Here is a 72,089-nt window from a genome sequence, read left to right as displayed (position 1 = left end):
AATGGAGGATGTGGTTATGTGAAAAAGCCTCAAATTCTAATGCAGAAACATCAGTGTGACAATGATTATGATCCTAAAGTTAAAATGCCAGTGAAGAAGACATTGAAGGTAAGCATATATCAGCTATCACTACTATGTATACTATCAAATTTCTTTTGTTATATATTGAGATTGATCATGATATCTTAATAACAGGTAAAAGTGTACCTGGGGAATGGATGGAACTTAGATTTCAGTCCTACACACTTTGATAAGTGTTCTCCCCCTGATTTTTTTGTAAAGGTCAGTTCTAATGCATAAGTTATGTTTAGTCTTATTCTTGTAACGTTAATTTAGATAGTGTTCAAAAGTTTTTCTAGGACATAAATACAGAAACAGTAGATATAAAAATACATTTGATAACTAAGACAAGAAAGAAATTCGTATAGTTGTTTTCATGTGAAATTAATAATTAATAGTTGAATATTATTAGGTGAATGGATATGTTAAACTAACAATTTAGTCACCAAAAAAAAAAAACTAACAATTTCATATGCAAACAACTGTTTGTGAATCTCCATCTTGTTAAGATAGAGATTCACAGAGTTGTTTTTATATAAAGTTGATAGTTGAGTATTGTTAAATAACTTAACATGTTTGACTAAATTGTTATCTAACAGTTATTATGAACTTTATATGAAAACAAATGTATTGAATCTCCACCTTAGAATATTTTAAAGTGGAGATTCATATGAAATTGATAATCGAAACTGTAAGATAATTTTACATGTTTGATTATATCGTTATCTAACCGTTTCCATCTTTTAACTTTACATGAATACATTTATACGCGGTTGTTTTAACGTGAAACTAATAGTTAGTACCCCTTAGATGATTTTACTTGCTGAAATTACTATCAAACACACTTTACTAGTGTTTTATTATGGAAGTAGTTTTAGAATTGAAGGGGGTTGTGTGACAGATTTGTACGGTTGGAGTTGGAGCTGATTGTTGGAAGAAGAAAACAAAGGTAATAATGGACAAGTGGTTCCCTGTTTGGGAAGAAGAGTTTGAATTCCCATTAACGGTTCCAGAGCTTGCTTTGCTGAGAATACAAGTGAAAGACAAAGATCAAGGCAAAGATGATTTTGCTGGCCAAACATGCTTGCCAGTTTCAGAGCTTAAGCTTGGATTTCGTTCTGTTCCTTTGTATGACACAAAGGGAGACAAGTTCAACCATGTAAAGTTGTTAATGCGCTTTCAATTTCAATGAATTGTATACATATATATTAATCAATCATTTTCATTGGATAAGTTACCATTCTCTGATCTAAATCCTCCTATTCCTAATATTTCTAAACTTAAGCTTTGGTTGAAATCAAAATAAGCTTTTTGGACTATTAAATGGTTTCATTTATCTTTTCTTTAATATTAAAATTATAAATTGTTGATTAATCTATTAACAATTACTCAATTCTATCATTAGAATAATTTATTAATATGATTGATTATCAATTTTTTCATTGTTTTTGTTCATTGTTTATCCATCTACTTAATATCCAATTTTTTTTACTGTTTATCCATCTCTTTAATATCCAATATTTGTTCATTATTAATTGATAATCACGGTTTGCGAAAGAGATCCAATCGATTTTTTCATGGTAGTGTTTAGAAAACAATCCATTGTTTTGATTACAAAATCAAGATTAGTCTCTAATTTTCCAATTCTTTGTTTTGATTCTTTATTCATGTAATTGATTGTATAATGAAAAAATATTTTTTTTATCTTTTAGTAATGGATTTTTTTCTGAAATAAAATAAAAAATTTATTATTTTTCAAAACCCAATTTTTCAATTTTAATTCCCTAAATACGATTTTTTTATATACAGCAAGGCGAACTTCACTTCAAATTCTAAAAAAATAGCTAACTCAAATTATTAATTTTTACAATAGACAATGACAACCATTATAAGAGTACACAAGAGTACACATGAATAAGTCTTATTTTTATTGAAAAAATAATATTTTTTTAATTTATAATGAAAAAATTCTTGTTAAATACCCGTGTATCTATGTATTTCTCAAGTTGCTTTGAATAAAGAAACCCCACATGCTGTGAAAAATTCAATCAATTGTGTATCAATTCAAATAGATTGAAGTTTAGGAAACTTGAATTTCAATCGATTAGTTTGTGCATCCAATCAATTGAATTTCTAACAAACACGATTTTTCCAATCCAATATGTATGTAACAGATGCGTGATAAAATTACGATCGATTAAGATTGCAAAATATTTATTACGATTAATGGAAGATCTAATTTGTTATTGTTTTAGTTTTTTATTATTAATAAACATGATAGATGAATGATAAAATAATAATTTATAAAATAAAAAATAGATTTTTGTATTAAATAATATATAAAAGATTAATTTGTAATTAAAATTAAATATAGATTATTTAACCGTTATTAAAAAATTTAAAAAATATGTTTTGTTATGAAGCTATTTAATGATATAAACGTTCTGGAACTATAGTCAGTAATAATAAGGATGAATATATCCCAAGTATAATTTAAAACATTTGATCTTAGAAAGTTGAATTCAAAAGACAATGGCCAATTGATCTTTCTTGTTTTGCTCATGCAGAGACCTTTTTTGTAATAGTTTATTAAGATAATTAATTATAACATGACAAATTAACCAATTCTTATTAGTTGTTTATGTAAAGTTAATTTACAGTGACTGATTTAACAAAACAACTATTAGAATTATACTTTAAGGCTGGAGATTTATCCTATCTTAAGAAAATTACTATTTATTCACATCTTAACAATTAGGATAATAATGCTACATAATTATTAAAACAAATTAAAGAAGCCTAGGGAACACTAAAAAAGAAAGGTTCCTTCAAGTGGTAAGCCGGGTAATTAAGTGGAATATATTATGGTGAAGAACTGAAGATGAACCTATTCGTCATGTATCTGTGAGTTTGGAAATATGCTACAGCGGCATAACGGGCAAGAATAGGGCGATTGCCGGTCGGCACAACGCCGGAGCCAACGGAATATGCAGCTTTCATGGAAAACATGCGAGCAATTTGTGCGAACAACTTCTGCACTTGAATCTTGAATACTATGGCCAAACTCTTCCAAGCAAATGGCGCATTGTTGTTCAGCATCATCTTCTTGATTATCAATTCTGGGTCTCTCCAACAGATTCACGAGTTGTGCCAGTTCAGGAACGTTTTGACGAAGATCATCATTATAGAAATCAGAATCTTCGACAACAATGTGCGTGGTAACATAAAGGTTCACAACAATCTCCGGCATGGTGGAGTCACACCCTTCATGGCTTCGAATCGTTCTTGCGGTTTCGCCCATTGCAGGTAAAATTTGGTCCAATATCTGACGGGATATAGGCAATGAAGAGAAGACGTCATGTAAGAATGCGGCGTTTTCTCCATTGAGATCTGTGAACGGAGTACAATTACATAGGATATCGGAAGGAACCAAGAACGCTTCATTGGCCAGAGTTGTATAAGAAAAGTCAACCTCAGAGTCAGAGGTTGGACTTGTGGGTTGAGTAATTTGGATCAATTCTTTGGTGAAACTGAAGATGATGGAGAAGCAATCGTCGAAACAGAACTCTTGTGGTATGCTTGGATCTTCAATGGAATTGATTTCCCATGAAAAAGAGGTGAATTCCATTGCAAGGTGGTGAAAGTAACTGGTTTAGGATTTCGATGTTTTGTACTCTATGGCCATGTAATATTTATAGAGTTTGTGAGTTTTTTTAACCAAAAGAAAATTCTGTTTTATTAATGCATCCAATCTTTATCTTAATCTATAGATGGTTTTAAATATGGTTTTGATTTGTTAGTTGTTACTAATTGATATTTCTCGTACATCTTAAATTGTTAAAAAGATTTGAGAATATGTTAGAGAATCAAATCTTAATAAATTTGAAAATTGGATTGAAATTATTGTTGCTTTGGAATTTAAAAATTATTATTGTTTTAATTGTATTAAAGTTTACATTTTGAATTTACTCTTAAAAAGTTAAAATATTTTATACTGAATTTTAAAAAACTAAAATATCCTTTTAGAATAATTTTAAAAATATTAAAAAACAAGAGGTTAATTTGTTAATTTCTAAAAAAAAGCCTTTCCCAATGCATCGTTAAGCTTGAAATCGACACAATGCACTTAACTTCTACCCAATTTATAACCGCCAAAATTTTTAGTTTTAACTTTTAAGAATTAACTAATGGCCGTTGTAAATGCCCAATATTTTTTTTTTTTTTGCTGAACATGTAATTAATATTTACGTGTTTGCTTGAGAAATGAATAAAAAATTAATGAAAAAAGTAGATAAGATAAAATAACTAAAATAGATCGATTTTTGTTGGCTATGAAAGACAAAATAAAATCCTTGCAAAGACGGGGACGAATCCAGGAACAAGGGAAAGGAGGGCACTTCCCCCACTAAATTAAAAATAAAATGTAATAGTTTTATATAAAATTATAAATATATATATATATATTTGCTTTTAACATAATTATATTTTTTGTCTCTACAAAAATTTGTAAAAATTTTATTTTGAGATTTATGTTAAAAATAATTTTTATTAAATTTAATATGTAATAATATTTATTTTGTTAAATTTGATTTAATATAAAAATAAAAAATAAATAAATAAATTAACTCAATAAAAAATTTATAAACAGTGTTAATATAATTTTTAAAATTAATTAATTAGTTAATTATCAAATTAAAATTCAGTTTTCTAAATATAAATAAAATTATTAATATTTTTTTTAAAAAATTAATTGAAATAAAAAATATTTATCTATTAATTAATATTTTTTATTTTAAAATTATATAATACTTTTTAATTTTATCTCTTAAAAAATCTTATTTGTAACAACTATTTTGAATTAAAAAGTATTTTATGTCATAAATTTTATAACAAATAAACTTTTTAACAATTCAATGGGTGGTAATTAATATTTGAAAATTATAATGAGTAGTTGAACAATTGTTTAAAATTATAGAAGTTAATTTTGATATATTAAAATATGTATATTTTTTTACATAGTCATTTAATTACATTTATTTTTTTAGATAATTATTTATGTGATGAATGTGAAAATTTATTTTTTTAATTACAATACATAATTAAATAAATGTAAAAAAATTTTAATCTAATAGTGCATCAAAATTAAATTAAAAAATATATAAAAATTTAATTATTAAAAAAAGAGATAAAAATAATTATAAATTAAGTTTCTATTATTTTATATTGATGGTAATCAGTGGCTAAGAGAAGGATGAGTTGAATCTTAACCCATTTTTGCTGAATATTAATTATTGTTTTTTCAAAGAAACTTTTAGGAGATATTTCTGTTTTTTGTCTCATAACAAGTCAAGAGACATTTTTTTTTGTCTCGTAATCGGTTAGGAGATATTTTTCAATTTTGTCTCCTACGCAACAGAAACAGAAATAGAGTAGAAGAAAAAGAGAGAATCACACCCAGAAGTATCCTGGTTTAGCTGCTAAGTGTAATGCAGCCTACATCCAGTTTCCATCACAACAGTGACGGAATTTTACTATAATCATCAGATTACATACACTAATTCTTCCCTAAGAACTACCCATTCCTATTTGGGACAAGTTCAGAATCTATCCCCAAAACTGAATTTGACTTGGACAACTGCCAAACTTTTAACCGCAAAGTGCTAACCCAACTTGTAAAGGAATCCCCACATGATCATGAAACACAACCCAGATGTACAAAGGAACTCTTAGACATCTATGTCTTTTTCTTTAATTTTGCTCTTTTTGCCTTTTTTCTCTCACTGACTTTTTCTTACAAACCTCACTCTATTTGCCTTTTTTTCACCATGAGACTCAAACAGACAAAACTAAAGAAAAGAATACAAAATAAAACCCATTGAAGGAGAAGAACTCTGTTAGCTTAGGGTAGCTATGAGAACTCTGTGCTTTCTCTCCTTACTTCAACCCTTGGTCGTTCACCCTTATTATAGAAGGGGAAGCTTCCAACGTTAAAACCGGTTCAACCAAGTTACTAACATCTTCTCCAACACATAGCCAGTTTGGACAGAGAGAAGAAAGAGGAAAAACCGAAAGCAAATCAACATGCATATACCTCTCTCTCATCCCTTTTCATCAAGCTTCTTCAATTTGAGCCTTCCATCTTGACTTTGGCCCCAAGAATGAATTTCAACCCTTGATTCTCTGATCCTTGACAGCTCCAATCTTTCCATATTTGCTTCTTCCTCTCAGTAGCTCCCGTAGCTACCTTCTCTCTTGGATGAACAAAAATGGAACAGAGCTTTAGCCACAGAGATCTTTCTCTCTGACCGAGACCGATCCTTTACATTTTTGGCATGAGGATCTTGAAGTTTCTTCTTCACATCTTGTTTTCAATGACAAAGATCTTAACCACTTTTTGCTTCGGATCTTCTTTTTGCAAAGGTTATCACCCTAGCCTTTTGCTTCTTCCTAACTTTATTGCTTTTCTCTGATAACTTCTTCAATCTTCTTTCTCTGATGGAATTGACAACCGAAAACAAGAGAGAGAAGAGAGAAAAGAAAGAAAGCATTGAATGTAAGATTAAATGAAATTAAAATGTTACCAACATTTTTTAATAAGTGGAGTAACGTGTGGAGCCATCAATGTAATAATTAATTCAATTTTAATTTTCTCTTTCAGTTACCAATGCATGAATTTAATTAAATTAAAATTTGAATTCCATTTCACAAATGGGAGTAGGTAACTGAATAGAACATGCTCCTTTGCTTTTTTTTCAATTTTGGACCAAGACTTGTTGGTCTTTCAACAAAATTATTTTTGGCTGCACATTGATTTCCTGACCTAATTCATCTTGCTGTCCAATTAAATAATTGGACCACATTGCATGGAATTATTCTTACAAAGGCTGGATACTTTCTCATAATATTGGGTTTATGTGACTTTCGGCCCAATAATCAAAATCTGCATACTAAACAAAATCATTAAACAAACAATTGGAAGCAAAAATTAATAATTTTTTTTAATTAATAATGTTTGATCATCATCATATTTTAAGTTTTTCAAACTCAACATATATAAACATACTTTTATATACAGATTTAGTTTTTTTTGGGTATTTATATATAATTTTAGTTTCAAATTATAAATACTAATGTATCAATAAGCACTAACGTGCTAAATAATTCACTCTTTTTATTATTAAATGTGTATAAGAATAAATAAAAGTAAAATTAGTTAGGATGACAAATTATTTATAATTTAATTAAGATGTTTTAAGTTCAAGTTTTAAAACTAAAAAAATATTTTATTTATAAATTATATATAATGAATAGTATTTTAAGAATGAAAATGTTCATTAACTATTTTTAATTTTTATATCTCCATTATATTTTTAGTATAATTAACAATGCACAATAATATTTGTTTTAGTATATAGATATTTTTACCTTCACTTTTAAAATTTTTTAGATTTGTCACTGTTTATATAGTTATATCTATTAAGAGTAAATAATCATTTTTTATCATAAAAAATTGAAACACTCACAATACTAATCATAACTAATAATTTAAATTAATTTTATAATCATAAAAAATTTATTCCGCTTCACATTTTTAACCAAACGTGAATTTTTCACATTCATATATTAGTAATCTCATGCCTTTTGAATCTTGTATTCACTATCCACCTCCAAAATTTCACTAATAGCATCCATATAAAATTCAAAACTATTACCGAAACACACACAGTTGAGGCAATGCAAAATTCAAGTTCAAACCTTTTGAATATTACAAATTGACATCACACATTCATATATCACAGTACTAAAGTTAGGATCTTTCTAAACTAACAGCAATTAATAAAAAACATTTAAGTTAAAAATTAACAACAAACAAAAATTACTAAATTAACAATGAATAAAATACTGAAATTAACAATTTAATCAGAAATCAACAAATAATCTTATGTGTTTTTGTTTGTATTGTTGTGCCAATTTATAAGGCTTTACGTAGCCGAAATATAAATAAGGGATTAGTACGTAACAAAAATTATCAAATAAAAATCAACGCCTTTGAATATTTAAATCGCTAGAATTGGAATGCCTTTATATATATTATCAATCGGTATGCATCTGATGAAATAGCTCTCTTATAAACCCACACGATCAAATGAAAGTTTAGCTTGGTGGTTTGTTTCAACAAACCATTTGTAACCTAATTAGTAAAATATTTGTAACATTTTCAAATTAAAGCAAATCATTACTAAATTGAAAATTCAGCAAAAATAATTTTTGCTCTAACTTAAAAAACAAAAACAATGAAAAAAAAAGAGTAGAAGCAGGCACCAACAAGAACACAGCAAAAGTGATGATGGAAAGGCGATGACGAATACTTTGAAGGCAAATTAATGCAATAACAACGATTGAGATGGGAACGTACAAGCTCTGAATTGTCAGCGATGGTGATTACACCGGCAACGCTCACAAACGATGAACGCTGGTGAAGAGCGACAACGTCCGTTGGATTAGAGGAGAATCGACTTCACCATTGATGAAGGACTTTTACTCTGTGCGCGAAACCTTTTTTTTCTTCAATTTGGTACCAACTCCTTCACGGGTGAGTGATTAGTTTAGTAAATAAGTGTTGTATTATTAAATTAAAATAAAATAAGGGTTAAGTACGATTTTGGTCTTGAAGGTAGGGGTTGAAAATTATTTTCGTCCCTAACTTTTTTTTGCTTACAAAATCGTCCCTAAGATTTAATTTAGTTTTAAAATTATCATTTTTACCAAAATTTTAACTTTTATTACCAAATTACCCCTAATTAAAAAATATAAAATAAAAAAGGAAAAAAAAAACGAGTTAAAGGACTGGGGAACAGGGGAAGGGAATCACGCTAGGGAGAGGGATTTTAGGGAAGAAGAGGGGGAAGGAAAGGTGGGAAAGGGAATCTGCTGCCGCTGCTCCTCGCCGCCGCCGCTACTCATCGTTGTTCGGTCACTGGATCTCGCCACTACTCCTCGTCGTTCGGTCTTCGTCGCTGCTCCTCAACGTTGACGCCAGAATATCCGCGAGGGTGGACATCACGCACCGCTCGTCGTTTCTGCTTCTCCTCCTCGCTTGGTCGCCAGTCGTCGCTGCTCCTCGCCGGTCGCCGCTGCTCCTCGTCCTCCTCGCCAGTAACTCACCTCTGTTGTTGTTCTTTTGCTTCTGCTTCTACTTCTATTATGTTATTGATTCTAATTCCTTCTACTTCTATTATATTGTTGATTTCTGATTATGATTCTTTTATATTGTTGCTTCTAGTTGCTTCTGCTTCTGGTTGATTACATTGTTTCATTGTTGTTGTTGTTCTGCTTCTACTTCTGGTTGATTACATTGTTTTATTGTTTCATTATACAGATTTGTTGATCCGTTATCCATTTTTTTAATGTTTATTACATTATTTCATTGTTGTTGCTTCTGGTTTTGGTTCTGCTTCTACTTTATTTTGGGGAAGAAGTATTTTGTTCCGAATGACGATTTTAAAATTAAGTTAAACCTTAGGGACGATCTTGTAAGCAAAAAAGGTTAGGAACGAAAAAAATTTTCAACCCCTACTTTAGGAACCAAAATCGTACTTAACCCATAAAATAATGACACATATATAGGATAATGAATAGCTACATAAGAAGCCAAACTAATGGCAAATTTAAAAAATTGACGTTAGATTAAAAAGGTCAAACGAGATAAATCTTTCATGGTTACAAAATTAATTTAAATTATTAATCATGGCCAGTATTGTCAGCGCCTCAATTTTTTATGGTAAAAAATGACGATTTACTCTTAATAGATATAATTATATAAGGCTGTGCAAGGATTTTATTTTGTCTTTCATAGCCAACAAAAATCTATTTTAGTTATTTTATCTTATCTTTTTTTTCATTAATTTTTTATTCATTTCTCAAGCAAACATGTAAATATTAATTACATGTTCAGCAAAAAAAAGGAAAAAGTTTGGTAACCAAAATTTTTCAGCCATAATCAGCTAAAACTTTCCATATTTTACTTCATTTATATCACTTAATAACATTTTTATTTTTTACTTCACTCTCTTATCATTCTACTTATCATCGTTCATTCTACTTATCACCGTTCTTATCAAATCTGCTAATTAATGATATTAATTAGAAAATCATATCCCTTTTTATTAGGCACTATTGTAATCAATACTTAATATTCCTTTTTATAATTTGATTTTTATATATAAAAATATAATAAAAATTAATAATAATTATATTTAAGAACGGTAATTATAATATCAATTACATTAAATAATTGCAATTGATTCTTTGTCCGTTATGGTATTTATCATCAATTATTTAAACTATATTTTATTATGTAGTTCAAATTATTTTACATATATACTAATAAATCATGATTCAAAATATTTTAATATTTTATTTTTGAAGACATTATACATTTAAATTAACGTATAATTTTTTAAATCACCGTCTTTGATAATTTAAAAATTTATTTCATGTTTTTCAAAGTGAAAATGATTTATTTTAATTCACGTATATTTCTAAATTTTACTATAATTAGATTTGAAAAAAAAAATGTCAAATACCTAAATTAATTTATTCAATTGACAAATTTATTCATAACATCCACAAGTTCATACACATAACATCCATAATTAAGTAAGATACACATAACATCCAAAATTTTATATTAATAACATCCATAATTTCATACTCATAACATTCATAATTTCATACATATAATATTTATAATTAACAAATTTTTACAATTAATATTACCAAATTTTAAACTATGTGTCTTGTTATATATTTCAAATTATCTTACATGTACACCAAAGGGTCATAATTTTAATATTTTTTATTTACTATTCATATATATACTTATTTATTGATTTTAATACGACGAGTTAATAATTATTTTTTAAATTTTATTTTTTAATTTTAATTTTTTAATTTTATAATAGCCTATATGTAAAATATGAGTTGTATACTAGAAGTTGTTAAATTCTCTAATTTAACATTCATATTTTTATACGTATAATATTTATAATTTTATATATATAATATCCATAATCAATAAATTGGTGCTAATTTATTATTATTTATTATTTTATTTTGCAGGTCATGAACCAATAATTTTAGATATTTTTAATTTTCAATAAATAAAAATTGATCAAATTTAAAATATTTTATTTTTTATAAAATGTGTTGAGGTGATTTGAGTTTTTTTTTTAATTAAAGAGATAAGAATTTGAAATTTTTATTTGGAAGAAAAAAATTATACAATTATAAATACATGTAATAATAATGAAGGAGAAATTTTCGCAATCTGATTCACATTAAATTTAGAATTAACTTTTAGTATAATTAAATAAGGAAAGATAATTAATGATAAAAAGAAATTAATTGCGTCAATTAAATTAGGAGAGTGATTCACACTCTCTTATAAATATAAATACTATTAGTCATATACCTTTATTTATTATCTATAATATTTTAGTTACATAGCATTGATATTGGGCATTTACAACGGCCATTAGTTAATCCTTAAAAGTTAAAACTAAAAATTTTGGCGGTTATAAATTGGGTAGAAGTTAAGTGCATTGTGTTGATTTCAAGCTTAATGATGCATTGGGAAAGGCCTTTTTTTTTAGAAATTAACAAATTAACCTCTTGTTTTTTAATATTTTTAAAATTATTCTAAAAGGATATTTTAGTTTTTTAAAATTCAGTATAAAAATATTTTAACTTTTTTAAGAGTAAATTCAAAATGTAAACTTTAATACAATTAAAACAATAATAATTTTTAAATTCCAAAACAACAATAATTTCAATCCAATTTTCAAACATATTAAGATTTGATTCTCTAACATATTCTCAAATCTTTTTAATAATTTAAGATCTACGAGAAATATCAATTAGTAACAACTAACAAATCAAAACCATATTTAAAACCATCTATAGATTAAGATAAAGATTGGATTCATTAATAAAACAGAATTTTCTTTTGGTTAAAAAAACTCACAAACTCTATAAAAACTACATGGCCATAGGATTAAAAACATTAAAATCCTAAACCAGTTACTTTCACCACCTTGCAATGGAATTCACCTCTTTTTCATGGGCAATCAATTCCATTGAAGATCCAAGCATACCACAAGACTTGTGTTTCGACGATTGCTTCTCCATCATCTTCAGTTTCACCAAAGAATTGATCCAAATTACTCAACCCACAAGTCCAACCTCTGAGGTTGACTTTTCTTCTACAACTGTGGCCAATGAAGCGTTCTTGGTTCCTTCAGATATCCTGTGTAATTGTACTCCGTTCACAGACCTCAATGGAGAAAACACCGCATTCTTGCATGAAGTCTTCTCTTCATTGCCTATATCCCATCAGATATTGGACCAAATTTTACCAGCAATGGGCGAAACCGCAAGAACGATTCGAAGCCATGAAGGGTGTGACTCCACCATGCTGGAGATTGTTGTGAACCTTTATGTTACTACGCACATTGTTGTCGAAGATTCTGATTTCTATAACGATGATCTTCGTCAAAACGTTCCTGAACTGGCACAACTCGTGAATCTGTTGGAGAGAACCAGAATTGATAAGCAAGATGATGATGCTGAAGAACAATGCGCCATTTGCTTGGAAGAGTTTGATTATAGTATTGAAGATTCAAGTGTAGAAGTTGTTCGCACAAATTGCTCGCATGTTTTCCATGAACGCTGCATATTCCGTTGGCTCCGGCGTTGTGCCGACCGGCAATCGCCCTATTCTTGCCCGTTATGCCGCTGTAGCATATTTCCAAACTCACAGATACATGACGAATAGGTTCATCTTCAGTTCTTCACCATAATATATTCCACTTAATTACCCGGCTTACCACTTGAAGGAACCTTTCTTTTTTAGTGTTCCTTAGGCTTCTTTAATTTGTTTTAATAATTATGTAGCATTATTATCCTAATTGTTAAGATGTGAATAAATAGTAATTTTCTTAAGATAGGATAAATCTCCAACCTTAAAGTAAAATTCTAATAGTTGTTTTGTTAAATCAGTCACTGTAAATTAACTTTACACAAACAGCTAATAAGAATGTCTCTGCATGAGCAAAACAAGAAAGATCAATTGGCCATTTTGTCTTTTCAATTCAACTTTCTAAGATCAAATGCTTTAAATGATGGTGTTTGCTACGATGATACTGATAAATTTAAAATATGGACAAATAATAATAAGTCACGTGGAATTTATTTTCTATATCAACATTTAATTTTTGTTTTTTTAAATATATATTATATCACCACTTTTACTAATACACTCTTTTAATTAAATAAAAATAAAAAAATATTTTTTATTTAATTTTATAAAAAAATCTTAAACATCTTTCTTTTATTTGATTAGACAAAAATATCCTTTTAAATTAACGAAATTTTAGAATTCAATTAATTCTAATTTTATAGTTTCAAATAATTTAAACAACAAAACAAGAATATATTAAAAAAACAAAAAATCAAAATTTGTTCGTCTTCTCAAATTTCTCTGATTATTTGTGCCCTTTAAGCAAAACATATGAAAGAAACAAAAAATCAATCGTTTTTCATCTTCTCCAATTACCCCTTTAAAGCAAAGTAGTGAAAATCCCAAATCAAAATCCTAGGTTCTTCGCCGCTGCTGTAATAGTTTCTTGGACAAGAATAATAATAATAATGGTGAAAAGCCTGCTTTTTTGCAAAGACTCTAACACAATCCGATGCCAACAATGGCGGCGGTTTTTCTGTGCCTCGTTACTGCGCCGTAACCATTTTTCCAAGGCTTAATTACTCCGTAGAGCCTCCGGTTCAGACCATAATCGCAAAAGACGTGCATGGGCAGTGTTGGAAGTTCAGACATATTTATAGAGGCACGCCAAGGAGGCACCTTTTGACTACTGGTTGGAGCAATTTCGTTAACCACAAGAAGCTTGTTGCCGGTGACTCCATTGTTTTCCTCCGAGCCTAAAATGGTGACCTTTGTGTTGGGATTAGGAGGGCCAAGAAGGGTGGTATTGGTGCTGGCTAATATTAATACGAAGAACCTAGGGTTTTGGTTTGGGATTTTCACTACTTTGTTTTAGAGGGGTAATTGGAGAAGATGAAGAACGATTGATTTTTTGTTTCGTTGATATGTTTTGTTTAGAGAGAACACGAATGATTAGAGAAATTGAAAAAGATGAAGAAATTTTGATTTTTTGTTTTTTTAATATGTTTTTGTTTTGTTGTTTAAATTATTTAAAATTATAAAATTAGGATTAATTGAATTCTAAAATTTCGTTAATTTAAAAGGATATTTTTGTCTAATCAAATAAAAGAAGGATGTTTAAGACTTTTTATAAAATTAAATAAAAAATATTTTTTTCATTTTTATTTAATTAAATGGGTGTATTAGTAAAAGTAGTGATATAATATATATTTAAAAAAATAAAAATTAAATATTAATGTGAAAAATAAATTCTACGTGATTTGTTATTATTTGTCCATATTTTAAATGTATCGGTACGTATAAATTTATTATCGTACCGTAACAAACACCTTAAATTATACTTGGGATACATTCATCCTTGTTACTGACTATAAGAAAAAAAAAAGCCTATTTTGATTTCAACCAAAGCATAAGTTTAGAAATATTAGGAATAGGAGGATTTAGATCAGAGAAGGTTTAACTACTCTCTGTTGGTCTCTATAATTTCGTAAAATTTTTAATTAAGTTATTATACTTTTTTTTTAATTGGGTTTCTGTACCAATTTTTTTTTTTAATTAAGTCCCTCTTAGTCTTAGTAGTAATTGACTTAATTTTATAGAGACCTAACTAAAAAAAAAATTGGTACAGAGACCTAAATAAAAGGAAAAAAAGGTATAGGAATCTAATTAAAAAAAAAATTTTAGTGCAAAAACTCAATTAAAAAAAAAAAATATAGAGATCTAATTAAAAATTTTGCGAAACTATAAGAACGAGTAGAGTAATTAAACCATCAGAGAATGGTAACTTATCCGAAGCTAAAATCTAACTTTTATCTCCCCAAAAACGTTTACATACGATGTAGACTTCATGTTATTTTGTGTTAAGGTGGTGTGTTTTTTCAAATGGAAATATTTGCCTATTTGGTAATAAAAAATTATTAAAATTTATTATTTTTAATTTTATTTAATGTATTTTATAATAAATAATTATTAAATAAAATAAATTTAAATTTTTTGAATTGATTATTTTTTGTCTTTCTAACATTATTCCTTTTTAAAATTAAATTTTGAAGAGAATATAATGTAATAAATGTCTTAATAAATTATTTACTTGTTAAATCTTTCCTCTAAAATAACCAAAGTTTTAAAAATCGGACCGGACCGACCGATTAAACCGGTCAAATGTCTTAATAAATTATTTACTTGTCATTCTCAAATGCTGGTTTTGTTCTCTCAGGTGGCATGTCAAGTATGATTGGCCTTCTTTCAGATCTCAAATGCCGGTTTTGTTCTCAAATGCTTCAATATTGGGATTAAATTATTAATATAAATGGATAAAACAATTTAGGATTAGAAGCATAATGTTCAATTTTAATATTTAGATCTTTTTTTTATCATTTAACTTTTGAGTTTGTATTTTGATAAAGATCATATGGTTTTAGTCGATAACATTTCATATAGTGTTTTAAATTTGAAAGATATTTAAAGATTTATATTAGACTATAATTATATTTTAGGATGTTTATTTATAATTTATTTATTATTTTATTTAAAACGATTTTTTCGGTAGAACCACGATTGAACCGATTAAACTAATAAAACTGTAAACCAATACTTAGAACGGTTTAATGACCGGTCTGATTCTCAGAACCTTTTAAATAACAATAACAATGTCAAAAAACTCAAAATGACCAAAAGTTTCGAAATAATTTCTGACTTCCCAACTGACCTGGTCATAATACTCTATATATCACCAAGTAACATACTTTTTATTAGATTTAGCATGAAATGTGTTAGTTTGGGTAGAACTTTAATTTCTTCACTCAATTAAACTAGGAGTTCAATAATATCGGCAATTCGGCACTAATATACATGACGGATCGAAAAAAATTTTAAGAATAAGAATAAAAATATGTATACTAAAATAAATTTTATTGAATATTATTAATTATACTAAAAATATAATAGAGATATAAAATTTAAAAAAAATTAGTGAATATTTTTATTTTTAAAATATTATTTATTATATATAATTTATAAAAAAATATTTTTTATTTCTAAAACATGAACTTAAAATATTTTAATTAAATTATAAATAATTTATTATCTTAATTAATTTATATTTTATTTATTTTTATACACATTTAATAATAAAAGACTAAATCAATTAGTACATTAACGCCTAATGATACACTAATATTTATAATTTGAAACTAGAATTACATATAAATACTAAAAAAATTAAACATATATATGAAAAGTATGTTTATATAAAATAATAGAAACTTAATTTACAATTTTTTTTCTTTCTTTCTTTTTAAAATATTAAATTTGTTATATATTTTTTAATTTAATTTTGATATAATGTTAGATAAAATATTTTATACATCTATTTAATTATGTATTGTAATTAAAATATTTTTCTATTACTATTTTTAAAATTGAAAAATATATTCTAAATTAATAAATTAATCAATTCACTTTAAAAATTTATATGTAACATAGGTATATATAATAGAATAAAAGATAAAAAAAATAAGTAATAAGGATAAATAAATTGAGAATAAAATAAAGTATATAAAATTATAAAAAGAATACAAAATTAGATTAATATCTAAACTATAATAGTTTGAATTAAAATTTGTAATTGAAAATATTAAAAAAAGAAACAATGAAATTGAAAGATACATATAGAGTAGAGAGCTATATAAAACAAATAGAGAATTTAAAATTTATTTTTGATAAAAAAAAAAATAACCACTGAATAAAGAATAGAAAAAAAAAAAGTTAAAAATATGATTCACCAGTAAAAGGATTTTTTTAAGCTATTAAAAAAAATCAAAACTGTATAAAAGTTACATAACTATAGAGCAAACCAAACTAATTACTTTTGTTATCTTGCCATGTTCCTAGCTAATCACTTTCATCGAAGACCCAGCTATACTACAAGAGTTTTATTTTGGTGATTGCTTTTTTATCATCTTCAATTGCACTGAAAAATTGATCCAAATTACCCAATGATTTTTCTTTTACTATAATTACGCCCAGTGAAGCAATCTTTGTTCCTTCAGATCTCCTATGTAGTTATACTCCACTCACAGACCTCAGTAGATAGATGATGAATAGGTTCATCCCCACCATGCTATGTTCCACTACCACCACTAAAACTTGAAGGAACCTTTCTTTTTCAGTGTTCCGTGGTGATTTAATTTGTTTTAATTATGTAACATTATTATCCTAACCTGTTAAAATTTGAAAAAATAATAATTCTCTTAAGATAGGATAAATCTCCAACCGTAAAGTAAAATTCTAAGAGCTGTTTTGTTAAATCAGTGTAAATTAACTTTACACAAACAACTAATAAGAATTTGTTAATTTGTCATGTTATAATTAATTATCTTAATAAACTATTACAAAAAGAGAAATCTCTGCACTAGCAAAATAAAAAAAATCAATTGACCATTCTGTCTTTTCAATTTAAGTTTCTATGATCAAATGCTTTAAATTATACTTAGGATATATTCATCCTTATACTGACTATATAAAAAAAAAAAAGCCAAAAATCTTATTTTAATTTCAACCAAAACATAAGTTTAGAAACATTTAAGAACACAAGGATTTAGAGAATGGTAACTTATCCAAGCTAAACTTAATTTGCTAACAATTGCTAGAGAAAGAAATTAAATACTCACTAAAAGTATAATATCGGCAACTTTTGGATTTCAAAAGTTTTTTTTTTTTTTTTGGCTATCTTGAAAACACCCTATATCTCAAGTATAAAATATATAGAGCTAGCTGCCATACAACACCATAACTAGCATCCATTTTGAGAAGCCTAACCACAAGAGTTCACAAATTTATGAAGAAAAATTAGCATCATTATTATGTTGAAAATTGCATGCATCCTTGGCTTGAAATCACAACTCATGTAGTTTAAATGGTACCTACTTCCAAAGATCCAAGAATTCCAACCACACTATAAAACCATGTTTATGTGTCAAAGAACAGCATTGAATTTGTGAGTAACTGTGGCAGGATACCATTACTTTTGTAAAACACGCTACTACCACTATTTATGTGTTAAAGGTAGTACATACAATATTCTTCATAAATCATGACAGAGTAGCACAATAGGACATTCATGTAATAAATTTTGATTTAGGACAATTTAATAAATGTGATTTTTTTATGTTATTTTAGTAAAAAATCCTCATTCTTTCTTCACTAATTTTTAGCCCAAAAAAAAAAGGCTTACATTACATACGATATGTAGACCCGATGTTTTTTGTGTTAAGGTGGTGTGTTTCCAAAATTGAATTTTAAAGAGAATATAATGAAATAAATGTCTTAATGAATTATTTTACTTGTCAAGGTGGTGGATGCGGATGATGGAGTAGTTCATGGGGAGGCAGTTCAGAGTGAGAAAAGAACACCAGATTGAGAATCTGAGCAGTGATGATGTTGAGGCCTCGAGCTCAGGGGAGGGAAATTCAATAGTGGAAGAAACAACGTTAGGAACGGAAGAGAGTGTGAGGGACTTAGAAGATTCAGAAGGTTCACAGAAGGATGAAGACAGTGACCTTGCTCAAGCAAAACAAAAAAATAGTTAGAAAGATGATATGATAGAAAACAGAGCTGAGTGAAAATTAGCAGTGGCAATCCTTCAAGCTCAAAATGAGGTCATTACAATAAAAAGAAAACAAGCAAAACAAAAAGAGAAAGCAAGAAAAAAGTCGTCCAAAGAATCAAAATAAGGTGTGTAAAAATATTTATAAATGATTTACTGTTCTTGGAACGTTAGGGGGTTACAGAGTGTTGGAAAAATTAGTATGGTGAAAAATTTGAAGAAAAAATATAATGTTAATCTGTTAGGATTGTTACAAAAAAAGGAGGTTATTACAAATTTTGATGTCATGCAAATTTGGAAAAATAATGCCGTAGGATGGAAATTTGTCGGATCGGAAGGAGCTTCTGGGAGATTGTTAATCATGTGGGATGAACAGATGTTTAGAACAAAATAATTGCTACAAAGGGGCTAGATGGCTGTGCATTGAAGGCGTTCTCCTAAAAAATAATTTTAACTTTGCGTTTTGTTTGGTGTATGGTGCTCATGAAAGAGAGAAAAAGCTACTTGTGTGGAAAGAGTTGAGTTTTCTGTCAAGATTATGTCAAGTATCGTTTTGCTTTATGTGAGACTTTAATGAGGTTGTTCAGGTGGAAGAAAGAAGTATGTTAACAACATCAGCAGAAGAGTTTAAGAACTTGGTCCAGGAAATGGAGCTAGTAAACCTAGAACTGCATGATCGTAAGTACACTTCGTTCCGAGGTCAATCATGTAGCCGTATTGATAGAGTGCTGGTGAACGTGGAGTGGATTGAGGAGTTTCCTGAGATGCGACTTAGAGGAGGCCCGAGGGGTTTATCCAATCATTGCCCGATAATAGTGGAGGATAGCAGGATGGGTAGGGGGCCAAGGCCGTTCCGAAGCTTATATTCTTGGTTCACACATGACGGTTTTCTCCGACTGGTGAAGGAAGAATGGAGGGGTCTAGGAAATGCTCAATTTACAGATAAGTTGAAGGCTTTGACTGTATAGTCAGTAATAGGGTGTATGATGGTACAATGGAGACAAGAAAAAAAGCTCTGGTTAGTTACTGCAAGAAATGGTATGTCAGGAAGGAAGTTCAGTGGAAATAGATGTCTAGGTTCCCAGCATGCGAAGCTGATGGATAAAAACTCCAGGTACTTTCACTGTAAATCCCTTAGCGAATAATTAATTAATAAATTAATTTTTAATAAAAGAGATTAGAAATGTGGATTTTATAGTTTAATGGGATATAGCTAATTAAAATAAGAATTTTGATACTAATTTTAAAGAATTTGGCCCAAAATTGGGCCGAACGGATTGAACCAGTCAAACTGGGCCCAAAATGGGCTCACTAGCCCAACCCACACTTCACTAACTTAATGAGCACAACTTATTCTCTTCCATTCCTCATGAAACACGCTGAAAAACTCAACAAGAGGAGGAAGAACACCCAAACATAGCCAAAACCCTTGAATAATTCAATTCAATTCACCATATCTTTTCACTTCGAATTCCGATCGCCGCATCGTTTGCAGCCACACATCCGCGGTGTCGAGTTCTACAAAACCCGGTGACTAATTCGGTAAGAAAGTCTCAATTTCAATTTCAGTTCTTCCTTTCCCAATTTTTTGAATATTGGATATAGTGAGTGTTGAGATTTTGGTCCTTTTATGTTATAGGATTCGATTAGTTTGAGGAAAATGTTCAATCTTGCTTTATTGGTGTTTGAGTAAGGTGATGATCCTAGAATCCTAGCTAATTCATTAATTTTGTGTGTTGAGTTTTAAATTTGGGTATGTATATGTGATAAATGTGTTAGGTGTACGTATATATGTGATATGAAACAATTGGATATGTTGAAAGTTTAATTGGAAGCTTGGGATTTGGTGCTAGTTGCTGAAATTGGTATTGAGGACTTGCTTCTTGCCTAAGTGGGTTATCTTGGGTTATACGAGAAAATCGGCCAAGGAATGATTTAGGTTTCTCGTATTTAATATATAATGTCTTGTAAAAACTTAGGCTAGAGGACCATAGGATAGGTTGGAAGGATTAAGTATGTTGAATGCTTAGTACTTATGGTAATGATTGATGTTTTCGATTGAGCATGTGTTGGTGATTATTTTTGTGGTTGAAATAAAATGCTAAAATTGTGATTGAGTAATGATTAACATGTTGATGATGTTGATTATGCATATATGATGGATTGTTGATAATCTTGTCGATTAAAGTGAGAAATTTAGGTGTGAAATCGTGTAATATTGAGGTATAACTGATTGTGGTTTGATGTGGAGATTTTTAGTGTTGTGTTAGTGTGATATGGTTGCTGTGTTGAATATATGTATAGGAGGTTGGGATTGAGTTTGGATTTTAATGAAAATAGAGGTTGAAGATTTTGTGAAAATTTGATTTTTGGCCGAACTTCGGCGAGCCATAACTCAGCGTCCAGACTCTCAAATTGTTTCAAACCTGTTTCATATGAAAATTGGATCCGTGAAATTTATGCCATTTGAAGAATGGATAAAAACTGTTTTAAAATGAGAAAGTTATGCGCGTCGGAAGTTCGGTATGTAAAATTGAAATTCTGCAGACTTAGCCATTTTTGACTAATCTGCAATGTATGCGTACGCGGACCCCTCCATAATCTGTGTTTCAAGCTTGGACTTTCTCTTTCTTGCTTCTTTGATGATCATTTTAGGGAAGGAGCTTTCTCTTTCTCTTTCTCACTTTTCTGAGTTTTGTGATTTGACTAAGACAGATGAGAGAAGAACGTTGCTTTGGGAGCAAGTTGGAGGGATTTGGTGAAATCAACTCGGGCTTGGATTGGATCACTTCTTTTTGCCCGTTTTGATTTTTATCAGCCTTGTTTCCTCATGGGCTTTGTTTATTTATTGACCCACCAGCCTTGCTATATTATTTTCATACCAATTTGGGCTGCTAAACTAAGTTTTGGCCTGCAACATATAATATATAATTAGTAACATATACTAAATTATAATCAACACTAATTATTTATTTTTTCCAAAAATAATATTTGTCATCACTAATTAATTTATTTAATTTCTTAACTCAACAATCTCCCCCTTGATGACAAACATAATCAAGCAATAACCAAAAGTATTTGTATTTTAGTAAAGTTAAGAAACTTCCTTTGATTGATGTTATTTGATTTTGAGTTGCTCCCCCTTTCTTTTTCAAGAGTAGCTCCCCCTGAATTTATATTTTTCTCTTTGTTCCTGTTTTACATTTTACTTAAAAAGAACACAATAAAAAGCTACACACATTTATCTTGTCTAAGGGGTATCAAACAAGCAACACCACATAGTCAGCCCAACATCAAGCTAATATCAGTAGCCAAAAGATTCAGCATATGAAATCACGTTTTAATGCAGCATTCAGACAAAAATTCCAAAAAAAAATACTAGTAGCTTGCAGCAATACCAAAAAATCATAGGACACATCATTTACCATCTTAGTATCCTATTGCTATTACTCCCCTTTTGTCATCAAGGGCGGATAATAAGCATGATCAACAAAAGCAATGTCTTGAATCCTGCAGGAAAGAGTCAGATAACAGTGCACAGTACTAACTAAGCTATCAAAGGTGTAACAGTATTTAGAGTTATTACAGTCATCTAAAATAAAAACAGATTAACAGTAGCAAAAGAAAGAGAATTTATGAGACAAAAAGAGAGCAGCATCAGCAGTTTTCATGAGACAATTTTTAGGCATTAGAACCATTTCCCTCCGAACTAGCTTCCTCTTCAACATCAGTGGCATGATCTTCATCCTTTTGAAGGTTATCAATGAAAGTCATGAACACAGCCACTCTATCCCTTGATTTTCTTAGGAAATTCTCATGCTTGCTAGCTAATTTCCTTTGCTCTTTGCTCATAGCAATCACGTGATTGGATTGGGAAACGAACTCCTGAACAACATCTTTGACCACATTCAACAGAGCAATTTCTTTCCAGTAGAGATGGATGTACCTTCAGTGGAAAGAGAAGGAGATTCCTCAGGAACAAAGTCATCATCTTCATCATCTAAGACCACCCTTTCAGATCGAGTAGGTCCTTTGGGCTGTTTCACTGAACCACCCCCTTTCAGGTATGAATGTCTATTTTAATATTCCTCATTGGTCAAGTCAACACTAAAATACTCAAATATGCAAGTTAGAAACATGCCATAAGGAAGTGCTTTGTCTTTTTCACTCCTAACAGAGTCAAACATATATCTAACCATCAAGTATGCAAATAAAATTTCAGTTTTAGTGAGAAGGGCATATAAAACAAGAGTATCAGTGTAGAAAACCCTTTGATATGAGCCACTTTGAGGAAGTATAATATGGTTGACCATTCGGTGCAACTGAGCACGCTCATATCCTAGGGCTTTGTGAGTGGGTGTAATGCCATCAATTAAAGAAATATGTTCACAAATGTAAGCCAATGCATCATTGTAATAAATTCCAACACTTTCATCTCACTTAACTGAAGTGTAAGCACATGGCCCAACATCAGTATACTTCAAAGCATCACTGATAGTTTCGTTGTTTAAAACTATGTCTCGGCCCTTTACATATGAGTGAGCAGTGCCTTCATGATAAGTCGTGTTGGCATAAAATTCTTTGACCAATAAGGGATAAACAGACTTTTTGATGTCAAAAAGATGATTCCAGTCCAGAAAAATCAAGTTATCAACAAATGGAAAACCTTTTCTTTTTAAAGATGGCAAATTGGCTAGAAAAGATGGACACAGGGTATGATACTGGATAACATCCTCAAAAAAATCATTATTCATGGCAGATTTGAATCTATAGGGGTTATAGTTTGAATGAGAGGTCAAAAAATGGGCTTTGTGATCAAAAGGTCCAATGTCTGGTTCTTTTACTGATTTAAGAGGAACTCGAGCTTTACCTTGTTGAGATCGCACAGGAACCGACCTGGATTTGTGTTGAGTTGGCTTGGGAACTGGTTCCTCAGCCGCCGGACGTTTGCCTTTGGAGGAGCTAGGTTTTGAAGAACCAGGTTTTGAGGAGCCTGGTTTGGAAGGCGTCGCCTTTGGTGGTGGCGTCGGCTTGGCAGAGGCAGGGAATCTAGGTGTGGTCTTGGTCCGCGCCATGGAAGTAGTTCTTGGAGTAGAGGTAGGAGGAGAAGGTGAGGGTGTGAAGGTTCGGTCGTGAGAGCAAGTTGAAGGCTTTGTGTGAGGCTTGAAGATTTTTTCACGAGGAGGCCTTTTAGCAATGGTTTTCTTCCTCATTTGGTAATATTTAGGCTTTTGAGGGAAGAGAAGCAGTAAAGAGAGTGGGAAGAAACCGAAGGATTTGAGGAGAAGTTATGGAGGGAAGAGAGGGAGTGTTGGTAACCGTACCCAAAAGAAAGTTTCTCAAACCATGCAACTGCATCACCACTGATTTGACTTGAAAAGACATGACCTCATTAAAGAAAGATTTTATTTGATTTAAAAAAATTAATTTTAAATTTTAAAAAGATTAAACTGAAACCCTTTTTGGACCAGAAGACATTAAATGAAAGCCTTTTCAAAAAATAAACACACAAGCCAAAAAATCATCAACCAAACAAAAAGTGTAACATTTATATTTGGGCCCAGAGATGGTTGGATTTAAGGAAACACATTAGACCACTCCAGATCTAATTTATGAGGTTGGCCCAGAATAACTTTTACTTGAAACAAGCCCAGAACACGCTGATAGAAAGGAGTGTTCTTCATCTGCCCAGAATTGTCTCATACCTGTTTATGAGACAAAATACTCCAGCAAACAGATTAGCAATATTTAAACGAAGAATCATAGCTCAAAATTCCTAGGCTAGTCCTAAGCATGCAGAATCTGTCCTCAGCGAGTGGTTTTGTGAAAATATCTGCTAATTGCTCTTCCGATTTAACAAATTGAATGCTAATATCTCCTTTTTGGACATGTTTTCTAATTGAGTGAAATTTCACTTCAATATGTTTAGTCCGAGAGTGCAAAACTGGATTTTTGAAAATATTAATGGCATTCATGTTATCACACAGTAGGGGAATGTTTTCAGCATTTAATTTGTAATCAGCAAGCTGTGTTTTTAACCATAAGAGTTGAGAACAACAAGAAGAAGCAGCTATATACTCAGCCTCAGCAGTGAATAGAGCCACTGTTGGCTGTTTCTTACTTGACCAAATATTTAAGGACTTCCCAAGGAAGCAACATAAGCCTGAAGTGCTCCTTCTATCAACTCTATCACTAGCAAAATCTGCATCACAATAACCAACTGCAGAAAAATCATCAATCTTAGGATACCAAAGACCAAAATTAGATGTGCCATAAACATATCTAATGATCCTTTTAACTGCAAAAAGATATGACTCTTTTGGTTTGGATTGGAACCTAGAACACAATCTAACACTTTGCACAATATTGGATCTAGAGGAAGTTAAGTACATAAGAGAACCAATCATTCCTCTATACCTAGTTTCATCTACATCTTTCTCAGTTTCTCCCTTATCTAGTTTTGAATTAGCATGCATGGGAGTTCCCATGGGTTTGGCATTTTCCATACCAAATTTTTTAACTAATTCCTTGGCATACTTCTTTTGATGAATGAAAATATCATTTTCAGTTTGTTTAATTTGCAGCCCAAGAAAAAAATTAAGTTCACCCATCATACTCATGTCAAATTCACTTGTCATGAGTTTTCCAAATTCAGAACAAAGGGATTCATTGGTTGAACCAAAAATAATGTCATCAACATATATTTGGACTAGAATAAAAGAATCATTAGAGTTCTCGATAAATAGAGTTGTGTCAGTGGTGCCTCTTTGAAAACTATTTTTCAAAAGAAAAGAGCTAAGTCTCTCATACCAAGCTCTAGGAGCTTGTCTTAAACCATAGAGAGCTTTAGATAATTTGAAAACATGATTAGAATGCTCTTTATTTTCAAAACCAGGAGGCTGCTCCACATATACTTCTCTATCTATCACACCATTCAAAAATACACATTTCACATCCATTTGATATAATTTAAAACCACAAAATGCAGCTTAAGCTAAGAGAAGTCTTATGGCTTCCATTCGGGCAACAGGGGCAAAGGATTCATCAAAGTCTATTCCTTTTTCTTGGTCGTATCCTTGTGCCACTAGCCTTACCTTGTTTCTTGCAATGCTACCATCTTCTCCTAACTTGTTCCGAAATATCCACTTGATGCCGGTCACTTTCTTTCCACTTGGCTTAGGAACCAAAGTCCAAACTTGGTTCTTCTCAAACTCTTGGAGCTCATCTTCCATTGACTTTACCCGAGAAGGGTCACTAAGGGCTTCCTTAACATTTTGAGGCTCCATTTGAGAAAGAAGGGCAATGTTAGTTCTTTCATTTTCTTTTCTTGTTGAAGACCGAATTCTAACCCCATAAGAGACGTCCCCAATGACAAATTTCTCAGGATAATTCTTCAAGAATCTCCATTCACGAGGTCTGGTGGACTTGGAGGCAGATTCAGTCACCAAGGGATTTTGGGGGTTGCTGTTTCCAGGATCTCCTTCAGATTCATGAGACAAAATGGAATTGTCTCTTGAATTTTCAGCAGTTGCAGTTTCTGGTTCAGCTTGGCCAGAATTTTCTTTTTCATGATTTTGAGCAGTTTCATCTTCCCTTTGATCTTGATTTCCTGCATCACAATCTTCCAAAATGCTTTGCACCAAATTAGTATAGCAAAATGTAACATGTATGGACTCCTCAATAATCCTAGCATCTTGATGATAAACCCTATATGCTTTACTAGTTATGGAATATCCTACAAACAAACACTCATACGCCTTTGGATCAAATTTACCCAAATTATCCTTGTTATTTAAAACAAAATATTTGCATCCAAAGATGTGCAAGTAGTCTAAGTTTGGTGGGTAACCTTTTCAAAGTTCATAAGGGGTTTTCTTAAAAAATCTCCTTATGATTGTTCTATTCAAAATGTGGCAAGTCGTGTTAACCGCTTCAGCCCAAAGAAATTTTGGAACATTACTCTCACAAAGCATAGCTCTTGTCATCTCTTGTATGCTTCTATTTCTTCTTTCCACAATACCATTTTGTTGTGGGGTTCTTGGACAAGAGAAGTTGTGAGATATTCCAAATTCCTCACAAAAGGATTCAAATGAATTATTTTCAAATTCAGTTCCATGATCACTTCTTATAGAATAGATTTTTAAATCTTTTTCATTTTGAATTTTCTTGCAAAAAGGTTCAAAGGCCGAAAAGGCTTCATTTTTGTGTGCAAGAAATAAAACCCAACCAAATCTAGTATAGTCATCCACAATCACTAAACCATAATGTTTACCACCTAGGCTTTGAGTTGTTGTTGGACCAAATAAATCAATGTGTAGCAACTCAGGTGGTCTTTTAGTAGAGATGTCTTCCTTTGGTTTAAAAGAACTTTTTGTTTGTTTTCTCATTTGGCAAGCATCACAAGTGATGTCTTTGTCAAACTTTATCAAAGGAAGGCCTCTTACTAATTCTTTCTTTACAAGTTTGTTTATTTGAAACATACTTGCATGGCCCAATCTTTTGTGCCATAACCACTTTTCAGATTCTTTAGAGTGAAGACAAGCTAGATTTTGATCCTTTAGTTCATCAAGAGTAAGTCCATACATATTATTAAAACGCTTGGCAACAAACATCACTTCATTTGTTTTTTCATTAACAACACAGCATTCAAGTCTTTTGAAAGTCACTAAATATCCTAAATCACACAACTGACTTATACTCAAAAGATTGTGCTTCAAACCACATACCAAAAGTACATCATCAATGAAAGTAGATTGCTCATTACCTACTTTTCCAACAGTAATAATTTTACCTTTACCATCATCTCCAAAGGTCACAAAACCTCCATCATACTTATTTAGTTTGATGAAGTAAGTTGATCTTCCAGTCATGTGCCTTGAACATCAACTATCCATGTACCACATGTTCTTTTTGTTCTTGGATGCTAGGCAAATCTGCATGAAGAGTTTGAAGTAGCCTTAGGTATCCAAATTAATTTGGATCCTTTGAAGTTAATCCATCTTGGTTGCCCAAGTGCATTGAAATCACAAACAACATTGTAAATTTTGTTTCCTACAATCCTCTTTTCAATGAAACATTGTGCATATGAGTGACCAAATTTCTTGCAATTAACAAAATAATTTTCTGATGTGTGTCGCTGAAATTGAGGTGAGTTATATTGCTTGAAATGATTAAAGGGTTGAAATTTTTTGGTTTTTGGAGGAGATGCATTTCTTTTGATAAACTGATTTTTATTAAAATTATTCATCTTTGCAAAAGCATTTTCACCAGAATTTCTTTGAATATTTGGACTTTTCGAATAAGAGGTTTTGTTGTAAAATGGTGGTTTCTTGAAAACAACCTCATTTTTCGAAAGGTATCCCAAACCTGGCCTGTTTGGGCTTGGTTCGGTTCTTGGTGAAGGCTCAGTTTCACTAGTGTATACTTCATCAAATTTTTCTTCAAATGTTGGAACATATCCAATGCCAGATTTGTTTGGTATGGATTTTGTATTTGATGAAGAAGCTATAAACTTTATAGAGGAAACATTAGAAACTGCATCTTCCTTGGCTATGTAACCTATACCAGATTTTTCAAACAAAGGTCTTTGACTTGCAAGTAATTTGTCCAAGTTACTAGAACCTTGAGCAAATTTTGCTAAGTCGCCATTCAGCCTTTTAATCATATCATTTAATCTTTCATTTTCAGCAATTAACTTATGAGAAGGATCCACAATATGCTTTCCTTTTAATTTTTCAAGTTCAGATTTTAGAAATCTGTTTTCTTCAATGATGTCCAAAGCACATTCGGTTTCCTTCACTTTTTCTTTTAAAAAATCATTTTCAGCTCTTAACACATCTCTTTCAGATCTGCATTCATTGTACTTGTCAAGCAGTTTTGAGGTATTTAAAGTGAGATCATCAATAATAGCATGTAAATCATCAATGGTCAAATCATAATAATTTACCTCATCAAGATTGTTGTTTCCAGCCATGAAGTAGTCTTTATCTTCACCTTCAGGTTCTTCTTCTTCATTTGAGTCGTTCTCAAGATCCTCCCAAGCTGCCATGAGTACTCTCTTCCTTTCATTCTCTCCTTTGTCCTCTTTTTTGAGCTTTGGACAGTTTAACTTGAAATGTCCAGCCTCCTTGCAATGATGGCACGTCACCTTGCTCAAGTCGATCTTGTGCTCCTTTGAGCTTGAACCCTTGTATTTGCCCTTATTCTTCATCATCCTTCTAAATCTCCTAGCAAAAAACAAAAGCTCATCATCTGAAATACCATCACTAGACTCTCTCTCTTTTGGTTCTATTTGTGACTTGAGGGCTATTCCCTTTTTCTTTGAGTCTGTGTTTGTGTGTGTGGCTTCATAGGCAAGGAGTTTTTCTCTCAGCTCATCATAGGTTATGGGACTTAGGTTGTTGCTCTCGGTTAGGACAGTGGCAGTGGTTTTCCATTCTTTTGTGAGACTTTTAAGGAGTTTTCTCACCAAGGTTTATTTTGCATAGTTTGTACCCATAGCATCAAGGTTGTTGATTATGATTGAGAATCTCTCAAATGCTTCATCAATGCTTTCTCCATCCTTCATGTTAAACATCTCGTACTCTTTTCGCAGCATATCAATCCTCGTTTCTTTGACTTGTTTAGTGCCTTCGTGTGTAACCTGGAGTTTTTCCCAGATTTCTTTGGCTGTCTTGCATCTAGACACCTTCCGATATTCTTCAAAGCTGATAGCACAGTAAAGAAGGTTGATTGCTTTAGCATTCAGCTCCATCTTCTTCTTATCGTCTTCATTTCATTCAGCTTCTTCTTTTGGAGTCACCACTCCATCAGCACTTGTTTTTGTTAGAATCTTGGGACCGCTCATAACAATCTTCCATATGTTGTAATCAATGGATTGGATGAAGATTCTCATCCTTTCTTTCCAGTAGGCATAGTTCTTCCTGTTGAAGAAGGGTGGCCGGTTGTTTGACTGGCCTTCAGTGAGGGTGTAGGCAACTGTGGTTGTGCCCAAGTTGTTTGCCATTGGATCTTTGATCCAAGCGGTTAAGCTTGATTCTTGAGACCTTAGCTCTTGATACCAATTGAAGGTTGTGGTAGGCTTAGAGAAGGGGGTTAAATCTATGCCTTCCTTTTAAGTTGCTGTTATGACCCTTTTAAACAAACTTTCAGTTCTGATTTTGTTTGTACTCAGCAGCGGAAATTTATGAGACAATTTATTTTTGTCTCATGAATATCAGAAAACAGAACACAGCAGAGAAGAGAAAAGCTAACACCAGCATATATCCTGGTTCGGTTGCCTTGTGCTATGCAACCTACATCCAGTCTCCTCCACAACTATGGAAGAATTTTCACTATAGTTAACAGTATTACATACACCAATTTCACATGATTGACCCAATCCTTTCACACTCAAGTTCTAACCTAACTTGACATTGGCTATGCTAATACCTAATTATTCACTCTTAGTGCTAACCCAACTAAGAAAGGGATACCTCACAGGTACAAGATACAAGACATAGACATACCTAAAGAAATCAGAAAATAACTCTAGGCTTTTCTCTCAAGTGTATCACTCATCCTTTTTCCACTCATGGCTTTTACTTGAGTTTTCTCACAATGCCTTTTCTCACAAGAAATTACAGAAAGATAAACATAGAAAAGTACATCACAATCTGTAAAACATGAAGGAGATTGACTTCATCAACAGCCTCTTTGCTATGTGATAAACCAGATTTGCAAGCCTCTGATTCAGTTCTTCATACTGGCGGAATGCACCTTTGATTAGGAAACACTGTCCAGTTAGATGAACTTCTTCAAAGAGCTCTTCTCAGAACATACACCTTAGATTCACTAGTTTTTTCTCCTTGACTTTTGAACGAGCAGCAAGCCTCTTTTATCTCCTTGCATGTTGCTGGGTTCACCTTCCTAGGTCAACATCTTGAGCCCTTAGCTTCACCAACCCACAGACTCACTTTTTCTCATTAATCCTCAGAGTAAAAACTTTACTTCTGACCTTCTAAGGTTGACCGAAAGTCATAAAGCAGCAACCACAATAGTCTTCCAATGGTCAACTTGATTTGAGCCCTTGGAAACCAACTTGGTCCCCAAGACATGTTTGAGACCGTAGATTTACAGCAGAGAGGAACATAAATCCTCTTTTCCATATAGCTCAAAATGGAGATACAGAGAGTTGAAGATGAAGAGAAGAAAGTGTGTTGCTTGTAAAAGGAAATGGGTTACCTTTAACCTAAGCTTGATATGGTTTGAATTTGCTGATTAGACTTCTGTGTTTCAAGCTTAGACTTTCTCTTTCTTGCTTATTTGATAATCACCTTAGGGAAGGAGCTTTCTCTTTCTCTTTCTCACTTTTCTGAGTTTTGTGATTTGACTAAGACAGAGGAGAGAAGAACGTTACTTTGGGAGCAAGTTGGAGGGATTTGGTGAAATCAACTCGGGCTTGGATTGGATCACTTCTTTTTGCCCGTTTTGATTTTTTTCAGCCTTGTTTCCTTATGGACTTTGTTTATTTATTGACCCACCATCCTTGCTATATTATTTTCATACCAATTTGGGCTGCTAAACTAAGTTTTGGCCTGCAACATATAATAAATAATTAGTAACATATACTAAATTATAATCAACACTAATTATTTATTTTGCCCAAAAATAATGTTTGTCATCACTAATTAATTTAGTTAATTTCTTAACTCAACAGTACTCAATAGTCTGGCAGTGTACTACCTAAGCTTGTACAAAATATGCCAAAAACAGTAGCAAAGAAGTTAATCTCACTGCAGAAGAGATTTTTGTGGAGCAACGAAGATGATAAGCATAGAATACTATTAGTGAAATGGGAAATAGTACAAGCTCCGAAAAAGTTAGGAGGTCTGGGAGTGGGGGATGCAGTACTTCAGAATACCGCACTGTTATTCAAATAGTGGTAGCGATTTTCTAAAAAAAATTATCCATTATGAAAGAAGATTGTGTGTTCTTGTAAGAACTTAAATCCTAATGTATTGCTTTGTCATCAATCTGTATCTGCCAGAGGGGGACCATGAAAGGATATTTGCCAGTTACAAATCAAAGAGCAGGAGGTGAGGGAGAAGATGATTCGGGGTTTATCTTTGAAAGTAGGTAATGGTAGACAAGTCCGATTTTGGGAGGACAGTTGGTTACCGACTGGTATATTAAAGGACACTTTTCAAAGGCTTTTCTTGGTTTCAAATCAGAACGAATCTGTTACAAGGGATTGTGGTTTTTGGGATGGGCTAGAATGGATATGGAATTTTCAGTGGAGACGGAAACTATTCCAATGGGAGTTGGAACTAGTTAACCAACTTCATGAAGTTCTACGATCAGTCAAGTTAACAACTGAGAGAGATGACCAATTGGTGTGAAAATTTGATAAATCTAGCGTTTATTCTACTAACTCCTTTGTGCAGGTTTTTCAGGCGAAAACACTTTCGGAGAAAATTACAAACTATAATTTCACTAGTTCCATTTAGAGAGGTTTAGTACCTCCACGTATTGAGTTATTCACTTGGTTTGTGCTAGTTAGTAGATTCAATAATAAGAAAAGATTACGTAGGTTAGGCGTTATCGATCAGCATGATAGCGTGTGTATTTTATGTAAAAAGGATGTTGAGGACTTTCACCACTTGTTTCTTCGTTGTCAGTTTATTTGGCAGGTGTGGTGTGTATGGTTGTTTGACTATGGCAGATTGTGGGTTGTTCCAAGAACAATTAAGCAACACTTTGAAAGTTGGACGGGAGTGACCGTAAGGAAGGAAGAACGTAATAGGTGTCTAATTGATTTTTTTGCTGTTGTTTGGCATATATGGATGAAAAGGAACGACAAAATTTTCAGGAGTCAAGAAGCAGGAATTGCAAAAATTATTAATAGGTCGCTTACAAGTTGCAAGGATTGGAGTAGAGATGATCCAAATGATTGTTGATGACAGTGTCGTAGATGACTATGGATTGATTATTGTTTTTGTTTAGTTCTTGATTCTCTTGTTGCACCATCTTGTTGTGTTGAGCTTCTTTACTTAAAAAAAAAAACATATATTTTTATACAAATATCAAGATATCAAGAATATTTGATATATGAATGATTGATATTTTTTATTTTTATTTTAATAATGTCATTTTTTTATAAAACTAGTCAAATATATAATAAAAAATAAAAAAATACTAGAAGCCATCAGAATTTATTATTTTTTATTAGCATTTAGCTATTAATTCGATTTTTTTAGCCTAATTTTTTAGTCTAGTAATCCAATAACATATTTTATCTCATATTTTTTAAACATTAATGAATAACTGATAATAAAAAATAATAAATTTTGATAGTTCTCTAACATTTCTCATAAAAAAAATTACATGAAGAGTGGTATTATAAAAAATAGAATAAAATTATAATTTTTTAAAAAATATACATAATTATTACTTTATTAGTAATTTTTGTTGTTAGAATAACTTTTAAAAAACATTTAAAAAGTTTAACTTAAACCAGCAAAAGTTCCTGTAGTTAAAGTTTTTGTTTTTACACACATCATGATGTTATAAATTTTTGTTTACATGCAAGTACGTAGTTTTAAGTTTTAACTTTTAACTAAGTCGAACGCGAATCTCGCTTGAAACTCATTCCAATTTTCCATATAAGCCTTTCGAATTTCAAAAATTGCATCCATTCATTATTATTCCATCGCCTTCTTTCTCTCTCTCTCTTAGCTTCCTCCCTCTTCCTTCAATCTTTTCTGCACAAACAAATGCAACAACTTAATTAGGGTTACACCAAACCCTATTATTTCAAATCTCCAAAAAATACTAATTAATTTAATTAATTAAAATGGCGCAAAATATCAAAACGATCAAGTACTTCCACCGGAAGTTCGTCCAAGAAGAGCAGACGGCGCCGGAGGACGTTAAGGAAGCTTTCGCCACGTTCGCGGAGGGCGGCGACACCATGTCCGCCGGCCAGCTTCGCGAATTCGTGGACAAGGTTCAGTGCCAACCGCAATACACCGTCGAGGAGTGTGAGCGGATCATGGAGACCTTCTTGAGATCGCGAAGGGACGAAAGTGATAATGATGAGAACAACAAGAAGAAGAAAAAGGGCGGCGACGGCGACGGTAATGACAATGGTGGTTGTTGTTTCACCCTCGAAGAATTCTTCCAGTTCTTGTATTTTGATGAATTCAATGCTCCTCTCTCTCCTGAGGTATGATTGTGCTTTCTGTCTCTTATCATTCTTTTCAAATGCTTATTGTTTGGTCAAAAATTACATAGGAATGTTATAGGCATCAATTTTGTATACATAAAGTAATGGATGAAAAGTTAAATAAGATAAGGTGTGTCGTGTATAAAAGGGGTGCATAAAAAGTGATGTAAGTATCATTTCTCAAAATTGTATCTGTTAGTAAAATTATAATTTTTTTTAATGATAATATACCGTACAAGAGAAAGAAAAGAAGTTTGTATGGATGAGTAATTGCCTCAACAAAATCTTCCTTTTTTCCCTTTTTTTATTAAAGATTGTATATTTGGTTGTAAATTTTAAATATTTAAATTCAATTTTATGATATTTTATTTCTGACGAAATATTGACTAAATTTTTAGAGTGATCCTTTAGATTTACATTATGTACTGATTTAGTTTCTGAAATTTTAATTATTATTTTTGAGGTTGATTTTCAGACACTATAGTAGAGTCTCTTGATCCCTTTTCACTAGTAACTTGTAGTGAAGTTTCAAAGGTCGATGTTTGTTTTTTATACCAAAAAAATGGGTGCATTTTAGATGCAAACATATATCAAAACAATGTCATATCTATTCAGTTCATCACTTTGTTTATTGAGTCACTGTTAAAAAGGGAAAAGAATGATTACTATGATAGAGATTAGTTTCAAAAATGATAACCAAATTATTTTAACCAAATTCAGAAATAATTTTACAATTTAGGCATCTTAAGTTCATAGTATAAAGGATGGATATTGGGGTGATTTTCCAGGTACATCATGACATGGATGCTCCATTATCACATTATTTCATAAACACAGGGCACAATTCATATCTCACTGGGAATCAACTAAGCAGCGATTGCAGTGAGGTGCCAATCATACAAGCCTTGAATAAAGGTGTTCGAGTTATTGAACTTGACTTATGGCCCAATTCAAATAAAACTGATATTGATGTAGTTCATGGAAGGTAACGTAGCTATATTAATCTCCTACTTAGAGTTTATTAATTTGATATATTATATCATTAATTTATAAACATTGATGTGAACATTGTAGGACACTTACTGCTCCTGTGTCACTATACAAATGTTTAGTGGCCATAAAAGATAATGCTTTTGTTGCTTCTGAATACCCAGTCATTATAACTTTAGAAGACCACCTTACAAAAGATCTTCAAGCTCTAGCTGCAGAGGTAATAATAATAATTCAGAAATGTTTGATAACCAAAGAAAATCAGCCAAAAACAGTCATAACTTGTCTTATTTAGCATTTATTAATTGTTGCGATAATTAATTAATGCTAAATAAGGCAAGTTCTGGCTGTATTTTTGTCTACCTAGCATTATCCATAATAATTAAGATTATTCCATTACTTCCCTTAATTAACTGAGTGTAAATGTAATTAATTAATTAGTTAATTAAGGTTTGTTACGTTGTTTGTAGGTAACAAATGAAATATTTGGAGATTTGTTATACTACCCTCCAGAAGATGCAATGGATGAATTCCCATCACCAGAATCATTAAAAGGGAGAATCCTAATATCAACAAAACCACCTCCAGTTGATGAACTAAGAGATACCTTTTCCAAGCGTTTGATAAAGGATGGTAAGGAATCTGAAAGAGAATCTGCTGATGAAGCTCTATCACCCCCTCCAAGCATTGGTTCTGATGTGGACGCTTGTGATAGGGTAAGCATTTTGCATGTTTTCTAATAGAATATAAGTGACAAATAAATTCTTTAGAATTTATATTTGGAATAAATTAATTTTTAAATAAAAATTATTAAATTATTCTACTAGCCTTATAATTTTACTAAATTTTTAATTAGATTTTTATATTTTCTTTAATTGTATCTCTGTACTATATCAGATTTTGTAATTAAGTTCTGTCGTTATAAAAATATTAGAATCAACCGAATATTTTATTAAATAGAATAGAATATTCATTTAAGTATTAAACATATTCGTATTATTTAACAAAGTATTTCGTTAATTTTAACGTTTTTGTTATAGTAAAAATTTAATTACAAAATTTAATATGGTATAGAAATTTAATTTAAAAAATTATAAAAATTTAATTAAAAATTTAATAAAATTATAAAGACTAATAAAATAATTAAACCTTAAATTTTGTAGGATAATAATGATAATAAATGATAGATACATTACATTCTTTTGTTTCGTGTAATTAATTAATGAAAGGATGTGACATGTCTATCGTTTATTTATCTGTTACCGTGGTTTTTTTATATGATAACATAAACACGTTTACTCTTTTATGGTACATTTGTGAAATTTGATTATAAGATATACATGGTTATTATGTAATTTACTAAGTGGAAATATATAAAATATATAGTACAATGCAAGTAGTGATCGTGAATGTGAAGAAGAATTGACGCCTTCAAGTGAGATACATAGTGGAGTAATTCATTACAAAAGAATGATTACAATCCATGCTGGAAAACCCAAGGGTCATATAAAAGATTCCTTATCAGTTGATGGCAAAGTTAAGCGTTTAAGTTTGAGCGAACAGGAAATTGAAAGGGCTTCATCTTCTTATGGAGATGATCTTATTAGGTATATTTAATTCATTTAAATCTATATTTAATCATTCATATTGTTGACAACCTTAACAAATTAGACTGAGATGGTTGAGTTGTCCAGTTTTACACAGAGGAATATTCTGAGGGTGTATCCTAAGGGGACACGTGTCAACTCCTCAAATTTCCGGCCACATATAGGGTGGTTGTATGGAGCACAAATGGTTGCAATGAACATGCAGGTAAAGGACTTAATTATATATGTTATGGTGATTCAACAGAATTATATTTATAAAATATTATAAAAAAAGTTAAGAAGATTATTTTGATATTATTAATAAAATGATAACATATATTGTTCTCATTTAAAATGTTCTAAGTAACCAATACTTTTTTATTTTATTTTTTACATTTAAACTAATACTTTTTTTTTCCACTAAGTACTGATTTTCTAACATTTTTCTACTCGTTAAGACATGTTATTATCTTTTACAATCCCGCTATGTTGTTAATAATATTTTTATCAAATTTCTGTCAACTCTTATTTATAATTGTGTTTAATAAAAGTATCTTTGTGAATATGTCTAATAAAAATGTCTTTTTTATGGATGTATTTAATAGAAATATCTTTATAAATATATTTTTTGGATGTATCTCTTTATATATGTGTTTAAAATATAATAATTAATTATTGTTAGCAATAAGTTGGCAGATAATATGTTGGTACCCTATACTTTTCCTATCTTTTATGTTTAGCTAAACGATTTTGTTAGATAGACAATGATTTTTGTAAATAATGTGAACAATAAGCTCTATATAAAATTGATCCAATAAAATAAAAAAGCGCTCCATCCTAAATTACCTGTTAAACCTTAATATTAGGATAATTATCTGCGTACCTAATGAATTAAACATCCAGCCATTGTTAATTGTGCATGAGTAAATCGAATCAAAATAAATAACCATCTAATTAAAAATAATGAACATAATTATCTACATACCTATTAAATTGAACATCTCACATATTCATTTTTCACGTTATACCTATTAAATTGAACATCTCACATATTCATTTTTCATAGTATTCTAATTGTTTACGTATACTTTTTCTTAGCTAAATAAAAGAACGTCACTTCATTAATGACATTTAATTAGTAGATCTATGCTAATTATTATTATTATTATTATTATTATTATTATTATTATAGAAATGTTATCAAAATTCGATAAAATAAGAGATTTAGTATTAATATATAGAAATTATATCAAATCTATAATAATAATAATAATAATAATAATAATAATATCTAAGAGCAGTTGTGTTATGCGTGCAGACATATTTCTTTGTTGTATATATAATTATATATGATGTTAGTGGCAGTGGCACCATTAAGATATAATCACTTTCTTTAATTTATTTTGTTGATGCATGTCAACAATTAACGCATTTTTTTTTCTTTATTAGGGGTATGGAAAATCTCTATGGCACGCACAAGGTTTGTTTAGAGCAAATGGAGGGAGTGGTTATGTGAAAAAACCTCCACTCCTAATGAACAAAAATGATGATGGCCAATCTAATATTTTTAATCCCAAAACACCATATCCCACCTCCAGAATTATGAAGGTTAGAATATAATTATATTCTTGGTCAAATTACTAAATGGTACTAAAAAATTTACATTGCTGAAAAAAATAATTTTTAAATATGCAAACAAAAAATAAACCTTTAAATAATTTATGAAATATTAAATATGACAAAAATAACAATAAATTTTATGTTTTTATGAATAGCAAAAAAAATTTGTATTTAGCAAATCACTACTTATTATTAATTTGATCCATTTTTTTAATAATATTTAAATAAATATTTAGAAGGTATATATATAAAAAAATTGGAATAAATTTTGTATTATTTTGTTATTTTTCAAAAAAAAAAGGGTCATCCACAATAATTTTTTTTTTTAAAAATTCACTTGACATAAAATTATAAAATTTTAAAAATAAAAAAATCTTATTTTTTCAATAATGCTTATAAAAAATTGTATCAAAATTTAGTTTTAAAATTTTTTTAGAATATATATTTAATATTTAATTTTTTTTATCGCGTTTTTAAATTTTTTTGAAACTTATATGTGTTCGCATCTTTTAGAGTCATTTTTATCAGTGATATTAACTTTTAGATACTATTTTAGCAATTTACTCTTATATATATATATATATAAACCTCACAAGTAAGGTGGCTACTTCTACAAATATATTTTCGTAAAAATGATATTGTGAATTGTTAAAAGGTTGAATCAAACATGTAAAACCATCTACTAATTCATAATATTATTTGACATGAAAATGTTTTCGTTAAAATAACCACCTTTTGTAAATCACAATTTTTTTAAATTTTTACATGAAAGTTTTACTAGCAGTTGTATAAGTAACTTTAATTTTCTGTTTATATACAAATTAAAGGTTAGTGAAATTCTTTTGAATATCTCCTGCGTGAAACTATATAGGTGAAAATATATATGGGAACAGGGTGGATTTCTAATTTCAGCAAAACACACTTTGATACGTTCTCTCCACCAGACTTTTACATAAAGGTGAGTTTCTTAATTTTCCATATATATTAGAATGAAATTAAAGAGCATTCCAGTTGTCATATATAGTTGAATATTTGTTGTTTACTTGTTATCAAGCTACATTTTTTGTTTCTTTTTTTATTTCTTTCTGGAATTGCACTAGAACGTTGGTTTAGTTTTTAAGATTCAATATTCATAATTACCCCCCTCCTTTTCAAAGGTAACATAAGTGTTTCGTGATATAAACAAACAACAACAAAAAATCACAAAAATAAAGACAGAAAAATTTATCTTGGATTCTGAACCTCCATATTTATTTAGAGAAAAAAAGAGTGATATTTTTCTAGCCCTTTTTTATATTTAATATTTTTCGTCAAATTTTTCCCTTATGTTTCTACCTTTAGAAAGTATAATAAGAATTCTTTTCAATTTTATGATAAATGAACTTCTGCATCTACTATTTTGTATTGGTGACTCTAAAAATTAGTATTCAAATGCTGCAAATAAAAATGTTAAAAGGAATACTAACTAGTAAACATTTAAATTGGTTTCTAAAAGACTTCAGATCACATATTTTAGTTTTTAATATATTTTAGAATTTAATAATTGTACTATAACAAAATTTGTTAAAAATTTATCTGTCTAACGCATAATAAAAATTTTATTAAAGACGACAAAAAAAATTAATCTTTTGTAAGAATAATTTTAAAAAACTTTTAGAATAATAAAAATATATTGAAAATCAAAGTATTTCATGTAAAATTCATTAAGGTTAATTTAAATATTTTCTCTAATTAAAAGAGTATGTATTTGATGAATGTATGAAAGTGCACTTTACAATACAGATCAAAGTTGTATAAAAAAATATAGATTTTTTTTGTAGCTATTTTTTTATTGTACAAAAATTTTTTTTTTTAGAGATTCAACTTGTTAATAGTACTATTTAATTTTATAAAAGAAAAAATCTGTAAACTCTTATCTTTACTATATAATTCATCATGTATGAAAACAGGTGTCTATACATGGTGTACAATATGACAAAGCTAGGCACAGAACAAGGGTGATTTCAGATAATTGGTTTCCAGTTTGGGAAGAAGAATTTGAAATCCCATTGAAAGTTCCAAGTCTTGCATTGGTTCTGATAGAGGCAAGAGAGTATGATAAGCATGAAAAGGATGATTTTGGAGGCCAAACATGTTTCCCTGTCGATGAAATAAGACCGGGCTTCCGTTCAGTCCCTTTATATGATGAAAAGGGCAATAAATATAGCCATGTAAAGCTTTTATTGCGCTTTCAATTTCAACATATTTAGAACATTCTTACTTCTCTCATCTCTCTCCATCTATATCTATATCTCACTTTTAAAGTTTAGATATGTATATTAAATTTAGGGAAAAAAACATCAAAATTGTATATTATAGTAGTAGTAATATTACAAAATCTTAATTATAATGTCTTTAATTAATTTTCGGTAGTTGTAAAATAGTTATCATGATAATGGATGATTACACTACAAGAAAAAAGGCCTATGGCCACGCTTTTTTTTTGCCACGTTTTAAAAGCGTGGCCAAAAGTAGTCAATGGCCACGCTTTTGTGAGGGTGGCGATTGAATATAGATTCAGCCACGTTTTTTTTTTCGCCACGCTTCAAAAGTGTGGCGAAAAGGGTCAATGGCCACGCTTTTGTAAGGGTGACAGTTGAATAGAGATACGGCCACGTTTTTTTTCTGCCACGCTTCAAAAGCGTGGCCATAGACAAAAACAGGGACGTTTTGAAAGCGTGGCAACAGGGTTTCACTACAGTAGCGTTTATAAAGCGTGGCCATATCCTAGTGCTCTTTTGCCACACTTTTAAAGCGTGGCCATATCCTGATGCTCTTTTGCCACGCTTTAAAAGCGTGGCCAAAAAGTTTTTAAAAAAATAACCTAATAACCCGCCCCAAAGGCCCAAACCCAATAACCCCTCATTGGCAATCTCCCCTCGCTGCGCCATTTTGAGGATTTGAGGAGAAGAGCTCAGATCCCCGCCCTCGCTGTGCCATTTTGATGTCATCGCCATTCCCTTCCAGCTTTCGGCCATCCCACACCCGCCGTAATTGTCCTCCACCACCGGCGCCACCAGGCTCCTCGAACCCCAACCTGACCACGTACCTGTACCACACCGACACGGGCCTCGTGACTCTAACATGGTCACGCTCTATCTTAGGCCGCTCCCTCCACGCCCACGTCCACAACCACAACCCCTTCGATTCCCCTCCTCCTTATAAAGCCCTTCATATTCTGGAAGAAGCACGGATCCAAAACCCTCTCTTCCACCACGTGACTCTTCTGGAACCTCTCCAAGGCCAAGTTCTCTTCCTTCTTCTCCCCCGAACCCCACTCCTCCTTCTACCTCGCTCTCGTCGTCCACAACCGCATCGTTCTCCTCCTCGGCGATTCCCCCAAAGACGCCTACTCCAAGTCCAAGGCTCTCCACGCGAACAACCCCCACTCCCTACTCCTCAAGAAGGAACATGTCTTTGCCGACACCGTTTACTCCACCACCGCCATTTTCGGCGGCAAGACCCACCGTATTGAAATCGACTGCGGCTCCTCCAGGGATAACGACTCTGCCTCCTCCAAGCTCTCTTTCTCCGTCGACGGCGACAGGGTGCTGCAGATAAAGCGCCTCAAGTGGAAGTTCAGGGGGAATGAGAGAGTTGAAAGCACGGAGGGAGCGCCGGAGCTGTCACGGAGGGAGCGCCGGAGCTTCTCCCGAAAGAGAAGGATTCAGAAGGCGGCGAAGGTGGAAACGAACAAGGACAACAAGGGAAGGCGTCAGAGGGAGAAGAACGAGCTAGCGAATCGCCTTGCGAAACTGAGTCGCAGTGCGGCGTGATGAAGAGTTCAGATAAACCTCCGAAGGGGTCGAATTCAGGAACCCTAGCTGCTGAATCACCTGTTGTGAACAATCGGAGTGATGGTACGGTTTGGTTTCAATGAGTATTTGCATTTTTTTTAATCTTCAAAAATCTAAATGAGTGATTTCTTTGTGGTGAAATGGTCCGGTTGGGGAGCCCTGCTATGCCGAATATGGATGTCAAAGCTGAAAGTAAGGTTAGAGCATTTCCATGATAACTTGTTACTATTTTTATTATGTTTCTTAAATTGAGATTTTAAGTATTGTTTTGCTGTGATCGTTTTAAATTTTGTGGGAATCTCACTCTTCGTGTTCATCTGCTTGAAGTTGTAAATTGTACTTGTACATATGTGATACGTGAGAAGGGCTGGTTTTGGTTATGGTTAGAATTTTCTGAGCTGCCTGGTTTAGGGTTGTTCTTATCTTTCTTAATGTTGAGTGTATAGTCTGAGCTGCCTGGTTTAGGGCTGGCTGGTTTTGTTTATTGTGCTGTTTTGGTGTTGAATTCTGGACTTGTGATTGCTGTTTATTGTATTTTTTTTCATTGTCCAAAATAGATGCTGTGAAAGTGTTACTGTTTCATTAATTTTTTTTTCATTAATTGCTGGTTTGTAAGGCAGAGAGTGGTTGGCACAAGGAAGATGAAATCCTTGATGACAGTTGGGTTTAGCAAAGTAGAAAGAAAGGGCCAGCTACCTCGCATCTCGATGGATTGAATTGGGAGGTGCTTGTTGTCAATGAGCATATCTTCAAGTTTGAACTTTGAAGCAAGTTCCCTAGTGCTGTTGAGATGTTATGTTATGCCTCTCGAATTCCAGGTTATTTTTTCAACCATTTGGATTGTGATAAGGAAAATACTAATCAACTATGATATGGTTTGCGTATTTGTTTGTCCTTGGTTTTATTCAATTTCTGCTGCTGAAGGAAGTTACCACCAGCATTGAATCAGGGGAAAATTAGCTTTTTGTTTAGTTTATTAAGTAATGTTAGTACCAGAGATACATTGATCCACAGATGCTGTTAATTATTGAACTCAATTTTTCGAAGGTTTTTATGAAGTATACTAGGATTGTATCATAATATTATGCTGTAGTTTTTTGCAGATCTGTGTTTTCAGTAAATAATCAATCGAAGATTGTAAGCAACTGCTTGGATAGGAAGTAACAAGCATAAGCATTTTCCATAATTTATCTTATAGGAATAGCTTATTGATTTTCCATAATTTTGGGGAAACTAGAAACAACCTGTGCTGCTTTGCTCCTATGTTCCTTCCCACTTCTTCCGTGTTGGTTTATGACTGGTCAGTCTTCTCTGCTCCAAAGGTCACTGATTCTGCTGGTATGTTGTGAACGTAAAGATTTTCCCTCAAATTGTTACCTTGTTGCTGAATTAAATACAGATTGGTAGGTAGATCCACTGAAATGACCCAAAATGAATAAAGTTCTTTTCAGCTAGAAGGCAAAATTCTAATTTAAGTCCTGACAAACAAATTTTCAATTTGTTTTTACTGTTTTATTTTTGGCAGAATTTGTGTGTATTGATTGTAGAGTTAGTGTAGTTTGTGTTTTTGAACAATTTAGTGTAGTTAGTGTACTTATTGCCCCCTTTTTCGCTTGGCTATTATCTTGGAGTTTAATTCATGCTTGAAATTGCACGATCATGCGTACATTCTAGCAGAAGAGATGCTCAATCCAATCCTTTGGACTATCTGTAACTCTATCTTCATGCTCAATATCAGATAGAATGCATAGCTAAATTTATCTGGATTTTCTTTATTCATTTGTTCCATTTTCTACTTTTTATGATATCTGCGTTAATTTACTGTTCCCATTTTTCTTCTTCTAGATTTCAGAACTGTGATGGCAATTCTTGGTAATGGTCTCCTCTAATTATCATTCTTTTTTTATCCCCCTCTCTTGTCATGCCCAGTAGCAGTTTCTCATCCCCTTCCCCCCCCCCCCAAATTATATAAACAGCTCAAAATATAGTGTTTGATTTAATCTGATTTTGATATATATTAATATGCAGGACCTGTTGAAGTGGTAGATGATGTAACAGGTGGACTGAAAAGCTATAGTTTTCTCTCCAATCAAGATGATTAGGCTTTACCTGAGTTCTCAATTTAGTGTAGTTAGTGTAAATTGCAGTGGCATTATAGCTTGTAGGATTTAAGTTGTATTGTTTCTGTATTTTTTTTCAGTTTTTAGTTTTGGAATTTGAACTCGAGATTTATTTTGTATTTGAGTATTAGTTTTTTAATGTATAAAACAGTTATAGCAAAAATTATATGTCACTAATTATTATTTGATTTGTCTTGTAATAAAAATTGCATACTATATTTATAAGTTTGGTAATAAAAAAGAACTGAAAAATTTATATTTTGTATCGCTGAAGGTAAAAATTAGAAAAAGGATTTTTTTTTTTAAATTTTATAAGGCTATTGCCACGCTTTTAAAGCGTGCCTGTATCTCTGGCTATGGCTACGCTTTAAAAGCGTGGCCATATCTCTCTCTATCGCCACGCTTTGAAAGCGTGGCCATATCTCTCTCTATCGCCACGCTTCAAAAGTGTGGCCATATCTCTCTATTGCCACGCTTCAAAAGCGTGGCCATATCTCCCATATGGCCACGCTTTTAAAGCGTGGCCACATCTTCCAAATACGGCCACGCTTTAAAGGGTGGCCATTTGTAAAAAGCGTGGCAAAAGAAAAAGCGTGGCGATAGGTCACCAAAAGCGTGGCGATAGAGCAACCGCCACGCTTGCATACGCTACCCTTTCAAAAGCGTGGTGGTAGCTCAAAAAGCGTGGCGAAAAGCTATCGCCACACTTTTTTCAGCTTTTCGCCACGCTTTAAAAGCGTGGCAATAGAGCTGTTTTCTTGTAGTGTTAGGAGCAAGGACTATATATCTTAGTCGTCTTTCAAAAGATAAATATTGTTGAAAATATTTAAATATAACCTAATAATGTGATCTCACCTTAGATATTGTAAAGACACACATAATACAAAATTTCAAGGTGTACTGTGCTGACTACAAGAAAATAAGTTTTCTGCCACGCTTTTAAAGCGTGCCGAAAAGTGCTAAAAAGGGTGCCGACAGCTTTTCGCCACGCTTTTTGAGCTATCGGTACACTTTTAAAAAGGTCACATCTGCGAGCGTGCCGGTTGCTCTATCGCCACGCTTTTGTAGATCTATCGGCACGCTTTCTTTTTTGCCACGCTTTTAACTCTTGCTACGCTTAAAAGCGTGGCGATATATATTAACCTATCGGCACGCTTTAAAAGCGTACCGAAAAATGAAAGATATGGCTACGCTTTTGAAACGTGCCAACAGTAAAAGATATGGTGTCACTTTTGAAGCGTGCCAATAGTCAAAGAAACATGGACCTATTGCTCCGCTTTTAAAGCGTGGCTATATCCCTATCAAATTAAAAAAAAATCTGGCATATACTTTGAGTACTCAAATTCTAATGCACTCCAAAAACAATAAAAAACATTGACAAAAATCTGTGAATATCATTTAAAAAAATTAATTAATAAAAATTAGTATTACATTAATAAAATTCAAACCAAATTAGCTATATCAATCTCTTATAACCAAAGTAGTTATAAAATACAGTGGGATAAAAAATATCAATACATATACAACTTATTAAAAGTCATTAACTTATTCTATCTCTGTCATTTTTTGTGTAGAAAATAAAAAAATTAAAAAATAAATATCAATAATCCAAACATAATATTGTTGAGTTTCGCAGTTTATAAGCAAGAACTCATGATGCTGAATCTTGTAGCTCACAGCATTGTGCTTTAGAGAAAGGAGATGGCCCTCTTGGAAGAACTTCTATCATTTTTGTAGCACTTGAGGATTTTATATTCTTCATGCATGACTATCAATGCAGTTTCTTTACTTCCCATTCTTCTTACCTACAACAAGTTTAAAAGAAATGCCATGAAAACACACTCAACCATTTTATCTTCAAAATTTCAGAAATTTCTCATCAAGTACAGATAAATAAATCATAATTTTCAACACTATAAAACACACAGAAATTTCCAGAAATTACTCATTGAGCTTTAACGTGCTGAAGGACATTATAGGCTTCATGTTCTTCTCCAAAATCCTACAGGAACGAATAGTTTAAGAATTACTATAATAATAATAATAAATGAATAAAGCAAGAGACGATAGCAATTAGCAAAAGGTTCAACTTGCACAAAAACAAAGCAAAACATGATACCTTCACAACTACGCAGGAGCAACCAGTTCAACTTGCACAAAAGCAAAGTAAAACAGGACCTTCTTCACTGCAGATTAAGAGTATGAAAAAAAGGGTATCAACTAACTACCATTTTGGCTTTAAAAAAATTCAAGTTTTGACAAAATGACCCTTCTGAAAGAGGGAAAAAAATGACATTTTGGCTCCCTAAAGATGATTTCAGTTTGACAAAATAAGCTATTTTCTTCATAAGTGCCAAATAACTCATGCATTTTATTCAACTTTTTATTGGAACATTTGAAAAATTATTTAGAAAGTACATACAAATAATCGAAGAAAAATTCAATCTCTAGGAATACAATAGTTTTCTTACTTAAATCATAACTGGGCCTTATAATCTAATCTTATTAGGTAAAAATTCAATTATCAATTATATATAATAAATAAGTAAATAAATATGACAGAGCTATCACCAATTCACCAGCTAATTTTGGGTATTATATCAATTTAAAAATAAATATTTCCACTCTCATTTTCTTCTGGCTATTTTTGCTAATACAAAGATGATGAACCAAAAGAAAAGGAAGGGAGCAAGAAATACTGAAATAGTACCTCATACGCGTTGGATTTGGTACCAAGCTAGATCAGAACACCAACACTCTTTACCTGAAAACCAGAAGAAAATGTTAAACATGATTAACTATAAGCCCTCCGAATTTGAAATCCCACAATATCCTTAAAAGTTTGCCTCTTATAAACACATGAAGCTAAATCACCACAGTACCACCCATTTCCCTTCCCAAAAAAGTTTTAAACACAGATTTGAGAAGCTGAAAACTCATGAGTTTTTCTTAGCATAATGAACACGAATCCATATAACGGGGCAAAAAAAGTCCATTTTTGAAGTGAACCCGATGACGAAAAAAGAAAAGAGAAGTTGAAAACAATGGATTTGAGAAAGAGAGGAATGTACCCAGATTGAAATAGGAGAGATCCATACCTGAAGCATTAGCAGGGACAGTTTTTAGATATGAAATCTATGAGAAAAGTGACATTTTTTTATGAATCTATGAGAAAATTAAATAAATAAGACATGAGTAAAATCAAATGGAACACACCCAGACATCCTTGTTGATAGGAAAAAAGAGCAATCTCTTCTTTACTGTACAGGAAAAAAAGAGCAATCTTTTACAGCCATGCACTCTACAGAGCTAAAGTCAACCCATAAACACTTCACTCCCAAAATAATCTAATGTGAAATATCTAGAATTAACACCTAGTATTTCTCCAACAACCAAATTAATCCATAGAATTAAGAGCTATATAGTTATATATACTACAAACAAGCCAATGACAATTGTTTCTCAATCAGATAAGAATTACTAAGATTAAATTTAATCACAAAACAGTAGTGTGAGTCACATATTGAGACAATTATAATTTGGTATTAATAGTCTCTAATAAAAAATTCAATTACTACGCATGAATCAAGAACAAACAGAGAAAGACACCAAAAAAAAAAGAGAAAAAACCAGTTCCAATCAATAGTAAGAAAAAGCCACCGACAAAAAGAACAGAGACACAGACACTTACCAAAGACGAACACAGACACAGCCTCACAAAACAGAAACTATACAATCATGTAGGCACATTATAAAGCTTCCATAGCATAAAAAAGTCCCATTTTGAACAAGGCACATGAATGAAAGCTGAGTTTGTTCACTCACCCAGGTACAAGAGACACCTAATTCCATAGTGGAACCTTTAATTAATTTGGACCCTACTGTGTGCACATATGCTTCCACTATCACGCATATTTCTATATATACTAACAAATATTACACCAAACTAAATATATAAAATCTACCTGCAAGACATCTTGTTGTGGAGAAGACAACACAGTAGAAAGAAGTTCAATGCTGTTTCTAGCAACATCAAAAGCTTCCTTAGTTTGTTCAGGAGTAAAACTCTGCACAGGAATATCATCATGCTGAGTCTGGCGTGGAAGATCAAGTTCAACCTCAGACACCGAACGCGGAGGAGTGAAAATAGGCGCCAAGCTCTCGTTGTGACAGCCAGGGAACCGAATACCCTTTGATTTCAGACTCAACCACAAAATGGAAACAAGCAATCAACAATAACACTAATAATAACCCACACTAGCAAATTCAACAGCTAGAGCTAGTAACTAACCCAATCAATTTAGCCTAGGATTTTGAGTTTCTAGGCATGATATGATTATCAGAAATTGTCCCTTGACTTCAACTTAACAATGAAGCAGATATGCATGAAATAGGAAAAAAAAGGTAGTAGTACCTTGTAAGTTTCTTCGTAAACAGGGAGATAGTGAAGCTCGATGGTGGATTCGCCTCAAGCCTCAATCATGATCAAAGCCTTGTTGCGGTTATTAAAACAGTTTGAGGATCGTCAATTAACCTAACCATATCATCAAGAACCCTCTCAGCAGCGACTTCAGAGAAAGCCTTCTCGCAATTCTTCACGATGGTTTCAAGCAAGACGAGGGGCAAGAAATCGAACCTTTCAAGCAGCGACTTCAGAGAAACTCTAAACCATGAATCGAATCTTTACCGCTGACGCCAGCGATGCATCCGACGCCAAGCTCGACGGAGATGCCACCAATCATTTCTTATAAACACAAAAGATGTCGGCACTAGCAGAATGACGGTTGGCGCTGACAGGTTGCCGCTGACGAGTGGCGCTGATGAGTTGCGCTGACGAGTGGTACTGATGGTTGGCGCCACGCGTGAGAGAGGGAGACGGCGGCGTGGGGCATGAGCGACAAGGGAGGGATGGATGTAGGTGCTGCGACGGGTTGGAGGGAGGGGTTGTGACGGGTTGAGAGAGGGAGACAGCGGCGTTGTTGGGAGAGGGAGTTAGGGTTTAGAGATGAGAAGGGTGAGTGACGCCAGATAGGGTGAGAAGTGATTTTCGAAACCAACACTTCTAGTCTAGGTTAAAACATAAAACTTAGAAAAAAAAAGTGAAGTGTGAAAAAAATGGGTGGAAAACTAAATTTTGGAAGGAGGGAACTCTATCGGTACGCTTTTGTAAGGTGCCCAAATAAACATAAGATATGGGCACGCTTTAAAAAGGTGACCATTGAAAAACTAACTAGCCACGCTTTTCAAGCATGCCAGTTTCTCTCTATGGCCACGCTTTTCAAGCGTGACAAAAAAAAGCGTGGCCGAATCACAAATCAGTAGCCACCCTCATAAAAGCGTGCCGATTTTTCTCTATGGCCACGCTTTTCAAGCGTGGCTAAAAAAAGCGTGACCAAATCCCAAATCAATGGCCACCCTCGCAAAAGCGTGCCCATAGACCACTTTTGGGCACGCTTTAAAAGTGTGACAAGAAAAAAGGGTACCGACAGACCTTTTTTCTTGTAGTGTGATAGCAAGACTTAAGGCTAAGAAAATCAATAATATATAATTTTTTTATGCCATACATTTCATTGAAAGCAAAAATACTGAAGTGACAAAACATTAGATTTTGGGGAAGCTAAGTGCAAGTGGGAAACAAAAGTATATATATATATATATATATATATAAAAGGAAAAGTATAGATCGACAATAAAAATATTAAATAATGTGAACAATTAATATATTGGATGTTTATTTTACTAGGTGTGCAGATGATTATTCTAATATTAAGATTTAGGTGGATAATTTAGAGGTGTAGTATATTTTAATTTGATTGGTGATTGTTCATGTTATTCAAAAAAGTTATTGGTTATCTAGCATTATCTTATAAAAAAAAATATATTTTTCGTCTATGAATGTACGTATTTCTCTATCCAAGAATATAATATAAGCCAACTTTGAATATATATATATATATATAACACAAGAATTATTATTAGTTTAAAGATATTTAAATTTTTTAAAACTTATTTAACTTTATTAAAAGTTATTAAATTAAATGTTTAGTGCATAAAAAATACTACAATTAATGAAGAACAGTGAGTGGGTGGGAAAATAAATTAATATTTAAAAAGTTTGAAAATAAAATAAAATAAAAAGAAAAAAGTATAATGTTTAGGAAGAAATCAAAGTTGGAAATGAAAAAGACCAGTGAGTGGTATAGCAATTAACGTGGTGGCCCCTATATATGTGTGTGTTCAAAGTTTTGCGATGAATGAACCAATATCATAGAAATGAATCAATGATGCAAACAAATTCGTATCCCACAAATGCATCCCTACACTTATTACCCATCACAATCACAATTATTTGCTTCTTCAAGACCAATCATACATGAAAGAAAGAAAAAAAAAAGAAAAAAAGATATTTAAAAAAAATGACGTTTTCTTTTATTTAGCCGCAGAGGTTGCTAACATGAAAGAAAATGGTAATAAGGAGGCTTAAATTTGATCAAATTATGCATAACTTTTTTTTTAATTAAATATTGGCACACTTCCATCCTAGGGTTAAATTATAGTTACAGAATCTTACATATTTTCTTATCAATAAAAGTTTTATAGCAATAATTAAATTAACTATATATGTTCCTTATTCTCAGATACGTACCATAAACGTACGCCTACGAAAACTATCATACGAAAGATCAGATCATTATTCAGTTATGAATATGAAACAAAGTTATGTGCATGATCAAGATCTATTGTACTCAAGCACATCATTTAATTAGTTGACACAGTACTTAATTGACCATATATATGTAGTAATGTAGATACTTTTGTATATAAAACCTTTACATATGCTTATGTATGTTTTGACAATTATTGTGACAAGATTATCGAAGAAGTTTCAAACTGTTCATTTAATTTCCTACAATCCTTCGTTGAGCAGAAAACGTAACCCTATATCTAAATTGTTAGATTATCCTTTCCAATTTGCTGTCCATATTCCGCTTAATAAATCTTATAATTGAATTAATTAATTTGGATGGGTTAAATAATCAGTTTATTTATTCATTTAAATAATTGTTAGAAGTTTAAATTCTGTTTTATATATACATTAAATTACTGATTAATAATTGATTCTTGAAAAAAATTTAGATATATAATAAATTTAAGAATATTATTTATATATTAAAATTAATTATTATGTATTTTTATATAAATATATGTACAATTTAATTTATTTTTAATATATATTTTATATTTTAATTTATATTTTATATTAATAACTATTTTTAATAACTAATTTTAATAACCATAATTTTAATATATACTTAACATGATCATAACAAATTAGTGCTTAGTATGTGTGATAGAAAATATCAAAAGAATCTCAAAATTGAAACATTTGTTCGGATAATAATAATAATAATAATAATAATAATAATAATAATAATAATAATAATAATAATAATAATAAATTAACATGTATGCTTAACTATATCATTATTGTTGTGAATAGTCTCGAGATAATATTAATTTGGTCGAATCTTAAATTATATTTTAAAATTTTAATTGTTTTTAGTTAGTTTTTAAATTTTGCAAAGGTGATTTCTATTTATTTTTGAGACAATTTTTAATAATCAAACGTTAATGAAATACTGATATAAACAATTAAATATTACATTAAATTCCTAAAAACGATGTCATAATCCAAAAATAACACGTATCATTTGTTTTGGTGTTAATTTAAATATTTTATTTCCTTCTAAAACAAGTGATATAACATTATTTTAGATTATTTAAACGCTAAAATAAAAATGATGTCATTTTTAGGAGATCTAACTATTTAATATTCACATTAACATTTTATTAACATTTGTTTGCTATAAATTATTCGAAGGACTAATGTATATATGTGAATCATGTTTATAAAATTTATAAACTAAATAAATATAATTAAAATTTAAAAAATTAAATTAAAATTTATGTACAAATTTGTATAAAATTAAATAATATTATCTCGAATCATCTCTTCTAAAAATTAAGTGACCAAACATAAATAAATAAATTTAAATAATTATATATCTAACAGAATATCACGTATAACGGATAATGATATTTTATTTTTCTAACTAGCTAGTATTTGAGAAGTCTTGCGGCACATACTATAAGTATGAAATGATTTATTCTTATATATAGTGATTAAAATTGTCTTATTTAATTATTCTTTGATATCTTAACTAATTTTTTGTCTTTTTTGATAAATAATAATAAAAAAATTTATGAATTTAAGACGTCAATCAACAAGTAGGATTAAAAAGAAGAAAAAAAAAAGACTTCTTGGTTTGTCTTAAGAAAAATGAAATAAGCTATATGGTGGTTATACCAACATTACAATTGAAAGGTTAGAAAGTTGCAACTTATATATAAATACATGACCCACTTGGTTACCTTTTTAAATTAAATATAAACAAAATTAAATATCGTCATGCATGGCATATGCGAATATAAAATCACATATAAAAGTGATTCCACATCATAAACGTTATCCATTTTGACACTCCCTTACAGCAAATGCTTCCATTGCGTAATTATGGTTTCGAGATTTATCATTGCTTACATCAATAGTCATTTGTTGGCATCTGGAAAACTAATCTCTCATTAAAAATTAATATCACATTCAAATGGAACAGGACACATCATCATCTTGATGATAATTATTTATTAGAAAAAGTTAAAATCAATGATCATGAAGAACGTTTTCACAGTAAAAAAAACATAGGGTGGCCATCAGTTGACCTAGACCTTGTAGTTTTCAACTATAACTCTCAGTACGAAACCCCAAAATCAGTGTGTAATTGTGTATATATATATATAAACGCCAAAATTAAAATAGTTAGCCAAGAAAAGCGGAATTTGACTTAAAATAACGCAAACAATTATAGAATGAGTATAAACATCTCATATCATAAAATCATTCATCCAAAAAATTTAAACTAATTTTGGAGTTTACTAAAAATCGAATTTTAGACCTTTCAAATTTAGAATTTTGATACTATATCATGATACCACTCATTCCAAAAAGCTTACGTTGATAAAAAAAATAATACTAATAATTATATCTCTAATACTCTCTAAATCTCTATTATATGCATTGTACAAATATTTCATTGGCTCCCTATATTTTTCCTTATAGAATTTAATCTTAACTTTAGTAACAATAATATTACTTTTAGTAATAATAACTGTAAGATGCTTTACCATATTCGACGATCATGTTACCACACAATTAAATTAAAATATCTAGTTATTAATACATCATTTTCAATATTTCTAAACTATTATCTTGGAGACTTGGAAGCTTGGGCAAGAAAACATTTACGTCAAATTAAAATGAAAACTAAACATTTATCAAGTTAATGTTAATTATATATTATTATTACTAGGCCTAAATTCTATGAAAAAAATTCTCTAAATTGAGAAAATTAATAAATAAAAAAGAGAGTTTAACCATAATTAATTTTATAATTTTTATTAGTTTGAGTTCTATTACTGTATTACATACTTTGATTTAAGAGTTATTACAATTTTTTAATTTTATTAAATTTTTATTTTAGAGATATTTGATCTTAATTATATATATACACACCATGATCATCAATATAAAAATGTGTTTTACACACATATTCTATTATATATATTCACATTAATAACAATTATTTTTACTACCTATCACATAAATGATCTAAAGAATAAATTTAATTAAATCATTGTATAAAACATTTTAATATATCAATATGTCATATCTTATCTTAGATTATATAAGGAAAAAGAAATAAATAGTGTTCCAAGTTCCAATGCAAGTTCCTGATCTAAATAAAAATACCTAATCCAAAATTTTAAATTATGTTAATATACTTTTTTTTGGTGACTTACATACTTTAAACAAAAAGCATAATTTCGCTTTTTATAGAATTTTTATATTTTAAACACAAAATATTAATTAACTATGATAATTAACTAATATTTTTTTCTTACATTTATTTAATATTTAAAATAATATATACTAATTAATTTATTTTACTAAAATTATTAACTCATAGTATTTTTCTTTAATTTTTTTATTTGATAGATAAATCAGTCGGCCACATTATATTGTTTCTTTAAATGGAACTATGATTTTAAGATTTGTTAAAAGTTTTAAAATTTTGTACTAAATAAGATTTGTCTAAAAATTATTAACATTTTTAATAATAACAAAATATAATTATATTAAATATATATTAAAATTAATTATTAATATAAAATTTATATTAAAAATAAATTAAATAATTTATATATTTATATGTAAATATATCATAATTAATTTTAATATACAAATAAAAAAAATAACACATGAATTTTAAAAATGGATCTTCTCAATTTTTTTTAATAATTAAAAAAATAAAATATAATTTTTTATTATTAATTTTATAAATAAGATAAAAAATAAATATAAAAAAATATAATAAAAGATTAAAGACCATACTTTACGCTCTCAATTTTTGTTAAGGACGGAGAGGATCCCTCCCCATGAATCCCCATGTGTAAAAAATAAGACATGCGATGAATGTTAATGCAGAGAGAAAGAGAGAAAGAGAGTAAAGCTAGTTGGCACTCACTCACAACATAACTCACTCACCCAACACCCTTCTTCTTCTTCTTCTTCTTCTTCCATCATTTATTAACAATCTTAACAAGCTCAACCATTTCTCTCTCTCTCTCTCTCTCTCTCTCTCTCTCTCTCAAGAAGAAGAAGAGGAGGAGGAGAATTTAGAATTCCGAATATGTCATCCAAACAGACGTACAGCGTGTGCTTCTGCTGCCGGCGGCGCTTCAAGCTTGCGGCGGCGGAGGCACCGCCGGAGATCAAGTCTCTGTTCGGAAAATACTCAGACGACAACGAGCTCATGACAGCTTCGCACCTTCAGAAGTTCATGGTTGAGGTTCAGTGCCAACAAAACGCCACTGAAGAAGAAGCTCAAGCCATCATCGATAGCCTCAAGCATTTCCATCGAAAGGGTCTCAATCTCGATGCTTTCTTCAAATATCTCTTCAGTGACTCCAACCTTCCCTTGCTTCCTTCTCTTGGAGTAATTCTTCTTTCATTGTTTTGGCTGTTTCTGTTTTTGGACTATTCTAGGTCAATTGTTGAAGTCAACGACCTTGGATTTTCCATTCTTTGCTTTCCAATTGGGGAGTATTACTCTTGTTAGATTGGATTTTACATTTTAGTTTATAGTCTTTGTTTTTGTATACACTCGAGTCTTTGTACATATATGATCTTTTGATGTTTCCTAAAGTTTGGTCTCTTACTTGAAAATTTGGTAATTTTCTTAGTGTAACTGTTGTTTTGACTTTTATGGAAAGTGAGAGAGATTAGTTAAGGTGTATTTTAGCTCAGTTTATAGTAACTTGGATTTGATGCAAATTCTATGATTTTGGTCAATTATTTACCTGTTAGGATTGGCAATAAAAGGTGAGAATCTGTCTTTGTTAGAATAAGGCATTGTTGTTGGATATGGTACACCATGTTGTATTGTTTCATGTATATTTATAGGAATTCTCTTGTTCTGACTATGCTTCTTTGTGCAATTGTTTTGTTCCTTCTACTGCAGGTTCACCATGACATGAATTTACCCTTGTCCCATTATTTCATATATACCGGACATAATTCCTATCTAACTGGGAATCAACTTAGCAGTGACTGCAGTGATATCCCCATCATAAAGGCACTGGAGAGAGGTGTAAGGGTCATTGAATTAGACATTTGGCCTAATGCATCGAAGGATAATATCGATGTTCTTCACGGAAGGTTGAAAATTTTCTCTTTAAGAACAAGCGTAGATAAATTATCATGATACTATATCAATGTATTGCTGTTCTCCTGAAAATTTTGAATATCATTTGTTCACATCAATATCTATTCTTAATATAGGACATTGACTACTCCGGTTGAGCTTATCAGATGTTTGAATTCTATCAAAGAACATGCCTTTGTTGCATCAGAGTATCCAGTTGTAATAACATTGGAAGACCACCTTACTCCGGATCTTCAGGCTAAAGTAGCCGAGGTTAGTTACTCAGAGTTTTTATCAGAATTCAAAGTGCTTACATTCTTATAGTTGACGACTTTCTCCAAATTTTAGATGGTAGCTCAAACATTTGGGGAAATACTATTTTCTCCTGGATCAGAAGCCTTGAAGGAATTCCCTTCTCCTGAATCACTTAAAAGGAGGATCATTATATCAACCAAACCGCCTAAAGAGTACCTTGAGGCAAAGGACAAAGTCGATGATCCACCGCAGGAAAAAGCTTCAGGGGACAATCCAAAGCAGCGAAAGGTTTCAGGCGATGATGAAGCTTGGGGGAAGGAAGTCCCAAGCTTGAAAGGTGGAACTATTGCTGATTACAAGGTTTGACACTACACAAATGATGTACATATATTGCCCCTGCATTTAATTCTGTAAGGGAGACTTGTCAATGGATTTATGGTCGTGGCATATTTAGGACAATGAGGATGAAGAAAATTTCGATGGCGAGGAAGATCTCGAAGAAGGTGATAAGTCATCACACCACAACGAAGCTTCAGAATATAGACGTTTAATTGCCATTCATGCTGGGAAGCCGAAAGGTGGCATAACTGAGTGCCTCAAAGTGGATCCTGAAAAAGTGACACGTCTAAGTTTAAGTGAGCAACAACTTGAAAAGGCTGCTATGACTTATGGAAAAGAAATTGTCAGGTATCAGTTAAATGTTTTGACTTTTAACTACAATTCTTCATTTTTATGTAAATGTAGTCAAATTTGAATTTATATATACTGCTTAACTACTTCTTTAGTTCTGTTCAACTTTTCTTTCCCCTTGTTGCTTGTTCAATTGTTGTTTGAATAAAATTTATGTCTCTGTTGTGCGTACAAATGAAAAAGAGAGGTTTTTTTTTCTTAAAAATGATTTGTCATTGTCGATTTACTATAGGTTTACGCAGCGGAATATATTAAGGGTGTATCCAAAAGGTACTCGCATCGATTCATCAAATTATAACCCATTAATTGGATGGATGCATGGGGCTCAAATGGTTGCATTTAACATGCAGGTTTCTATTTCTTTCTCTTCTTCTTCATCTCATGCTGGTCCACACTATTTATATTTTCCATACTTTAAGGAACTTAACCATTGCTATGTATTTTAATTCTGGCACGGGTCCATTAGTTCGTTGTTCTACTTAGAGGTGCATGGTGATATAGATATAACTTTCCAGCTTCAAACAAATTTATACTAAACATATGATTTAACTTCTAGCAAAGTGACTTGAAATATCGGATCATGTTCGAAATATGAGTCAGTTTTCATTGTGGATGGTTTCATAACAGGGATACGGTAGATCTCTTTGGTTGATGTACGGAATGTTCAAAGCCAATGGAGGGTGTGGTTATGTTAAAAAACCAGATTTTCTGTTAAAGAATGGTCCAAATGGTGAGATCTTCGATCCTAAAGCGAAGTTACCTGTGAAGACTACTTTGAAGGTAAGGCGCATTTTGTCTATCAAGTATCAGTTGCCGCCTCCAAGAGTCAAAGCTTAGTGCTAACAAGAAGGTAATGCTTTTGTTATTGTTATTCAGGTGACTGTTTATATGGGAGAAGGATGGTATTATGATTTCAAGCATACACACTTTGATCAATACTCACCTCCAGATTTTTACACAAGAGTAAGTTAAGATTATCTATTAGATCACTCCTCGTATTCAATCTCTAAACTTGGGGAATCCTTAAATAGCAACAACTTTCCCTATCTAGAAAGGAAACTACTTTTATTTATGTAGCAGCAACTGATTAAGTGTTAATGTAAAAGAGTTTTAAACTAACAATGTCTTAAGTTAAACTCTTTAACAGTACATGTCAATGCACTTTCATATTCTTACACTTGCATATTCACTAATTCTCTTACACGGTCGATATAATATAAAGAAGATGAAAACTCATGTGCAGTTGTCTTCATGTGAAGATGATAGATGAGAACTGCTAGATGACAGTTTAGTCAAATATGTCAAATCATCCTCATTTTTTACTATTATTTTCACATTAAGGCATCTTCATGTGAGTGTTATCTATGAAGAAACTAAACTATTTGTTCACTGAGTTCATTGATAAGCTGTTCATTTTTGCTCATTTGATTCAGGTGGGGATTGCTGGAGTCCCTGATGATACCGTCATGAGAAGAACTAAGGCGATAGAGGATAACTGGGTGCCTTCTTGGAACGAAACTTTCGAGTTCCCATTAACTGTTCCGGAACTTTCACTGCTTCGAATTGAGGTTCACGAGTACGATATGTCTGAGAAGGATGACTTTGGTGGCCAATCATGCCTACCTGTTTGGGAGCTAAGAAGCGGCATTCGAGCCGTTCCACTGTATAGCCGCAAGGGAGACAAATACAACACTGTGAAGCTTCTTATGCGCTTTGAATTTTATTGATTTTGTGGATCCTTCTTGCCTACATTGTGTATAGCGATCAAAATATGTTCAGGTAAGAGTTTGTATGTAGCAGTTGAATGGTGTTGTGAATAATGCTTTTGAGAAATGAGGTATGTTGGTGTGTTATGTCCTGAACAGTGCAAGTTTCTACCGTAATAAGAAATTGTGATTTGATGGGAAATACTATAATTCCTGTGGCCTAAATTCTATGAAGCAAGGAAAGTTAGTTAAATTGTGTTCATCATTACTCACACTGATCCACACAACACAAGTATCTTCCTAATCCAATTATGTTTTCTAAAAAAAAAAAATTAAAGTTTTTAGATACACCTTCATACATCTAAATCAAATGACGTGTTGATATGTCTAATTTTATGTTAGACAAAAAGAAAAATAATGAAAAGCACAATATATAGTAAATCTGTAATGATGCAAGTGCATTATTTACATCAAAATTTAGCGTTTTAAGAACACTAGGTCAAAAGATAATAAATTTGCTTTTAAAATTTTTAATGTATTTAACGAATTGAAAATGGAAAAATATTTTGAACATGATCAATTTGTATTCATGAAATCTATATTTCGAGCCTTTTGTCAGATGTGCTAACTTTTCTTGGCTTATCGCTTAAATATATATACTATTATTTAACGTATATATGTAAAGACATTTTAAAAATATCATAAAAATTATTTTATTAAAAGTTTTATAATTTTTTTTTTATATTTTCAACACATTGAATGTATTGAAACTTAAAATATTTTTATTATTATCTTTTTAAAATATACATTTAAATCACAGAATAGCTAAAGCTAATTCCATATTTATATTAAGATAATTTTTCCATTCACTTGTGACCCTTGCTTTACACAGCTACTTTGACTAGTTCTATAAGATGTTCCTCACTTCTCACCACGGTTATTGATTCTTTCTGCTTCTCACTTGCTCTTTTTCTATTACATCATAGTTCATGATGGTCTTTCAGTAATCATGATATGAAAAGTAAAACGTATTTGAAAGAAACATTTATTGAATCTCAGTTTTTGTTGACAATAAATAAATGCGGTCAATTGTACCTGATACCTACCAATCGCTCAACTCTTGTGCTTTACCCTTTCATTTTATTTTAATACGACTTGTTCTTGATCATAATTTTGCAAATTAAAAAATCTGAACAGAACTCTTCTTTATCATATTATTTTACATGTACTTGCAATAAATAAAATTCAAATTTTAAAGGTCGTATTAGACATTACCATTCCCTCCCCCAAAAAAAGGGTCATATACCATTTTCGAATTCCAATTTTGAAGAAACGTTGATAAAGAAATTGCAAACTAAGCTTCAACATCTTTCAACATATTTGGAAATATTGCATTGAATTACATTTAAACATGATCTTTAATATTAAATCATGATTTGAACATAAGTTAAAATCCATACTTTTATATAGTTCTGCTGAAAAACTATAACTGAACAAAGAAAGTGTATTCCAAAATCAAAACGTTCTGGAATCCTGCTGCTCTTGCTAAGCTCCTTCTGCTAGAGTCCTCTTTGAAGTACTAATGTACAGAACTGCATCAGGGAAAATTCCCAGCAATTTCAATTATTTTTACAATCATATATCAATCATATTATGGACAATTATAATTCAATAACATCATACTTCAAGCATACCATTATTCCCTCGAATGAAGGCGTCGCCATATTTGTTCTTCAGTTGGCCATTGACATACTCCTCTGTCTGTTCCATTGCAATATTCATATAGCCATCTAGACAAGCTAGGATACCTGCAAAAGTAACCACAACGAGTCAATTTAATTCGTCTCCGTACACAAGCATAGAATAAATTCATGAATCATGATAGTAACATTCAACTGCTCTAATCTAACATTGGGAATTTTGTAAATATTGCAAACTATGATCTTTCAAGTATTCTACGTGTAAGCAATCTCATTGTAAACACGATATATAATAGAGTGCAATGGTGTGGTTTGATCCATATAGCCGAACCCACCTAGTGGGATGTTGTTGTACGATCTTCAAGTATTAATCTTCATAGAGTAAAAATGTAAAATTTGTGGGGGAGAAATTCAATGACTTGAACCAATTGTTCATAAATAATGTAAACCAACATATAGTCTACATCAAAAGAGACTCTTAGTATTAGATATATCTAATATCTATATCGACAAGCAGGTACTACCTTGTTTATGCTGAGTGCTCATATGCTACCCACTACCCAGGAATCTAATATAAGCTCGGCCTAGAAACCAACACATGAATCTCCACCAGATGAAAAACAACTTCCATTTGTCCTATCAACATGAGTTTCAATTACTAGTGATCCACATACGATTCTGTGTCTTGGGAAAACTCATTTTCCATGTGTTGTGAAGACTCCCAACATTCCTTTCTATTTGTCACTGTAAATCCGGTGCATCTTTGGATTGCTCTAAACGTATTTAGATGTGTTGATTCAAAGACGTACCAAATTTTTCACGGTGACTAATAACAATTGTACAGAGTGAGTACCATGATCAGTTGATATTCCTTTACGATTATGCTCTTAAATTATACTTATAAAGTTCAAGGAGCCAAGGGCCATGGATTCCACAATAGACAGAGTTCATTTCACAAAGAGCGAGTGCGAAATGAATCAATTGGTTCACTTTATTAATGAAACTATAACCTCGAGTTATACACATGTTGACCAAATAACCGCCTAACTAACAAATCCAGCTCAATAATAAACTAACTCCACCATAGCTTTATCTAACTAAACATCCAAGCCTAAAGATGAAACTATGCAAGTATACACACTAAGAGATACCACAAACAAACCACAAGAGGAAAGAGGTAACTAATTTCCACATGATAATTACACTGTTTCCTGGAATCTAGCTAGGACCTTCATGGCAAATTAATCAATGTAAATAAATTTTACAGATACATTTTCGATGTATTGTCACGTTAACAAAAAGAACTCAACCGTGTATTCAACGTGGAATTTTTAACTAATAGAAAGCGAATTTCTAAGGAAATTGCAGTTAGCGTTATAATATAAAGAAAATGAAATTGAGATTACGAACCACGATAATCAACGCCGGAATTGAGCTTAACGACAACGGGGCGGCCGCGAATGGATTTGAGGAAATCGGCAGGGGTTTTAGTGGTTCCTGATGATCCTTTCTCCTTCTCTTTTTCTTTCTCTACTCCACTCATCTTCTATCTTCTGCACACCGCTCTTCAATTCAAATCAAATGAAACGAAAAGAAAGGGAGTACCTCTCACGAAAATAAAATGAATAAAGGGATAAGAAGTGGGGACTTACAAATACTGCGCCGTCAGGTATACAGAGTGGGGAGACGGTGGTCGTCGGAGCGGCTACCGCGGAGGGAGAAAGAAGGCTGAGAGTGAGAGTGCTGTGAACGAGCCAACTGATTTGAAAAATTGTAAGAAACCCTAACACCAACAATTCTCTCTCTTCTTTTTTTTTAAAAGGTAGGTTTTTTTGTTTAATTAGTTATTTTTTTTTAAAAATATCTTAAACATTTTTTTTTTGGTGACTAAATATCTTAAACATTTAATTTTATTTAATTTAATTTTTAATATTTTTTATTTAATTTTATTTTTAATATTTTTAATTTATATTAAAATTATTTTCGTACTTTTTTAGTTTTATCATTAATATTTTAAATAGAATTAATATCTAGAGATAATTTTAATACAAATTAAAATTTTAAAAATAAAATTAAATATTAAAAATATTTAAAAAATTCACAAATATTAATGGGAAAAAAATGCTCTACCTTTTATTTATCTCCAACAATTTCATTTCATTTCTTATATGTCACCAACTTTTTGTCCTCTCTCACAACAATAAAAATTTTGTATAATAATCAAATAAATTATTAATTATCGTTAAATTTATAATTTTTATTCAACTATATTAAATTTATATTAAAAATTAAATACAGAATCAATTATCGAGATAAGAGTAATTATTTAAATTAGTTCCCAAAAATTTTAAAAATGAATATTTCAGTAAAAAAAAAATTAATACACAACACAATACTTAAGGTTTTATTCTGGTAGATAAATAAATAAGTCTTCAGTTTATTTTCTGGTAGAGTAATTATCCAAATCACTCTCTAAAAATTTTAAAAGCAGACATTTTACTCCCCAAGAAAAATTAATACACAGATCAATCCCAACATTTTTCTCTGTCCGATCCATTTTATTTTTACTATATGTCAACATTTATTATTATTAACTTAGCTTTGTACATGTGGACCATGATACCAACATATTAATATACTTTTTTCGTTAGAAACAAGTAAGGTAAATAATGATACTTTGAAATCCAAATTAAAATATTTTCTTTTAATACAAACATATTTTTTAAAATATGATATCTTTTGATTATATTAAATACAAAAATATCAAATGATTTCAACCTTGAATTTTTTGTAGAATAATCTCTAATAATTTTATTGAATATTATTATTATTATTATTATTATTATTATTATTATTATTATTATTATTATTATTATTGAGTGAACATATATATATATATATATATGTATATGTATGTTCCAATTCAGTTTTCCATTACAAATACAAGATTGAGCTAGGGTTAGGATGTTCTTACCATACCCATATGCTCAATAACTTGAGCCCAGAAGTTCCAGAAGCTAACTTGAACCTAGAACACAAAAATTGGACAAGATTCACCATAGGTTTTCAAGTTTACTAAAGAAAGAGGGATAGAGATTCTGAACCTAATAGGAGGCTTACCAGTGAAATTGTTCAGATAGAAAGGTAGAGCTTGGCGCGCTGAGTGCGTGGCTGCGAACGGTGCGGCGATCGGAGCCCAGACGGAGGAGTTATGGTAGTGAGAAGGAAAGGTGAGGGTTAGGGAAGCTCCTTCTCCTCCCAATATGTTTGCAACGATGGTGAAAAATGATGAAGAAGAAGCTTTTTAATTATGGGTCCGGTTGGACCCACGGGTTCGGTTTGGACCCCGGTCCAACCGATTCAGTCCTTTCGGTCCGATTTTGGGCCAAATTTTCGAAATTGGTATCAAAATTCTCATTTCGACAAGCTCTATCCCATTTTGATATTAGTTTTGTATTTTTAGCTTTCCAAATAAAAATTTAATTTATTAACTAATTATTTACCGATTTTAGCGAGGTTTACATCCTACCCACCTAATTAGGAATTTTGTCCTCAAAATTCAGAGTGAGTTACCTGAAAAGAGGTGTGGGTAGTTCTTCCGCATCTCTGATTCAGGCTCCGAGGTATGTTCTTCAATACCAGCCCGACTCCAAGCTACTTTCACCAAGAAAACCTCCTTTCCGCGTAGACGCTTGATGATGGTATCATCAATCCTAACCGGAGTTATTGGGAGCGTCAGATCTTCTCTGACTTGGACTGATTCCGGCTCTAGGACATGACTAGAATCAAAAGTGTATTTAGGAAGCTGCGATACGTGGAACACGTCATGCAGGTTCGAAAGATATGGTGGTAACGCGATCCTATACGCCACTGGTCCAATTCTCTTCAGGATTTCAAACGGCCCAATGTAACGGGGATTTAACTTCTTGGTTTTGATGGACCTCCCTATTCCAGTGGTCGAAGTAACCTTCAGGAAGACGTGTTCTCCTTCTTCAAATTCTAAAGGCTTCCGTCTTCGGTCATCATAGCTCTTTTGACGGCTCTGAGCCTCAAGCATTCGACTCCAGATTCTCTTTATTTGCTCAGTGGTTTCACTTACCATTTCAGGTCCTATCAAACTCCTTTCTCCTGCCTTATACCAACATAATGGAGACTGGAATTTTCTTCCATACAAAGCCTCATATGGAGCCATTCCAATACTCGCATGATAGCTATTGTTATAAGCAAATTCTACCAAAAGCATATATCGATCCCAGCTCGCCGGTTGATCCAAAACACAAGCTCTTAACATGTCTTCCAAGGTTTGGATTGTTCTTTCTGATTGGCCATCCGTCTGAGGATGATAGGCGGTGCTTAGGCATAATTGAGTGCCAAAAGCTCGCTGAAAAGCACCCCAGAACCGTGATATAAAGTGAGGATCTCTATCCGATACAATGGTGGAATGTACGCCATGTAACTTCACAATCTCCTTTATATATAAGTGCGCCAACTCCTCCATAGAACAACTTATCCAAATAGGCAGAAAATGAGCTGACTTGGTCAGTCGGTCTATAACCACCCAAATAGCATCACAACCTGTCCGAGTCCTTGGTAAGCCTAGTACAAAATCTATAGCAATGCTTTCCCATTTCCACTGTGGAATTTCCAAAGGTTGAAGGGTTACCGCTGGCCTTTGGTGTTCAATCTTGACTTTATGACAAGTTAGGCATTTAGAAACATGTAACGCCACATCATTTTTCATTTCTAGCCACCAGAACATCGTCTTTAAGTCTTGGTACATCTTAGTGCTTCCAGGATGAATGGAGAACCCGCTCTTATGAGCTTTCTCCAATATGCTCTGTCGCAAATCTCCGACATCTGACACAATTATCCGGCCCTTGAACCTCCACAACCCATCTTTATCTTCTGACATTATCCATTGCTTGCCTTTCTCAATCGCCGGCAAAATCTTATACAATTCTTGGTCATTCTGATGAGCCTTTATCAGTTCAGCCTTGAAGTCGCTTGAGATCTGTAACTGGCTTAGGCATAAAGTCCCAAACTCCTCTCTGATTCCCAGTTTCAATCCTTGGAAGGCTCAGGAGTTCCATCCACCTCCTCTGACGCATATTCAATTCTTTTTGCTCAAATAGGTACTTCAGACTCTTATGGTCCGAGAAGACTTGAAATTTCACTCCATAGAGATAATGCCTCCAAATTTTCAAGGCAAAGACAATGGCTACAAGTTCCAAATCATGAGTTGGATAGTTTCTTTCATGTGGCCTTAACTGACATGAGGCATAAGCTACAACCTTATGATGCTACATCAACACGCATCCTAAACCTTTCAAGGACGCATCACAATACACTTCGAATGGTTCTCTCGGCTCAGGCAACACTAATACAGGGGCGGTAGTCAATCTTTGCTTTAAGGCAAGGAAACTCTTCTCGCACTCGGGAGACCATACAAAAGGAACATCCTTCCTGGTCAGCTTGGTCAAAGGCAAAGCGAGCTGTGAAAACCCTTTGATGAACCTTTGATAATAACCCGCCAAGCCTAAGAAACTCCTGATTTCTGTCACTGAAGTTGGCCGCTCCCAATTCATCACCGCTTCAACCTTAGCAGGATCCACTGCTATTCCTTGCTTACTCATCACATGACCAAGAAATTTTACCTCGGACTTCCAGAATTCACACTTGGATAGCTTGGTATACAGCTTCCTATCCTTCAGAATTTGTAGCATTGTTCGCAAGTACTCTGCATGCTCATCCTCGGTCTTAGAATAGATAAGAATGTCGTCAATAAACACAACAACAAACTTATCCAGATATGGATGGAAAATCCTGTTCATGTAATCCATGAATATCGCCGGAGCATTAGTTAGTCCGAAGGACATCACGGTATATTCATAGTGGCCATAACGCGTTCTGAAGGCAGTTTTGGGAATATCCTCATCTCTAACCCTTATCTGGTGGTATCCGGATCGTAAATCAATCTTAGAGAACACACCAGCTCCCTGTAATTGGTCCATTAGGTCATCAATCCTTGGCAACGGGTATTTATTCTTCACTGTAACCTTATTCAGATGCCTATAGTCAACACATAAGCGCATACTGCCATCTTTCTTTTTCACCAGTAATACTGGCGCACCCCACGGAGATACACTTGGTCGGATAAAATTCTTACCCAACAGATCCTCTAGTTGAGACTTCAATTTGGCAATTTCTAGAGGCGACATCCTGTAAGGAGCGCTTGAGATTGGTCCGGGCCCAAGTACTAAATCAATAGCAAACTCCACTTCCCATTTTGGTGGAAATTCATCGATATCATTAGGGAACACCTCCGAAAACTCACACACAACCGGGATTTGTTCCAAGTTTTGATCATCACCCGAAACACCCGCAGCTAACAACAATATCCCCTGACATTCGGCCCCAGAACAGTTTACCGTCATGGACTTCAAGTAGTAGTCATTCACCACAATCGGCCCTTCAGTGCCTTCAGGCAAGAAATACACTATTTTCGCCGAGCAATCTAGTAGAACGCGGTTCTTGGATAACCAATCCAATCCCAGAATGAGATCAAGACCAGTCATCGGTAAACAAATTAAGTTATGCACGAAATCACGCCCTTGTACTCGAAAAGGAACTTGGAGGCACCCTAGCCTAGTCACCATAGCCTCGTGGGTAGCATTATATACCTCTAAATCGTACCCCAGTACTACTATTTTCAATCCTAGCTCATCAGCCTTATCAAATGCAATAAAAGTATGTGAAGCTCCAGAATCAAACAAAGCATTCAAAGTTTTACCCGCCATCTCACAGTTACCTCTGATCAATGTCTCTGACCCCTCAGTGCCTACTTAAGATGTAGTGTATACTCTTCCTGGTTGCTGCACTCCGCCTGTCTTATACCTCTTCTTTTCTGGGCAACTACTAGCCAAGTGTCCCGGGTGCCCACAGGAGTAACAGACTCCAGTCCCAAACCTGCATGGCCCTGAATGATACTTCCCACATCTGTGGCAACTCATATCCTGCTGTGGCTGCTTTCCCTGTCTCCTTCCCTGATTAACACTGGTATTAGGCCTCCTGGAGTTGCCTTGCCCTTGATTTTTCTAAGGGACAAAGCCACCATGCTTGAACTGTCTGCCTCTGGGTGCAAAGTTTCTCCCTGTGGTCTCTGGAATGGCATCCTCAGACTCCCTTTTTCTGCTGCAGCCCTTCTGACACAATCCTCCGCCACCCTGCTCCTATTCAGCAGCTCAGAAAACACCCGAATCTGCATAGGCACCACAAAACTCTGAATGTCACTCCTAAGGCCTCCTTCATACTTTATACATTTCCACTCAGCAAAGTCCTCAGGAGCTCCCTGACAGATGCGTGAGAAGCGGCACAATTCCTCAAACTTACTGGTATACTCAGTAATAGTCATTTGGCCCTATTTAAGTTGAAGCAGTTCGAGCTCTTTGGCATTTCTGACTGAGGTGGGAAAATATTTCTTATAGAATTCATCTCGGAACAACTTCCAAGAGATCACAATCCCATCAGGCTGCTGATGCGTGAGCATCTTTCCTATCTTTTCCTAGTAAATTTGCATCTAATTTGTTGAGTTTAATAAAGAATTAATTATCTTTTAGCCAATATGGATGCTGCTTTGAGTTTTTTTGCAATTTTGTTTATTTTAGGTAGCATTCGGTTGGATTTGATGGAGTTTCTGCAGCACAAGAACCAAAGGAGATGGCAGCGATGAGCGACGCGTACGCGTGACTGATGCGTGCGCATGATTTGGAGCTTTCCATGGCGACGCGTGCGCGTCACTGATGCGTACGCGTGATTTGAAGATTTGCTCAGCGACGCGTGCGCGTGACTGACGCGTGCGCGTGACACGCGAAGAAGACCATCGACGCGTACGCGTGACTGACGCGTACGCGTGACATGCGCCACGTGCAGAAAATGCAGAAAAACGCTGGGGGCGATTTCTGGGCTGTTTTGACTCAGTTTTCAACCCAGAAAACACATATTAGAAGCTGCAGAATGGACAAAACGAGTGATTCCCACCCATCAACTGAAGACTTGTTAATTAATTCTAATTTAAATTCAAATTTTTTTTTTAGGAAAAGATATTATTTTAGTTTTAGATAATAGATTTTAAATAAAATTAGGATTAGATATAGAAGGGGATTCCAACAGGGGGATTCCAGCCCAACATTATTCAATTCCAATTTACAATCCTAGTTTTCTACTCTAAACCATGAGCAACTAAACCTCCATTGTTAAGGTTAGGAGCTCTGTCTATTTGTATGGATTGATTTTATTGCTTTTTCTATTTTAATTCATGTATGAATTTATAATTTAAGAATTATTTTTGCTCTTTATCTTATGAATTTGGGTGGAACGGAAGTATAATCCTCTTTCTACTTTAGTTCTTGTATAACTTGGAAAAGCTCTTTACTTTAACAACAACTTGAAAATACATTCTCTTAAATTTTAATTATCTGGATTTAACGGGATACGTGACATATAATCCTTTTATTTTTGGGTAATTAGAGTTTTTGTGGCATATAAACTAGAATTTGATCATCACCCTCTAATTGGAATTAATTGACCAAGGAATTGGCAGTTGATGAAAATTAGAGGAGATTAGAAAGGTCTAAGGAATTAGGGTCTAGTCACATATAGTTTGCCATAAATTAATTCCTACAGGATTAAAATAGTTAGTAAGAAAAGTGAATCCGGAAAAATAGATAACTCTAAACCCTTAACTGCCTTCTCCATATTTTACTCCCAACCCATTTACTTTACTATTTTAATTTCTGTACGATTGTTTAATGCTCTTTGAACAAACACTCTTTTCTGTTTGTCTAACTAAGCCAATCAATCAATCATTGTTTCTTAGTCCTTTAATCCTCGTGGGATCGACCCTCACTCACCTGAGGTATTACTTGGTACGACCCGATGCACTTGCCAGTTAGTTTGTGGGTTAGAAATTACCACACCAAGTTTTTGGCGCCGTTGTCGGGGATTGATAGTGATTAACAACTATCAGTTGTTTGATTGCTTGGATTAGGCGTTTTAGTTTTAATTTTATTTAAATTTTGTTTATTAATTTCGAATTTTTTTTTTCAAAATAGCACTAATATTTTTCCTTAATTTCTGAAATTAAGTTTGGTGTCACCTAGTTAATTTTATTTTAATTGTCCTGTTTATTTTTCCTGTTAATTTTTGAAAGTTTCTGTTTAATTTTAGTTATTATTTTCAAAATTTGTTTATTTATCTTATTTAGCATTTTTTTATTATTTTACACAGGATACCTCACTGGGAACTCTCTACACTCTGACGTAGAGATTTCCATCTTTTCTTATTTTCTGTTTGTTTATACGCAGGAACAGAGACAAGGAACCTTTGTTAGACTTTGATCCAGAACCTGAAAGGACTTGTAGGCGACGTTTACAACAAGCAAGATGTAGCAAGCCTGCAGAATCCATCATGGATCACAATAATGCTGTTAATGCCAATGTGGCAAATCCGAACGGGAATGAAGAACAAAGGAGAGTGCTTGGTTCTTACTCTGCTCCTACTGCAGATCTCTATGGTAAAAACATTGTGGTGCCTCCTATAACTGCGAACAACTTTAAGTTGAAGCCACAATTGGTCACCCTGGTGCAATAAAACTTCCAGTATCATGGTCTCCCCCACGAAGATCCAAATCAATTTATTTCTAATTTTCTGCAGATTTGTGATACTGTGAAGACAAATGGAGTGAACCCAGAGGTGTACAATCTCATGCTCTTCCCGTTTGCTCTAAGGGATGGAGCAAAGCTATGGCTAGATTTCCAACCCAAGTTTGAATACTTGGGACAAGGTTGTTACTGAGTTTCTTACTAAATTTTTCCCACCAAAGAAGTTGACTAAGCTTAGGGTGGAGGTTCAGACCTTCAGGCAGAGGGATGGTGAACTCTTTATGAAGCCTGAGAGAGGTACAAGCTACTGATTAGGCAATGCCCTCCGGACATGTTCTCTAAATGGACCCAACTAGATATCTTTTATGAAGGCTTGGGTGAAATGTCCAAGATGTGCTTAGATAATTCTGCAGGTGGTTCATTGCACAAGAAGAAGACACCGGAGGAGACTATTGAGCTGATTGAATTGGTTGCTAGTAACCAATATTTATACTCATCTAACAGGAATCTTGTGAACTCTGAGACTCCTCAGAAGAAGGGTGTTATGGAAGTAGAAGCTCTTAATGCTCTTCTTGCTCAGAAGAAGCTTATGTCTCAGCAAATAAGTCTACTTACTCAACAGATGGGTGGAATGCAAGTCTCAGCTATCAACACCCAAAATCCATCTCAAGAGATTTCTCATGATATGACAGGTATTTGTGCAAAATGATAATTATGACTATGCTCAATGCTCTTCTGAACAGGTCAATTACATGGGGAATGGTCATAGAAATCCCAACAATGACCCCTATTCTAAGACATACAATCAGGGGTGGAGGAATCATCCAAATTTTGGGTGGAGGGACCAATCTCAGAGACCTCAAAGCTTCAACAATAATTCTCAGGGCGGCTTTCAACAGAACAATCACAATAACCGCCAATTTCAGTCTCAGCAGCAATAACCACCTCATCAGGCAAACTCTAAATCTCAAGAAGATTCTAATTGGGAGATGATAAGGAGTTTTATGCAGGAAACCAGAGCCTCCATTAGAAACTTAGAAGTGCAAATGGACCAACTGAGCAAGCAAATACCTGAGAGGTCTGCAAGTACATTTTCAGGTGATACAGTGGTGAACCCAAGAGAAGATTGCAAGGCTATTCAATTGAGAAGTGGTAAAACAGCTGGTCCTGAGACAGGGGCCAATAAAAAACTAGTTGAAAAGAAAGCTCCAAAGGAGAAAAAGGAAGAAGTAGAGCACGCCCCTCCTAAGCGTGCAGACAACCCATTTCCTGACTCTCTTGACACGTATCCTACATTGCCAAAGGCTCCTGAATACAAGCCAAAAATGCCATATCCTCAGAGACTTCAGAAGGCTTCCAAGAAAAAGCAATTCTCTAAATTTTTAGATGTCTTCAAGAAGCTACAGATCAACATTCTTTTTGCAGAGGCTCTTGAGCAAATGCCCCTTTATGCTAAATTTATGAAAGAATTGTTGACTAACAAGAGGAATTGGAAGGAGCAAGAAACCGTGGTGTTAACCAAGGAATGCAGTGCTATTATTCAACATAAACTGCCTGAGAAAATGCAAGATCCAGGGAGTTTTGTGATTCCTTGCACCATTGGAGATGTCAACATTCAGAGAGTTTTATGTGATCTTGGAGCTAGCATCAATCTCATGCCACTTTTAGTGATGAAAAAGCTTCAAATTGAGGAGGTAAAACCTACTCGTATCTCTCTTCAACTTGCTAATTTTTCTATTAAATTACCTGTGGGTGTTGTTGAGGATTTACTTGTGAAAGTAGGACCCTTTATTTTTCCTGCTGATTTTGTTATATTAGACATGGAAGAGGATGTAAAATCCTCTATTATTCTTGGTAGACCATTTTTAGCTACAGGTAGAGCTCTGATTGATGTGCAAAAGGGTGAATTAACCTTGAGGGTCAATGAAGAACAGGTGGTTCTTAATGTTTTTGAAGATCTCAAGCACCCTAATGATTCTGAAGGGTGTATGAGAA

At 32.4% G+C, this 72,089-nt stretch overlaps 6 protein-coding genes and 1 pseudogene across 8 annotated transcripts in view; 5 read left to right on the top strand and 2 right to left on the bottom strand.

Moving 5' to 3' along the window:
• LOC107609693 (phosphoinositide phospholipase C 6) overlaps positions 1-1,303 on the top strand; it is a 3,372-nt gene extending 2,069 nt beyond the window's left edge. Inside the window, exons 7-9 of the mRNA XM_016311710.3 lie at positions 1-108; positions 196-282; positions 962-1,303. The exon at positions 1-108 is cut by the window's left edge and continues 45 nt beyond it. Of these exons, the coding sequence (XP_016167196.1) occupies positions 1-108; positions 196-282; positions 962-1,252 (486 nt within the window). The 3' untranslated portion in view covers positions 1,253-1,303. The remainder of the gene's footprint in view (positions 109-195; positions 283-961) is intronic.
• A 1,644-nt stretch (positions 1,304-2,947) lies between these two features.
• Positions 2,948-3,688, bottom strand: LOC107606649 (uncharacterized). The gene has a single exon (XM_016308688.1). It carries the CDS (start codon positions 3,686-3,688, stop codon positions 2,948-2,950), a length of 741 nt encoding a protein of 246 aa, XP_016164174.1.
• Positions 3,689-12,160: 8,472 nt separating this feature from the next.
• LOC107606650 (uncharacterized) lies at positions 12,161-12,895 on the top strand. The gene has a single exon (XM_016308689.1). The coding sequence runs from the start codon at positions 12,161-12,163 to the stop codon at positions 12,893-12,895; it is 735 nt and encodes a 244-aa protein (XP_016164175.1).
• A 20,843-nt stretch (positions 12,896-33,738) lies between these two features.
• Positions 33,739-40,555, top strand: LOC107606651 (phosphoinositide phospholipase C 6-like). Its single transcript, XM_088493486.1, has 9 exons — positions 33,739-34,110; positions 34,899-35,095; positions 35,185-35,320; positions 35,571-35,816; positions 36,487-36,707; positions 36,795-36,912; positions 38,136-38,294; positions 39,178-39,264; positions 40,256-40,555. The coding sequence occupies exons 1-9, from the start codon at positions 33,739-33,741 to the stop codon at positions 40,553-40,555; spliced, it is 1,836 nt and encodes a 611-aa protein (XP_088349612.1).
• A 734-nt stretch (positions 40,556-41,289) lies between these two features.
• LOC148550320 (uncharacterized) lies at positions 41,290-42,121 on the top strand (annotated as a pseudogene).
• A 12,704-nt stretch (positions 42,122-54,825) lies between these two features.
• LOC107609151 (phosphoinositide phospholipase C 2) lies at positions 54,826-58,937 on the top strand. Its single transcript, XM_016310999.3, has 9 exons — positions 54,826-55,376; positions 55,902-56,098; positions 56,222-56,357; positions 56,433-56,699; positions 56,794-57,026; positions 57,262-57,379; positions 57,657-57,809; positions 57,906-57,992; positions 58,463-58,937. Exons 1-9 carry the CDS (start codon positions 55,071-55,073, stop codon positions 58,754-58,756), a joined length of 1,791 nt encoding a protein of 596 aa, XP_016166485.1. The 5' UTR covers positions 54,826-55,070; the 3' UTR covers positions 58,757-58,937.
• Positions 58,938-60,129: 1,192 nt separating this feature from the next.
• On the bottom strand, positions 60,130-62,246 carry LOC107609795 (sm-like protein LSM6A). Of its 3 annotated transcripts, none has more exons than XM_088494142.1 (4): positions 62,088-62,246; positions 61,846-61,988; positions 60,430-60,543; positions 60,130-60,327 (listed from the first exon to the last, which is right to left on the bottom strand). In XM_088494142.1, the coding sequence occupies exons 2-4, from the start codon at positions 61,976-61,978 to the stop codon at positions 60,281-60,283; spliced, it is 294 nt and encodes a 97-aa protein (XP_088350268.1). In that variant the 5' UTR covers positions 61,979-61,988; positions 62,088-62,246; the 3' UTR covers positions 60,130-60,280. The 3 variants fall into 3 exon arrangements, with proteins under 3 accessions (XP_088350268.1, XP_088350269.1, XP_088350270.1); XM_088494143.1 differs by having other exon boundaries at positions 61,846-62,000; positions 62,088-62,229; XM_088494144.1 differs by having other exon boundaries at positions 61,846-61,985; positions 62,088-62,226.
• Between the last annotated feature and the right edge of the window lie 9,843 nt (positions 62,247-72,089).

Source organism: Arachis ipaensis, chromosome B7 (assembly GCF_059453495.1).
Source record: "Arachis ipaensis isolate K30076 ecotype BB chromosome B7, ASM5945349v1, whole genome shotgun sequence".
In the NCBI taxonomy this organism is placed as follows: Eukaryota; Viridiplantae; Streptophyta; class Magnoliopsida; order Fabales; family Fabaceae; genus Arachis; species Arachis ipaensis.
The sequence above is the reverse complement of the archived record's forward strand: the minus strand, read 5'-3'. Positions and strand labels throughout refer to the sequence as shown.

What these genes read in the sequence shown, in the direction of transcription:
- LOC107606649 (XM_016308688.1), bottom strand. Translation starts at nt 3,688, where the DNA reads ATGGAATTCACCTCTTTTTCATGGGAAATCAATTCCATTGAAGATCCA.
- LOC107606650 (XM_016308689.1), top strand. Translation starts at nt 12,161, where the DNA reads ATGGAATTCACCTCTTTTTCATGGGCAATCAATTCCATTGAAGATCCA.
- LOC107606651 (XM_088493486.1), top strand. Translation starts at nt 33,739, where the DNA reads ATGGCGCAAAATATCAAAACGATCAAGTACTTCCACCGGAAGTTCGTC. An exon ending in CCACCTCCAGAATTATGAAG is followed by an intron (nt 38,295 to 39,177) that starts GTTAGAATATAA and finishes GAAACTATATAG; the next exon opens with GTGAAAATATATATGGGAAC. An exon ending in CACCAGACTTTTACATAAAG is followed by an intron (nt 39,265 to 40,255) that starts GTGAGTTTCTTA and finishes GTATGAAAACAG; the next exon opens with GTGTCTATACATGGTGTACA.
- LOC107609151 (XM_016310999.3), top strand. Translation starts at nt 55,071, where the DNA reads ATGTCATCCAAACAGACGTACAGCGTGTGCTTCTGCTGCCGGCGGCGC. An exon ending in CCTTGCTTCCTTCTCTTGGA is followed by an intron (nt 55,377 to 55,901) that starts GTAATTCTTCTT and finishes CTTCTACTGCAG; the next exon opens with GTTCACCATGACATGAATTT. An exon ending in GAACTATTGCTGATTACAAG is followed by an intron (nt 56,700 to 56,793) that starts GTTTGACACTAC and finishes TGGCATATTTAG; the next exon opens with GACAATGAGGATGAAGAAAA.
- LOC107609795 (XM_088494142.1), bottom strand. Translation starts at nt 61,978, where the DNA reads ATGAGTGGAGTAGAGAAAGAAAAAGAGAAGGAGAAAGGATCATCAGGA. An exon ending in TTCCGGCGTTGATTATCGTG is followed by an intron (nt 60,544 to 61,845) that starts GTTCGTAATCTC and finishes TTACTTTTGCAG; the next exon opens with GTATCCTAGCTTGTCTAGAT. An exon ending in CTTCATTCGAGGGAATAATG is followed by an intron (nt 60,328 to 60,429) that starts GTATGCTTGAAG and finishes TCCCTGATGCAG; the next exon opens with TTCTGTACATTAGTACTTCA.